The sequence below is a fragment of the Ursus maritimus genome, unplaced genomic scaffold (assembly GCF_017311325.1).
Source record: "Ursus maritimus isolate PB19 unplaced genomic scaffold, ASM1731132v1 scaffold_12, whole genome shotgun sequence".
Lineage (NCBI taxonomy): Eukaryota > Metazoa > Chordata > Mammalia > Carnivora > Ursidae > Ursus > Ursus maritimus.
The window spans coordinates 7,660,743-7,732,831 of NW_024423564.1; the positions used below are offsets into that span (position 1 = coordinate 7,660,743).

The 72,089-nt window shown below is 47.0% G+C and overlaps 2 protein-coding genes across 5 annotated transcripts in view; both read right to left on the bottom strand.

The window, feature by feature from the left end:
• The window catches only part of CD101 (CD101 molecule), a 40,217-nt gene extending 32,867 nt beyond the window's left edge, over nt 1-7,350 (bottom strand). For 2 of the 4 annotated variants that reach the window (XR_573175.2, XM_008710360.2), the window contains exon 1: nt 5,202-7,346. Coding sequence is in view for 3 of the 4 variants with exons in the window: in XM_008710360.2 (XP_008708582.1) it covers nt 5,202-5,244 (43 nt within the window). In the remaining variant the exon portion in view is untranslated. Of the gene's footprint in view, nt 1-5,201 lie in introns of all 4 variants that reach the window. The other 2 variants (XM_040626861.1, XM_008710361.2) reach the window with 2 other exon arrangements.
• Nucleotides 7,351-15,750: 8,400 nt separating this feature from the next.
• On the bottom strand, nt 15,751-59,941 carry PTGFRN (prostaglandin F2 receptor inhibitor). The gene is made up of 9 exons (XM_040626719.1): nt 59,850-59,941; nt 58,399-58,796; nt 54,497-54,910; nt 49,968-50,348; nt 38,082-38,507; nt 33,111-33,530; nt 25,264-25,371; nt 20,761-21,066; nt 15,751-19,295 (listed from the first exon to the last, which is right to left on the bottom strand). The coding sequence occupies exons 1-9, from the start codon at nt 59,939-59,941 to the stop codon at nt 19,129-19,131; spliced, it is 2,712 nt and encodes a 903-aa protein (XP_040482653.1). The 3' UTR covers nt 15,751-19,128.
• Nucleotides 59,942-72,089: the final 12,148 nt, after the last annotated feature.

Consider the following 72,089-nt stretch of genomic DNA (forward strand, 5'->3'; position numbering starts at 1 on the left):
AATAAAAATGATGGTAGGTTTTATGAGGTCGACTGAGAGAATGATGATTCTGTTAATAGAAATAAGGGTATCATGGAGCACCTGGGTGGCTCAATCAGTTAAGCGTCTGACTCTTGCTTTTAGCTCAGGTCATGATCTCAGGGTTGTGAGATCAAGCCCTGCATCGAGCTCCATGCTCAGCACAGAGTCTGCTTGGGATTCTCTCTCTCCCTCTTCCACTGCCCCCCACCCTGCTCTCTAAATAAATAAGTAAATAAATCCTTAAAAAATAGAAATAAGGGTATCTGGAAGAGACTGTTGTGTTGAAGGGTAAGGGAGGAGAAAATTCTGTTTGATTTTGAAAATGCTAAATTTAAATACCATAAATTAAACAGGAAGGATATCCAGCAAACATTGGGAAATAATATTTAAGTGTATATATATATATTTGTACTTTGAAGTCTATTCAACCCTTTGAAAATCTTTGTAATCTAATCCTTTTAAGAAGTCTGTGATATTCGCACATTTAGCAATGACAAGCTTGTACCTGGTTGAGCCTGACTCGAACCTAGATTTGCAAATATGAAATCCCTGGCTGTCTCTATTGCTTCTCACTGCGTCCTGTGAATGCCTGTTCATAACCACGGAAGGTTCTGGGCCATGGGAGCAGATTAGGTTGGTTACAGTACTGGGCAGTGTTAGGGAACACGAGGAGGAGGGCTAAAGAGAGGTAGCTAGAGGGTCCTTCTATTTAGGGGACAGGGCGAGGAACACGCCCACAGAAGGAAGAGCCAGGGAGGTAGGAGAGCAGCCAGGACAGAGTAGCTTGGAAACCAAAGGAGGAAAAATGCTCCGCAAAAGGGCTCGTCTGCGGCTCCTGGGTGGCTCAGTCGGTTAAGTGTCTGCCTTCGGCTCAGGTCATGATTCCAAGGTCCAGAGATCGAGCCCTGCACTGGGCTCCTTGCTCCTCGAGGAGCCTGCTTCTTCCTCTCCTTCCCCCTGCTTGTGCTCTCTCTCTCTCTCTGTCAAATAGATAAATAAATAATCTTAAAAAAAAAAAAAAAGGCCTTGTCCGCTTGCTGAATGCTGCTGTGAGGGTAAGGACCCTAATGTCAGGGGACAGTCCTTTTAGTTTGACGAGGGCGAGATCAGCAGAGATCTTTGTAAAGGAGATTTCAATAGAGCAGAGGCCGAGGATTTCAAGGATCAGAAGTGACTGCAGGGAGTGGAAACTACTTCAAGAAGTTTTGCGGAGCCGGGAAACAGGAGAATAGGGTGGCAGCTGACAAGAGTAGCTGAAAGGGGAGAGGCAGGGAGGGCCGGCTGGACATGCTTAAGAGCAGAGGAGCTGCAGAGGGGAGCGATGGATGACGCCAGAGAGGGTCATGAATGAAGGAAGGTCCTAGTAGAGGCGTGAGGTCACTAACATGAGTGGGAAGGTACTGCTTTCCCAGAAAAGTGAAGCAAAAGCGTGGAAATTTCATACGTATTTTTAATGTGGAAAGGAATGGCTGACAGAGGTCAACTCAAATGGCTATGCACTGGGACCATACGCTGAAGCATCTCTTATAAAGACAATCTCGGTGGGAGTTGTTGCACCTATTTCTCCTCCTCCTCGGGAGTAAAATACTTCAGAGGACTGTTCTGTTGTTTTCTCTTCTAACAGACAGAGGGTTAGAACCCTCTGCATAGCAGCTCAAATTCTCACTGACTGATGGACACACCGTACTGGGGCCACACTTTTGAAACCCAAACAATTCTCTGATGATACTGGCTTTTCTTCAGAAAGATCACTGGGATTGCCGAATTTACCACTACAGTATTATTTCAATGGAAGCTGTTAAGTTGGATTGTATAAAATGGCCCGTAACTAACCATTTTTTAAAAAGATTTATTTATTTTGACAGAGAGAGAGAGAGAGCACAAGCAGGGGCAGTGAAAGAGGGAGAAGCAGGCTTCCCACTGAGCAGGGAGCCCAACGTAGGGCTCGATCCCAGGACCCTGGGATCAGGACCTGAGCCGAAGGCAGATGTTTAACAACTGAGCCACCCAGGCGCCCCTAACTGACTATTTTTGATACACAAAAACAGCAACTTCAAATGATTCCACCTTATACAAGACCTACCTGGAGAATAGCAAACACAACAAGCAATATCTTTCTTTACACATACAAAACCCCCATGCCCTTGAAGGCAGAAAGAACTTCCAACCAAAATATTTGCTTCTATGAGTACAGTCTCAGTAAGGTTGAAGAAAAAATGGGTCCCTCCGTAGCACCCTCCCACATGAATGGTTTTTATATGTAGGGAAGCTAGTCAGGGTGAGGGGTGGCAGATCTAGACCAGGGAGGCAAAGCTGAGTGCTAAGTCCAAGAGCTCATTCACCAATAACATTAACTCTTCAAGTGCCGTGTTCTAACAGAATTAATCAATCTTTATGTTTATTAAAAAAATTAATTCGGAGAAAGTATACCTTTGCTTAACAATGCAACCGGTCAATTGACTGGCATTTAATTTCCTCCCTTATTTATAATTTTCCCTCCATAGTTGTCAGGACAAATAGGAGGCTTCCAAAGTTCTTTCGAGTTCCTTCCTGATTTATGTGCCTTTCACATAAAAACCATGGTTCTATACAAAATGAATGCTTTAGAGTGAGTCAAAACTTAGAAGCAATAAATACATGTCCCAGTTTGGATAATTGTTTACGTGGGTTAAGGAAAAGCTTCCAGGTTCTCTTTTTTGCACCTGGTTACTACTTGCCTTCACCCCAGACTTCCAGCCTACTCACCAGAATTTTTAAAAAAAAAGAGTGTGAAGGAGAGAACTTGCAATATCTGACTTGTTGCACAATGTTCACCCTGTTTTCCCATCTACGCAAGCCAAACACACAGTCCAAATACACAAAGCGTGTCTACTTAAGAATCACACTCTAAATAAATAAATAAATGAATAGAATTTTAAAATAAATAAACAAATAATCATACTCAACAACCAAACAGGACAAATAGGAACGTACCAGCCACCAAGCTTTCTATCTGTTAACACTTGCCAAGACAGTCTGGTGGGCATCCATCACCCAGCAACTAACCAATCCTCTTTTTTTTTTTTTTATAATGATTTTTTATTATATTATGTTAGTCACCATACAGTACATCCCCGGTTTTCGATGTAAGGCTCGATGATTCATTAGTTGTGTATAACACCCAGTGCACCATGCAATATGTGCCCTCCTTACTACCCATCACCGGTCTATCCCATTCCCCCACCACCCTCCCCTCTGAAGCCCTCAGTTTGTTTCTCATAGTCCATAGTCTCTCATGTTTCATTCCCCCTTCTGATTACCCCCCCTTTCTTTATCCCTTTCTTCCCCTACTGATCATTCTAGTTCTTATGTTCCATAGATGAGAGAAATCATATGATAGTTGTCTTTCTCTGCTTGACTTATTTCACTAAGCATTATCTCCTCCAGTGCCGCCCATGTTGCAGCAAATGTTGAGAACTCGTTCTTTCTGATAGCTGAGTAATATTCCATTGTATATATGGACCACAACTTCTTAATCCAGTCATCTGTTGCAGGGCATCTCGGCTCCTTCCACGATTTAGCTATTGTGGACATTGCTGCTATGAACATTGGGGTGCATATGGCCCTTCTCTTCACTACGTCTGTATCTTTGGGGTAAACACCCAGTAGCGCAATGGCTGGATCATAGGGTAGCTCAATTTTTAACTTTTTAAGGGACCTCCACACTGTTTTCCAGAGTGGCTGTACCAACTTGCATTCCCACCAACAATGTAGGAGGGATCCCCTTTCTCCACATCCTCTCCAACAACTGTTGTTTCTTGCCTTGTCTATTTTTGCCATTCTAACTGGCGTAAGGTGGTATCTCAGTGTCTAACCAATCCTCTTAACTAACCCTGCAGGCCACCTCTCACCCCATCAGGCCCCAGATCGGATCCCTACCTCACATGATCTAATGTCTGCGGAAACACGAGCCCGGTTCAGTTCAAGCCAAAGCTTCTGAAGCAAGCCGTTGTGCTGAAGGCTGTCACTTCTTCATGCTTTAGCCACAGCTCTGGCCACACTGCTGATTAAGTTCACTACGATCCCAGTCACTCAAGTCCCTGTACAAACTCAGTCTAGTCTCTACAGCAGTTCTTAACCTGGGTCCACACGCAGGATTAAAAGGTCCATAAACTCAAGTGAAAAAAAAACCTACATCTTTATTTTCACTAGTCTTAATGAAAATTTAGCATTTCCTTCAGTCATGAGGGTAGACAACAAACCACAGATATGTTCACATCACATTACAGTTGTTGCAGATATCTTAAAATATTATTCATACTCATTACTCCTTTGAAGTTTGGTGGTTAACAGACCACCTCTAGATCTTGTTATGGAATCTGTAAAGAAGCCAATAAATGACTGCATCACCACTTAGAATGATGTTGATAATTGCATTTCAGTATGATGGACTTCCCCTATAATCCTGCACATTTTATTTTAGGCATTTAAACAATTATCCTAAGGTGGGATCTATAGGTCTCACTGGATGCTACAGGAACCCACAGCACAAAAAAAGTACCTGCCCCTGGTCTGGAACGATTCCATTTCCAGTCCAGGTCATCTGTTTTCCTGTTTACTTCCAAATCTCCCCTTTCTCCACCCTATTATAATATGTGTAAGTGCTCCTGGACCAGCTAAGACCTTCCATGTGCCCTTCAGCAGAGCCCAGTAAATCTTTTGGCCCCTTCTCAGTCCCTCAGAACGATTCCCACTTCAGCTCCCAGGATGTCCAGAACCTTCTTTTAGCTTCGCCTAAAACTACTAAGTGCTCTCATAAGCCCTTTCATCCAGCCACATCCCCAAGACAAACACATCAGACAAGACGTAAGGTCACCTCTCAGTCTGGGGAGCTGAGTCCTCACTTGCTCCAGGGATGGTTTAGCCCAGGAAGATAAGGTCAAGTCTGGGCAGCACAGACAAATGTGAACATCGGTGGGCCCAGGTTCACAGACTCAGCCAAGCATTGCACCTCCCTAGAGCTCAAGGGCGCCGAGGTAGACCAGGAAACCATTATCGGTAAGTCAAAAATTAGAGCACACACCAGAGATGTGTGGCACAATTTTTGCCTGTAAATATCAAATTGTCCTTCTCCGCCACCCAGCAGCCTCCTGTTGACTAGCTCCTGGGACAACAGAGACATGCAGAATTATGACACTTACTCAGAAACAGAAAGAAAGATGCCACATGTGGGATGTGTGCCATTTGGCCCAGTACAGACCTTTCCTCGTGGTGTCACTGAAGTTGCTCAGACACTGAATGACAAATGCTGTGTCTCGCTACAAAGGTAAAGAGGAAGCAATGGTGTGGTTTGCAGCGCACTGGGAAACACAGATGGCTTGCAAAGAGCAAAACCGTTTGCATCATACGGCTCTTTGCTAATCACTTGAATCTGGGTGAGAAAAGTGAGTGATCTTCATGGGTAAGTGTATACAGATAAAAATAAGAAAAGGTGGGCCTCATCCTGGCTAAATGTGCATCATTAGTCCATCACAAGAGAATGTAGGTAAACCAAATAAATAAAAAAAAATCAAGCAGAAATGTTCTCTTCTTAGCCCTTCCCTCTCCTTCCCTCTTGGGAAGAAGGGCCCCCGGAAAACACGAATGTGGGGAGACACGAGGTGGTGGTAATGGCAACAGTCTCTGGAGCCAGGCTGCCTGGGTCTGCATGCAGATTCTATTCGCAATATCTGTGTGATCTTAGAAAACTTACTAACACTCATCTGTAAAATGGAGATGCTAATAGTATGTACCCCATCAGATTGCCGTGTGGGTTGAATGAACTCATTCATGTCAAGCACTTAGAACGATATCTGGTACATAGTAAGTGCTGGGTGAATATCCACAGCCATCATGTGACATTTAAGTGAGTCTTCATCTGCCCAAGATGGGCCTGGCACCAAGATGGAGAGTAAATACCTAAATCTAACAGGTGGCACTGAACCCAGGCTAACTTATTCCTACTTAATCCTGGAAGACAAGATCATATAAGGAGGGGCTCACTGAAGACATTAGTTGCCTAGGTCAAGGATATATCTAGATAGGTCAGTAATAAACTGGTGTGCTTCAGGCCACAGTTTCAGGCAGATTCCTGCTCCATTCATCCATCCAACCATTTTTTTAGTACTTCTACATTTTGGGTGCTTTGGTAAATACTGCATGTACGAAGATGTTAACACCTCAGTCTTTGTTCTCAGGAAACTTCCACTTCGTCAGAGAACCACAATGCAAAGTTGCAAGCACAACCTTCAGTGCAGCCCCTAAACGGAGTTAGAAAGGTTGGCCGGCAGGAGGGAAGGACAGGATGCACTGGGCTGGGCCAAATGAGACAACCAGGGAGGAAGGCGGGCAGTTCCGGGCAGTTACAGCTGGGGGAGAAGCAGCCTAGTGTGAGTAATGATGCACCAGCCACACCTTCCTGTTTGAGTAAAGCTTGAGGCTGGTATGAAGGGAACAGGGTCTATAGTGGTAGGCTGGGGCAGATCTTACTGGGCCGTGCATGCCAGGCCCAGGACCTTGGCCTTTATCCCACAGACAAGGGGAGCTTTTGAAGTCTTCTTCTCCTTCTCCTTCTCCTTTTTCTCTTTCTTTTTCTTCTTTAGGAGGAGAACGGCCTGATTGGGTTTTCCATGTTGTGTATTGCTAACTGGTTGAAAGACGAGGGAGGGAAGCAAGGCTAGAAGCAAGAAGGCCAGTTACAGGATTTTTGCAGTTTTCCATATAAGCAATGATGAGGTCCTGAATTAGGGCATTTAAAATATCGTAGAGGAACAGCTAGAGACACATTTGGAATTAGAGGGTAGCCTCTGATCTTAGGACCTCCTGTCTGGGATGGTGGAGCATGTGGAGGCAAGCGGGAGCACGACTGGCTCTCACACGAGGTAAGTTAGGTGAGGTCGCGTAGGACAAATACAAATAAAGAGGTATGGACATTGGAAGGAGGGAGAGAGCATAGCTGATTTGAGGAGAATGGGAAATCAGGCCAATCTTCAGGGGAAAGTTAACATTTTAAGACAGAACTTATTTTCCCAATGGCCATTATAGTAGAGTAGGGTAACATTCAACAAATTCAGGTCTGGAAGCCTCTAAATTCTACCGTTTTTAAGTTTTCACTTTCTCCCCCTCTGGACTTATTTATTAGTGATGATATCTAAAAATTAGCACTCCAAGATTAGTCAAACTACAAATATTAATCTCTTCAGTGAAAAGCTCTGTACTTCCCTTTCCAAGGTACTATGCAAGCCTTCGTGGAAGATGAACCATTCCCTCCAGGAGCTTGAAATTTAACTTAATAAACAACTTAGATAAGACACAGTAGCCAGGGGGGCCTGGGTGGCTCAGTCGTTAAGCGTCTGCCTTCGGCTCAGGTCATGATCCCAGGGTCCTGGGATCGAGCCCCGCATTGCACTGGGCTCCCTGTTCAGCAGGGAGTCTGCTTCTACTTCTCCCACTCCCCCTGCTTGTGTTCCCTCTCTCGCTGTGTCTCTCTCTGTCCAATAAATAAATAAAATCTTTAAAAAAACAAAAAACAAAAACAGTAGCCAGTTGGCATGAGCTTCTAACCACGTGGGTCTCTTCACAGCAACACTTGAGTGCCCTCACAACATGGCGGCTGGCTTCACCCAGACCAAGTGATCCAAAAGACACAGACCAAGGAGGAAGGTGCAGTGCCTTTTATGGACTAGTCTTAAAGTTACACGCCATCACTTCCGCCTTAGTCTATTTGTTAAAAGTGAATCATTAATTCCAGCCCACACTCAAGGGGAGGGAAATTAGGCTGTGCCTTTTGAAAGGAGGAGTGTCGAGAATTTGTGGATGTAAAACCACCATAAACCTACTAAAAATTTTTAACATTTTTCCATATGTGTTTTATCATATGTGTGTGAGACTATGTTGTATTTGTTAGAGAGAAAGAAAAAGAAAGAAAGGAAGAGGGAAAGAGAGAGAGGAGGAGAGAGAGGGAGGGGCGGGGGGGAAGGGAGAGGAAGGAAGAGTAACCAAATGAGGCAGCACGTGTTGAGTATCCAATTTACGGCTCAAACAAGAAATCTCCTAAGAGTTAATAGGCTGGAGGGGCTGCTGTAGGCAGGGAGCAGCCATAGGTCATTCAGAAAAGGCTGGTTTTAAGTAGGTCCTTGGGGATCCGGTATGATTCAAATAGGCAGAGGAGGGAGGGAAGGAAATTCCAATAGGGAGAAATGAAATGTACAAAGATACAGAGGCAGGGATGTGCAGGTTATATTCAGGGAACAATTAAAGGGTAGTTTACCTTGAATGGGCCTTTCAAACTTCCTCCCCAGGCTGTTGACTATAGTATCAGTGGGGCTCGACGTACAGTAATTTGTCCATCATTTCAGTGGGAGAAAATATGGGTCATCCCCCGGCACCGAAATTTTAGGCAAATACACTCTATCAGTTAGTTATTGCTGTGGAACAAACCACAACACTTTGGTGGCTGACAACAGTTAACATTTACTTTTGTTCACAAGCCCGTGGGTCACCTGTCCTGGACCAGCCTTGGCTTGTATCCCTCGCCCATCCCTCCAATAGGCTAGCCTGAGCAGGTTTTTATGGTGATGTCAGGGGTCCAAAAGAACTCGTGGAAACACAACAGCACTTTTTAAAGCTTCTCCTTTTATCACGGCTGCTAACACCTCATAGATTAAAGCAAGTCACATGGCCAAGTCCAAAGGCAAGAGATGGGTTAACAGGCTCCATCTTTTTAGTGAGGGGAACTGCAAAGTGACAGGGCAAAAGGAGAGGTAGAGACTTTGAACCACTGTTACAATCAATCGGCTACATGCACTGACAAGAGAATTCTTTTCAAAGTGAGCATTGACCCCAGAGACAATCATTGCCAATAATACACAGTATCGGTATTCCTGAAATACATTCAACCAAGTAAATGCTATACAACTTCTCATTTCTAGCTGTTGCCAAAAAAATTTTTTCTTTCCTCTTTCCATTTTAAGTGGCTCTGTTTCTGCCAGAATTAACATTGACAGAGGGATGTCGCTTCTTTTCTGGAGGAAAAAAAGCGGAAGAAGCAGTTTTCTGTTGTCAAGGGGGAAAAAAGAAGAAAGAAAAAATAGAGCCAGGGAGACAGAGTGTTATTCTATTACCTTGGGAATCACTGCATTGTAATTGTATCAGCTGAAAAGAATGTAAAAACGCACTTTCTGAGTCAGATGGAGGGAGAGAGCCAGGAATGGACAGAGCGACACAAGAATGTACTAAAGAAAAAATTCTGTTCCAGTTCCTGGAAGATTAATAAAAAAAGATGTATTTTTTTTCATATTTGACATGCACAAATATTCCACAGAAATCCCAGGTATCGTGGCCTCCTCTCTGAAGCATGTGGGCCCAAAACTATTTCAACAGGGACATTTTCACATAGGCAATTTTATAGAAGAGCTCACATCACCATGTGACAGGTATTACAAATCCCATTTTACAGATGAGGAAACTGAGGCTCAGAAAAATCAACTGGCCAAGATTGTATGGCTAGGAAATGGCTGCCTTCTTGCTCTTGGCTCAGTGCTTTTATTTTTTAATTCCAGTATAGTTAATATTCAGTGTTTTATCGGTTTCAGGTGTACAATATAGCAATCCAACAATTCCACACATCACCCAGTGCTTACCGTGACAAGTGTACTTTTTAATTCCCATCCCGTTTCACCCACCTCCCCTCTGGTAACCATCAGTGTGTTCTCTATAGTTCAGAGTCTGTTTCTTGGTCTGTCTTTTTTCCCTTTGTTTATTTTGTTTCTTAAATCCCACACGGGTGAAATCTGGTGGTGTTTGTCTTTCTCTGACTTACTTCACTTAGCGTTATACCCTCTAGAGCCATTCATGGTGTTGCAAATGGCAAGATTTCTTTCTTTTTTATGGCTGAGTGATATTCCATGGTATATACATACCAGATCTTCTTTATCCATTCATCCAGTGACGGACACTTGGGCTGCTTCCATAATTCGGCTATTGTCAATAATGCTGCAGTAAACATAGCCATGCACATATCTTTTGGAATTAGTATTTTCGTATTCTTTGGGTAAACACCCAGCATAGGAATTACTAGGTCGTAATGCAATTCTATTTTTTTTAATGTTTTTTTATTATGTTATGTTAGTTGCCATACAGTACATCCCCAGTTTCCGATGTAAAGTTCGATGATTCATTAGTTGCGTATAACACCCAGTGCACCATGCAATACGTGCCCTCCTTGCTACCCATCACCGGTCACTATGGACTATGAGAAACAAACTGAGGGCCTCAGAGGCAATTCTATTTTTAACTTTTGAGGAACCTCCACACTGTTTTCCACAATGGCCACATCAGTTTGCCTTCCCACCGACAGTGCGAGAGGGTTCCCCTTTCTCCACATCCCCACCAACACCTGTTTCTTGTGTTGTTGATTTTAGCCATTCTGACAGGTGTGAGGTGACAGTGCTCTTTCCATTGTACTTCTAGCTTGCCATTCTTGATTTCAGAAGGCAGGATGTGTGTGAGATAGAGTGTGACTGGAGGATGGTAAAGAAAAACCCCAAGGGGTCAGCAGGAAGCTGGGCATGATTCCCCCTGCTTGCGCTCTTACAATCCGGGTTAAACTGAGCGTCACTCCACAAGTGCTGAACTTGCCAGGATATAGGAAGCCCGGGGACTGAGCCTACATTCCTGGGACATCAAGCAATGACCCCACAGGAAGGGCTGGCGGTGACGTCAGTCAACGCCCTCGTGGAGCAGAGGAAGAAACAGGCCTTGAGGTGGCCCAGCTGCGAGCTGGCCCTGGGTGACGACCTTGCCCCTGAGCCATGACCTTGCCCCCATAATGGAGAATGATACCTAGGTCTCTTCCTACTTTCCCGGCTCCACCAAAAGCTGACAACTAGTCAACCTAGGCAGAAGAGCTGTTCAAGGTGCGTGGCAACCCCTCCTATCTGTGGGGAAAAGCCTGAACTGGACTTCCGTGGGCAGAGGCAAAAACCAGGGAAACCTGCTCGGAATTCTATCCATCCTCCTCCGATTGCACTCTCTCCAGGATCTTCCCTCAGCCCCGTGGGCCCCTTCTTACTGGATCCTCCTCCCAGCCCACCGCCAACGGCGTGGTCTTCTCCTGGGCTCTCAGCAGCCCTTTGCCCCTCACGCCGCTCTCATCCCCCATCTGTACGCAGACACCACAGATACACTTCCAACCGCACCTTCTCCCTTCGGGGCCAGACCAGCCACCTCGCTGGTAGAACATCTCCATCTGAAGCTCCCCCAGGAAACTCAGACTGGAGCCTGACGCTGAAATCCTCGTCTTCTCTCTCGTCGGCGATTCTGTTGTGGTCGGATGCACCAATACCCACCCAGAGCCACGCTTGGCCTCCACACTCCACAGCCACTTATAAAGTCCCATCACTTCTTCCTCAAATCTTCTATGAACTCATCTTACCTGTTGCTGTCACAACCGAGGGCCTCAATTTTTCCGCTGGACTCATGCAGTTCACTTCATCTTCCGGCCTTGCCTACACACCCTACCCCCGATACCAGCGTGATCTAACATGTCAACATCGCCATGCATTCTCCTGATTCAAGTGTCCCAGTGACTCCCCGGGTATTTCTAGAAGATCAAGTCCAAACTCCTTGACTTGACCTTTACAAGCTGGCCCTTGCAAACTCTCCCACCACCTCGCCCTTCAGACACAGAACCACTTGTACTTTTGCTGTGTCTTACCATCATGTCTCTCCCACCTGTGCAAAGGCTATCCCCTCTGCTTTGAACCTTGCCCCCTCCCTACCTGGTAAATGCCTGTTCATTCAAGAAACTTAAAATCTAGGTTGGTAGACTGTATAATTTTTATATGATAATAACATGAATTACTTACGTGCCTCCCTCTCCTACGAGACCAGAAATTGCATAATGACAGGGTCCAGTGCTTACTCATCTTTCTATCTGTTCAACAAATACTTGCTGAGGGCTTAAAATATCCGGGCACTGTGGCTGGGTACTGATTCAGAACATGGACAGTCGTCTCCCCGCCTCGTCCACAGCTTCGCTTTGGGCAGGCAACCTGGCCTTTTGCAAACAGACGATCCGCCTTCTGTCACGTGCTTCACCAGGTCAAGAGTAGCCTCACGCTGCGTCCCAGTGTCTATGTCATTCCCCTCACTTCACCTCACCACGTAGGCATGTACCATCTCACGTCAGCACAAGAAGGGTGAGTACAGGACAGTAAGATATTTTGAGAGAGACAAAAACCACATTTGCTAGTTGTATTATTGAATATTGTTATAACTGTTCTATTTTATTAGTGGCTCTTGTTGTTAACTTCTTACCGTGCCTAATTTATAAGTTAAACTGTATAAAGGTACTTACAGGAAAAAACAGAAAAACATGGTAAATACAGGGTTCGGCCCTATCAGGGGTTTCAGGCATCCACTGGGGGTCCTGGAATGTGTCCTCTGAAGGTAAGGGGGGGGGGGCACCAGTGTGCAGACTTTGGAGTCAGAAAGGTCTGGGTTCCAATCTTGCTTCATTTGAGCAAATTAATGTCTGTCTGAATCTCCTTATCTCTGAGAATGGGAACTGTAACAGTAGAACTCCATTATCTGAGATAACTAGAGCTGTTCATCAATTAACAGAACACGTCAGGTGAAGCTGAGAACTGTAGAAGGATTCCTGTGTGTCTTACACAGGGTATTCTCACCTCAACCAACACACTCATTCGCCAAGCTCTGGACAGAAGCCCAGGTCTTTCCTTTGGGTATGGGCCTGCTGTCCGGAGCCTCCTGTCCCACCCCCGCATAAACCAAACCTATCGTGCCTTATCTAAAGCTTTCAGCTTTGATTTCTTTCAAACGAAGTCAGAATTTAGGATTTCTTTCAAATGAAGTCAGAATTTAACAAACATCTGTGAAGCCAACAAAGTATAGAATCCTTCCATATTTTGGTGGTTTGTTCCCCATCAGTCGTTAACAGCTTTGCCTGGACCTACTGATAGTTTTTTTTTTTTTTTGGCAAGTAATTTGCCAGGGCGCCTGGGTGGCTCAGTTAAGTGTCTGCCTTCAGCTCAGGTCATGATCCCGGGGTCCTGGGATCGAGTCCCTCATCGGGCTCCCTGCTCAGCGGGGAACCTGCTTCTCCCTCTCCCTCTGCTGCTCCCCCTTCTTGTGCTCTCTGTCAAATAAATATATAAAATCTTAAAAAAAATAATAAAGCAATTTGCCTCTGCTGAGCCCTCCCAGAGAATTCATCTTACATTTACCAACACTTGGTTGGGAAGCTGCCGCTGGTGTATTGAATTAAGACTATGCGGGTTATGACCTGCTGAATGAAGGGCCACAAGCCACGCACACGGGGTCAGCAGGTAGCTTCCTCTTCACCCAAGCTCCCCAGGGTCGTTCTGACGGATGGTGTAGTGTCAGTGCACTCACACAAAGGAAGTCAAGTCACAAGATTTATTACTTACACATCCCAGGAGCAGGGGCGGGAGCAACGAGCTGGGGTCAGGGTAGCCCTCCACGCCAGGTCACGAGGGAGCAGGAGACAGAGAGCAGGGTAGCAAGCACCTGTTACTTTTAAGGAGCTCGGGGTAGAGGTCACTAACTTCTCTAGGGCTTGCCCCAACGTGGTTATTTGAAAAGGTACCCAGGGAAAAGCAAAGCAGGAACTACGGCAGGATTCCTAAACTCCAGTGCTTAGCTGAGTGTCCACATTCTGGGCGTGAGTAGTGCTGTTACCTGTCACATGCCTAGGCCTCTCCTCGCACCTCTGTGGCACTCACACTTCATCGGTGCCCATACTATGGAACGGATTTACGTAACCACAGTAAGCGGTGCTGGCGGTGGATACATGGAACAGGGAGGACTCAGGAGAACCTCAGCTCCGCGGGGGGAGCTCGGCCAGCCTCAGGTAGCAAGTGTATTAATCATGTCATTCTATACTGTTTTGTGTGGCTTTGATATCTGGGGCTCCTTGATCCCGGGGACTGCCCCTCCCGGAGCTAGCCAGTTCCCAGAGAGAGGAACTGATTCACCGTGAGCACGCCTTTCACGTCCAAAGCCACCGATCCAGAGCCCACCACCCTGCTACCCTCTCCATCGCTGCTCCCACTCAAGGCCACTGTTCCCTGCCCTGCTCACCCCACGACCAGGTACCAGAAAACTAGGGACAACCCCTGCACCCCAGAGCCCACTGAAATGATCCAAACGAATCACCCCTATGCCTGCGGACCCTGACTCGCCTGTTCTTCCTGTGAAAACCACAAGAAAGGCTGTTGCCCGTGCTTCTCCCTCCCTCCATCAACCGATGGCCCCTTGCCTTCCCCGTGTGGCCTTCCAGACTGTGGCGTGGTGCGCCCCCTCCCCTTGGGATCTGTGAGTAGAACACACTGTCTTGGTTCTGCCATGCCTGTACTACCTAATAACAACAAAACCTGTATCTTAAAAAAGGGGGCGCCACACGCATTGGGCTGTGGGTTGGAGGAAGGGAGTAGCTTCTCTCTGGATGATCCAGCTTCACGGAGAGCAGTTAAGAGAGCTTCTAGGGAGCCACCCTGGGACGCCTTCAGGCACTGAGCCTGGTCCATGGCACGGTGTAAGCATCCCAGTGTCGGCTATTGCCTTAATTAGGCCCTGGAGTCAGGGGGTGGGGGACACAGCAGGGAATGGTCCCTGCCCTCACACCACTTTCAGACTCCCAGAGCATTTGTCAGAGGACCCTCGCCTAGCCTAGAGGGGGCAGAAAAGGCTTCCTGGGCCCCGAAGGAGAAGTCCGAGCCACACGGGCAGGAAGAGGCTTCCAAGCAAGCAAACAGTATGTGCTGCGGCCTGCGGACCCCTAAGTAAGTGGCAAGTTCCCTGTGCTGATCAGCCCAATGCTGAGGCACACGGTACGTGTGTAAGTAAATTTTCGATTTGTTTTTAATTTAAACCGAGGCAAGAACAGTTTCAGTCATCAGTAGGGGACTGAGAAAACCCAGCTCTGACCATGTCCCATTCTGATGTGGGCAGCATCCCCCCCAGTTCAGCGAGCAGCACGCAGTGATGGGCCATTTCCCCCAGCGGAGCATTAATGGTGCATTGATAGAACGCATGTACCTTCTACGTGCCTGGAACTGCCAGTCTCTCAGCAAGGTTAGGAACGAGGACACAGCCCCAGCCCCTGAAGACCTCACAATTAGAGATGCTCCCTGCCCAGAGCCCTGTGTGTGTCCTGGGCTGGAGGCCAGCAGGGAGTCAGGTTCTCAGTGTCCTCTCCTGTCCGGACTCCGGAAGCCGGCGGCCTGGGAAGGAGCACTGTTTTTACATCACAGGGGCTGGCACCTTCTGGACCAGTTTGGCTCCAAACCGGGTCATGAGTCAGAAGAGCCGCTGTGTTCCAGTCACGATACGGTCACAGAACCTTGTGTTTGTTTCCTCATCCACAGACAGGAACAACATCTAACTTCCCCCTTTCATGACGAGAGACTCATAAGGTCATGAGAATTCACCAAAGAACCAGGAGACCTTGCTAGGCAACAGGACCCTGGCCCTCAGCTGTCCGCTTGGCGGGGGTCCAGTACCGATCCCGTTAAATCCACTTCTTTTATCTTGAGGGAAAACCTCCAGCACTATCACAGCACTCAGAGAGCCTGGAAGGTGCTGGAGATGCCCCTCGAATTCAGCCACAGTCCCTCACGCAGAGGAGATGAAAGGGCAAGGAGACCAAGATCAAGTTCCTCACACAACTTCACTTTAAATTAAACTTCCTTTAATGAAATAAAAAACAAATGGTGCATTGCATAATATTTGTGGTCACAGTATAAAACAATACAATTAGTTCAGATAACATCGGATATGGACAAAAATACACAAGACCCTTTCTTTGTCTACGTAAAATCCGGCAGATCCTTATGTGCCACGCTAAGAAAGACGGAAGGTCAACTTTTGTTCTCTTAGTGATCTGCATACAATATTTATCACTGAGAATCTGCTCAAACAGCAGAGGAGAACTTACCCAAATCCTAGTTCCCTTCTTCCTCTGTGGTCATCGGTGAAGCTAAAAAAAAAAAAAAGTTTTCTGAAAGTAGCAAGTTGTGTAGTATTGCTTATTATTCCTGCCAAAAAGGCTCAGTCTTTGGCTCACGGATGTCAGTGACAAAATCATGGCTGCAGGCAGTCTGCAAAACAAGAAGCAAGAGCCACCGGGGAGAACAGACAAGGGTCTGGGCAGGAGGGGCGTCCTTTGCCAGGATCTTAGGGGAAAGCCACATGGGTAGGGAGGGGAAAAAAACACACAAATAAATACATTTCTAAAGTAAGATTTAAATCCAGTTGGTGAGTCAGAGTTCCACCGTCCCATGAAAAAATCTGAAAAGTTTTAAAAAGTCAGAGTTTGCATTTTTTCTTTTTTTCTTTTTTTAAAAAGTGAAAAGTGTATGTAAACATTAAAAAGTAAACAATTTAAAGTAATTTCGAGGCTTCTATCTGAACGCACCTCAGGCTCTTTCTGGGGATATTTTTGTGATTAGAAAAAAAACCAAAAACCCAAACTTTCGATAAAATTTCTTTTTTGTTAAGAAGTGCAATGTCATCCGCGTGAATTGTGGCTAGGTTCTTCTTCCATTCATACAAGTGCCTCTGGCAGGAACCCCTTGCAGAAGAGCACTTTGTGGGGAGCCCTATTTGGTACAGCTAAAGAGTGCATCTCACACTTTTAAAAGGACACACATTCCAGGCCAGTTTCTGCCTCTGGAAGGAATGTGCTCCCTGGGACAAGACCCTGGGATTTCTTCCTCCTCCGGCCCGGCCCCTATAGGCGACTTGCCATTGGGCCCACGATCAGAGGGTGGGGTGGGGGTCAATGCCTGAACCACCCCGGCCTTGAGCTGCAACGGCAGTTTGAAAGGAGACGGTACAGTGCGTGAGCACAGGTTACTTCTCCTGCTGAGTGTCCGCTGGGACCCATCCATCGTCTTACGTCGACCCGGGGCCACCTGGTCACACTCACAGCTAAGTACCCTCTCCTCTACTAAGAAGGACCTGCACTACAACACCCCTGAATCTTCTTTTAGGAGTGATAATCATGTGGGCTCAAAGGGCACTAGTGTCACTAACATAGCACCTTGTGAATACGTGTTCTCTCTTGCATTCCTGAATATACAATCACCTGTGTCCCAGCTCCTCTGAAATCGCATCGTTGGGAAACGACGGGTAGAAAAGACCTGAATCTGGTGCTGTCAAGGCCTCCCCCTCTTCCTCTGGTCGCCCGTGCTCGGGTGGGGCAGACACTGAGCCTGGAATCATCTGGGCCGCTACCGTGAGCACAGCGTCGACCAGGAGGGGTCCCCTAGGTGGGCAGAACAAAAAGGGGAAGCTGGGTGGCGCTCTGCACACACCCCGCCCCCCCCCGGAGGGGGAGGGGAGACTCAGTGACAAGGGCAGAATGGACTGTGGGCAGCACAGTGAGGGAAGTGGCGGGGACTGGGACGATGGTGAGCCGAGTGGGAGGAGTGTGGCTCGTCCGGCCCATTGTGACAAAGAGCCACACATGAATGGCCATCATTTGTATGACTTTATTGCTCAAAACAAACGAATCTTTTTTCCCTTTGGAAGACAGAGCAGTGTTAGATCCGTCAGAGCCAGGATAAAAGCACAGAGGATTGCAATGCAGGGCATGAGTCACCAGGGAGCCTCAGAAAGCCCCACTGGGATGCTTCCGAAAGGCCAGGGCTATGCAGGGGCAGCCGCCTCCGGGAGCAGAGGATCTCTTTTGGTTCGTGTCCTACTCCGGGTACGAGCAATCGGGCAAAACGGATTGCTCTCAGATCTACTTTGTAGGCTGTTCACACGGCAGTAAATTGCTGGTTTCCTCCGTGTTCCTAACAGGAAAGCAAACATATCACAAAGCATACCCTTTCTCGCTAACCCCCTGCAGGGGATCTTACAAAGACTTGAAGGACTGAAAAGGTCATGGAAAATGCATGGTTTTCTTCCAGGCAATTTCTGATTCTGTGAAGTCAGGCAGTCTTGCAAGCAGCAATACACCTTCCTGTGAAGGAGCCCAAGCAGCCCGTGGGTGCCGCTGGTGGTCCCTCGGTGGCCGAGGCCTTGGCCGCCCGCAAAGGGCAGGAGAGGGGGACGGGAGTGGCTCCCTCCTCCGGACACAGCCCAGGCACCACCGCCCCCTCCCGGCACGAGCTGCGGACATCTAACACCCAGGACCCTCTTCCGCTCTCCCAGGGGGCCCCTGAGGCACAGTGGCCTTGGAACCACCGCAGCGAGTGCCTCCTCCTTCCCTTGTCCCCCACCTCCTCTTCCTGGAGCACCGTCTGACTGCCCTGGATAGAGGCGGCTGTGTATTTTTCTTCATATTCATATTCATTCTTAAGGCTAAGGTGGCAAGATAAGGTGCTTGGTGGAGAGCCAAATTCTAGATTCCAGGGCCATGTCAGCACGCTCACATAAAAGCAAATACGAAAGAAATGGAAAGGGGGCAAAGAAGCATTAAAAAAAGAAAAAATAAAGGAAAAAAAGAAAAGCATTTGGGCTCAGTAAGAAGTTACATACTGCAAGTTTAGATTTCAAATGTCGTCTAAACCCCTGAAAATCCGGGGTGGGTAGGGTGGTAAAAGCCACCAGTTAGCCTTCGGCACAGGTCTGTGCAGGGCAGAGGGTTGCACTGGCAGCTCTCGGAACACGGACCCCCCGTGGGGGAGCTGGCTCCCGGCGGGCAGCTCCAACCTCCCCCCTGAGACCAAGAACTCTGAGAGCATCGTCCTTCCTCCCCGCAACCCCTCGGAACCAAACATACAAACACACACAGGTCAGAGATCTATAAACCGGCAGGACAAAAAAAATTAGATGAAGGGGTAACCATTAAAAAGCCGCAGCTGGGAAAACACACACGCGATTGTTCTACCAGAAAGTGCCGTGGGAAGAAGAGCCGTGTGCTGGTAAACGTGTCCGCGCTCAGAACTGGACATGCAGAGAAGGAGCGCGCCAGGTCCCACCTGAGATTAGAGAGGACTGGTTTTTAGTGTCACACACTGCGCGTGAAAAGCTCGCTGTCCTCTTCCCGCCCAAATCGCTCCAACACCGGCCCGCCGGCCGCTCCCCGGCGGGGCCCTAGTCCATCTCCATGGACATGAGCCGGCGGCGCTCGCGCCTCGTCTCCTGGACCTCCTTCTTGCAGCACCAGTGCGAGCTGCAGTACCCGATGAGGCAGGACAGGAGCCCGATGACGGTGGACAGGCCCACGCCGATCAGCAGCGGGTACTTGAAGGCGTTCAGCACTGGAGGGCGGGAGCAAAGGGATGCCCGGTCAGTGGTGCAGGAGGTGGCCACGGGAAGCCCGCCGTAGCACAGCCTGCGAGCGCTCTCTCTCTCTCTCTCTCTCTCTCTCTCTCTCGACAGGAGCACTCTTATCTGTGCACGAAGTGAGCAGACCACACCCCACCCGGTTGTGTGGGGGAGACACAAAAAAACCAGGAAAAAGAATTCATTTGATGTCTTTGAATGTCAACTTGCTTTTTAGGGTTTTGGCAGGAGATGGATTTTTAAAAGTCAGGCTAAGGGCACCGTGCATTCAGCAGCAGATGCACCCTTAAAAAACCGGTTCATAACTCAACGTGATGCATCAGATAACTGAAGTGTACTCGGGGAGCTATTTTAAGTAACACTACAGTAAATTATCCAGCAAAGTGAATAATCGCTCCCTTGTTCGGGAAATCTGGGTTTTCACATGGAGCTACCTCAAGCAAGGAATTTCTAAGATGCAAACAGGGTATAAATGACGACGTTTCAGGAAGGCACAAACACTGCACAGATCGCCCGCATTCAAACCCCGAGTCTCTCCTCCCAGAAGCACCAGCACTCCTGGGGCGGATGCTGGCATGCTGGCTGCTGCCTCACATTTCACACGGCTCACCTTTCAGAAGAGCCCGACGAAGGACTGTTACCCCATTGTAGGAGAGAGGAAACAAAGGATCACAAGGGCTAAGTCATCTGCGGACAAGCTGGTGTTCCAATTCCAGTCTCCCCCAGACCCACATCCCATCAGGGAAACACACTCCAAGGCCCCGCCCAACTCTCGGAAGTGCTAGGGTTTTAATGCTCTCTGTGGAATTTCCCCATTAACATTCACTCTGAAGCTTTTTGCAAAGAAGACTAGTTTCTCACTAGCCAAGGGACAACTGCCCCCCTTCTGGATGCTCGGGGAACACAGGGGTGGGAAGGGGGCCCTTGACCACCAAGTTAGAATGACTCTGGAGGCAGTGTGGGCTAACAAAGCAGGGAGCACCCTTCCCATCTCAGGGTTCCAGAAAGAACCCCCTCTATGCTAATGATACCAGGTGGAGCCTTCTTTTTCCAAGAAGCAAAACCAAGAGGAGGGCAGAAGCGGCAGGAACCCACTCACTGCCTCCGCTGGGGACCAGAACCCACTCTCTCGATGATGTTCTCTGCCTCTGCCGGGCAGAATCCATGCCAACCCTATGACAAGGAAAGTGGGTTTGCACAGAATTTACAGAAAGCATCAGAAATCTCTCCAGGAAGTCTTAAAAATCGTTTCCCAGTGGTGCCTCCCACGCACAGTACCACACCTGGGGAAACAGCAAGAACTGTGTGCGCTCCTTCGGGGTACGGGCTCAGGCCAGGTCTGGAGAGAGCAGGCCGTGCTGCGGCACATTCTCAAACGGTGGCCACCTGACTCCGTCAGCCGCGGCGCAGCACCGACACTTCACCGCATGTCATTCTTACCATCCATCTTCACAGTTACAAAGATGGGCTTGGAGTAGATCTCGGCCTCCTTCTGCCAGGAACCCGTTGGGGACTTGACCCACGGAGTCACGGAGCAGTAGTAGTTGCCAAAGTCCTGGTCCTCGGAGCCGTGGACTTGCAGCAAGAATTCCAGCACGCTCACGCGCTCCAGGCTGAGCTCGCTCTTCCCGTCTCTCTCGGCCGTGGTCACAATTCCCTTCCGATCCAGGGAAGACAGGAGGACGGGAGCCTTGTCCAGACCGAAGGAGTGCACCGCAAACCAGGACACGTCAAAGGCCATGTCGTCTGTGGAGGACAGACCAAGCTGAAACCCTGGGTCAGTGCCATGGGCAGAAATCCCACGTGTGGCTACCACGCACGTCACGTCACTGGGGGGCCAGCTTAGGCCAGCCCCACGATGAAGGTACACCACACTCCCCCCTCTATGGTGGGGCCAAACACCTCATTCCAGGTCACAGAGCCAGGAGCAGCACAACACGCGGCTTCACCCGGAGTGTAGCTCCAGAGTCGGCCTCTTAACCACGTCGCCGCCACCAACCAACCTAAGGAACACCCAAAACCATCTCCCGGGAACACAGGACGTAAAGCGGCTAGGTGGCGACACTGCATGCTCCGTTTCCCAAAGCAGGATCCTCTGACATTTCAGGCAGAAGAGCCCAAGACCGGGAGGACACTAACGCAGTCAAGGACAAAAGGTACGTTACGTAAAGTGAACCGTACAAAATTTAGAGTTGTAAACAGTTTAGGGCTTTTTTGGGTTTTTGTTTGTTTGGTTTTTGTTTTTTTAGATCTTATTTATTTACTTGTCAGAGAGAGAGCAAGCACAAGCAGGGGGAGCGGCAGAGGGAGAGGCTCCCAGGGAGCCCGATGCGGGACTTGATCCCAGGACCCCGGGATCATGACCTGAGCCGAAGGCAGACGCTTCACTGACTGAGCCACCCAGGCGTCCCAACAGTTTAGGTTTTATTGTTCGCTGTGTTTTTTCCCCTGCAGATGTGCTTAAGTTCAAAGCAAGAGGAAAAACACGTCCAGCTGAGAAAGTGGAACACAGGTGCACAGTCCCAGGGAGGATGCTGCTGTGAAAGCACTCTGCAAAATTAAGGTCCTGACAGCCTCAAACACATTCACATGGGCACAGGAGGAAGATGACCCTGGCACGTGAAGACGGAGCACGCATCGTAAGCCGCTGACCTCCTCTTCTGGCCATTCCCTACTGACACCAGCTGTGGCGGGCCCGGGCGCATTCAGCACGGCAAGGAAGGGCGGCAAGGCCACGCACACTTTTTATCTTCAATTCGCCTGAGAAGGCTTTCTCTATGTTAAATGACACCACTTTTGTTACACAAAAAGTCACATTTACTGGCTTCGTGAAAATACACTAATAACCTCAAAAAGCACTATCTTAAGGCAAATCATATTCAGGTGCTTCTGTATTAGAAAGGAATAGAGAAGCAAAATGAAAAGCAAGACTTTCTACAAAATTATCCAGATGAAATGATTCCTTTCTAACTCACTCTGAACACGTGAAGGGCCAGGGCAAACCTCAACCCCTCCTACAGGATGACAGCTCTCCACTGCAACGCTCCAAGTACCTTCTTTTCCTCCCCATCGGCCCGCTGTGGCACTTGAGCAGAAATGTGATTGTTGCCAGTGCCAGGGTCATCTCTTACCAAGAGACCAACTCCCTGGGGGCAGAGGGAGTGCTGTCAACGCCCTTGTGCCCTCACACCCCCACGGTGCACTGCCGTCACCTGCAGGGGCTGGGTGGGTTCTGACGGCAAGAAGTCACAACTGTGTCCCCATTACGTGGGCGCGGATTCTAGCCCCAGGCCCGCCATGCCTCACGGGGCTGTGGCCACCTGCAGGGCCACCTACCGCGCTAGACTCCCAGCACCAGTACCTGCTAGCCACGTGGCCTGCAGGAGTGACTTAACTCTGCCACTCGGTTTCCTCTGCTGTAGAAGGAATATCACGACTTCGCCCACGGTTAAGTTAGTCATCTCTGCGAAATGCTTAGAACTGCACCTGCCTGGCACACAGTAAGTGCTCACTGCCTGCCCACCACGGACGTCCTCAGCTCCACACTACAGCATACACGGTCCACGGACAGACGCTGCGAACAGGGAGCCCTTACCGCTGTGGCAGAGGAGAAAGCTGGCCAGCTGCTGAGGCTGCTGGCTGCTAACATTCTCGCACCCGTGCCCTCTTCCAGAGGACCAGCTTCGACTGATGGGAGCCACCTCCTGGAGGTCAAGAAACACCCTTGCTCCCCAACCACTCAGCCTGTGGACAGTGAGGAGTGGCGGAGTCTAAAAGCCCAGCACCCTACCTCACGGAGGCCGTCCTCTGTGGCACCACCCACGCTCCAGAGCTCCCCAGGGGGGTCAGACTTGCTCTGAATGCACATCTTGGCCTGGCTTCTTTCCCTGCTCTGACTCCCTCGCTCCCTGGGAGCATGTCCTCAATTAATCACTTGCACGCCTGTCTCAGGCTTTGCTTCTAGAGAACCTGACCTAAGACACTGCCTCCAAAGGGCAGTGATGTGCCCTGTCCCTCCCCCTCTGGGCACAGGAGTGCCTTTGCGCTCGGCCCACTGACGCGGTATGTCCTTTCCAAAAGAGAATTCCTTCACAGCCCATCGGGTGCGTGAGGAAAAAGTAAATTACAGCGTGTGCTTAATTATTCAGAATCTTCCACCCACACAGTCCAAGAGTGCAAAGTTCTGGAAAACTGTGATCTGCATGAGAACAGCCACCTATAGCTTCTGTAATTACCCTGGAGGAAAAGACTTTTATATTAAGGGCACAACTGGTGACCCATTAATTTACTGAGAAAGAACATTTCAATGATTTATTTTTGTATATATCATCCATGAGCTTCAAGGGTAAACATGGTGCCAACTTCTGAACGGATTCCCTCCCCAGTTTCCTGGCAGCCTCGTCTACTTTCACTTTCGTTTTCCCTTGAGAATCCCACCCTGTGTCCTTGATCCTCTGCACCTCAGCTTATTCAAGACCAGGGCTCCCCACCCTGTGCCCTTGAGAACACAGCTCACCCACTGGTGGCTTGGATGGATGGATTCTTTTCCCTTTTCTTCTACCTTCTTTTTCCTACCTCTGCAGCTCAGCCATGTTCAGGTTCCCCAAGAGCACCAACCCGGTATCCATCAGCTCATGCAGGGCTCAGGAGCCTACAGCCCGCAGCCAAAGCCAGCCCACCGCCGGTGTTTGTCTGCAAAGCTTCACTGGAACACAGTCAAGCCCATTTGCTTACCTACTGTCTACAGCTGCTTCCACGCCAACCGCAACAGACCCGAGTAGTTGCTGCGGAGACCATCTGGCCCACGGGGCCAAAGAGACTTTCTACCGGAGTAATTGGCGACCTGGAACTAGTTACCACTTGCCCCTCTGATCGGCAGTCCCGTAAGAGCTAGACCTCGGCTGGCGGCCACCCAGTCCTGCTCATGCTGTCCACTCTGGTTTCACTGCGGGCCATCCTCTCTTTGCCCTTACCAAGGAATGAAAACCCGCTTCCAGTTTCCACCCCAGGGCCACACACCCAATGGTCTCTGCAGAGAACGCTGAGAGCCTTACACAATCTGGCCTCTTCAAGGCGCCGATTGGTGAGAAGCCTGGGCTCTGCCTGTGATGGGGTGGGCGGTACAAAGATGTCCAAAGACAACGCGTGCGGGAGAGAGCGCAGCCCCCACGCAGTGAATCGGGTTCTCCACAGCCTCTTCAGGAGAAGGCAGTGGTGGGTACCATCCTGCTCAGCAACAGACACCTTACATGCTTTCATGTTCTTTCAAATCCCAAGAGTCTATGAGTGAGACGGGGACACCAACTGGCCACTGAAGACAAGGTGTAAGATTGACGGCCCACAGCTCTCGGGCCCTCTGCTGGCAATGCTAATATTTTTTGCCAAGAAAAGGTCTACAAAGATTTCCCAAGAATTTAAACTACCAAAGCACCGCCTGGTCACTAAACGAGTAGTTTGCTCTGCTCTGTCCTCCACCATAGACTTAACACCATCTAATATATTATATGAGGACTGCTTTCTCGTCCGTCTCCTTAACCAGGCTGCAAGCTCCATGATGGGGAGCCCTTGGTCCCTCCTCTATTCCCAGGACCTGTTACTAGAAGACGCCCAATAAATATCTGAATGAATCAGTGCATGAAAGACAAGGTAAAGGGGCTGGACGTGGCCGGCAGGTTTCAAACCAGTGTGAACTTGAAGCTGCGCTGGAAGAGGCCCACCGACCACCCTGACGACGCCGACTCCAATGTCCGGATGGGCTCCAGATCATCTAACAGATGTGTCCATCGACAAGGATTTATTCAACACCTACTGAGTACCAAGTACAGAGCGAGGCAGTTTGGGGAGTCACACCGTCCAACCCGTCCCCTCCACGTCTGTTTCACACAGTGGGGATGACATGAGGGGCATTTCGAGAAAGCGACAGAGGCAAGGAGACAGAGATACCTGGGTCCAGTGCTGCTCCTTCGACAGTGATGATACAAAACAGTCTGATCAGATCTCCCCGGATGACCGATGGTGTGTCCGAATGCACGGAGGCATTAAATACAGGCCCTGGAAGAGAGTGACATCACCTCATTAGTCCCGCTCACGCTTTTGTCTCACTTCCATTGCTGGCGTTCTCACGGGGCATCCACAGGCAGCCCACCTTCCTCGGAACTGGGCTGGGTGGTGTTCTCAGGCTGCCTTTCCTCTCTTCAGAGACACCGTGCATCAGGCAGAGCCAAAATGAGCATGATCTGAATTACAACCACAACAGAACTCTGCCTCCAGAATGCCCTTTGCTTCTGGCTTTTCCTTTACCCCCTCTCTGATGACAGCCACGGTTCCCTTGGAAGGCCACCCCCACCTGCTACCCGGCTGCCGCTTCTGGTTCTGCGTGGTTCACTTCCTCGGCCTAGACGTGAACGGGACTGAATCGGTGACACTTCTGGCCCCAATGGGGCAGGAGGCCTTGCCGTGCTGGGGACAGGGGCTCTGCCATTAGCAGGCTGAAATGCAGTCAGCAGACAGACATGCCACCCATGACGACACTCGGTAGGGGACGGTGGGAGCACCAGAGGCACGGCTCCAATCTGTCAGGGGAAATCGAGGCAGCACGGTATCGCTTCAAAACACTACCCAGACTCGCACACCTTCCTGAGAACACCCCCTTGATATTCAGTTTGCTTTAAAAAAGACTCTTTCCTTCTTGCAGAGGCCAAAAGACGTGTCTACCCAAACTAAGCTAACTGTGCAGGGCCGAGACGCTCCTACTTCTTGAGTTGTGAGCATAAAAATGAGCAACAAGATATGAAGTATAAAGACTGAAGACATAGAATTTAGTGCTAGAATTTAGTAATATTTACCACAGAGTCAGTTAGATGCAGGTGACTGAAGGTACAATTATTATGATGCTATTTGATGACTAGGCATAAATAAGTGATTTATTAAATTTAAAAAAGTATGCCTTGCATGGAAGGAATCTGGCTCCTATCCCCTTCTTAGAGAGACGGGCTACGTACCATATATATANCCTTTACTCCTCAGTTTTAGGTGACAGCATTGCATAGCTTTAAGTCAATCTGATCCTAAGAGCCCGATATTTACCTTATCCTAATAAGAACAAGCAAACCTGAAAAAGGTTCCAGAATACCAGTGCCATGCGATTTCCCTTGGGTTTCCTGGGACGCAAAAAGAGATGGCCCTGGACACTGATTCTGAAACTCATTAGAAGCTAAGAATACAAGTGTTACTACCTTTTAAATGAGATCACCAAAAAGGAAAAAGTACTTTAACATACAAAAAAAAAAGACTGAGAAAGTGTGTAAAGGTCACACAAACCAATAAGCAAAGACCTAAAAAGGCTGTATCTTCACTTCACCGTGAATGCTAAGATGAACTCATCGGACTGCTTTTCTCAAACCAAGAACCGGAGCAGCTGGAGTTCTGCTGGGAGAAAGGCGAACGGCAGGTGGAGGAGATGGCAACCCAGGGAGGTGGGGCAGCCCTGAGCAGGTGGCGGAGAGTTCAGATTAACCAGAGAGCGGCAGGAGGGCATCAACTCTGGGCGCAGGGGAGAACATAACAGAATGGTGGTCACGGGGCACCGGGAAAGGGAGGAAAGCAGAGAGGACGAGGAAACCTGACCTACTTGTGGGTAGCCTGCCGTTCAATCAACCCCTCTCCCAGCCACAGTTCCCACAGGTCCCGACCACCCTGGATTTGCTCGGCTTATTGCAGTGAGGTGGGACAGGATTAAGCCAGTGACTCTGACTAGGCCCAGTGTTCATGACTGCGGAGCACTTCATACCACATATGGCCACCTGGGAGGACAGGTTAGCAGCAAAACAGGTGAACAACAAGGACCATGTTTTTTCTCTGACTAGAAATTTCATGGTAATAAACAGAACTACACCAAAGGGTTTTCTTCAAGTGTCCGAGACCCCTTCTAAGGGACCACAAAATGATAAAACATTAAGATCCTCGTAACGGATTTAGGTTTCTAAATTTGAAACAGCACAGAAAGACTTACCAATTTGGACAAATTTCACTTTCTTTTCTTTATATTTCCAAAGAAAACCCCAAATGCCTTCTAGGTCACAAGTTATGGCTCTCATTTCCCCTAGTGGCTGCGGCTGTGGGAACAACAGAGCATTTGTGCTGGGGCTCACCATGCGGACATGGGTCTGGGAAAAGGCCTTCATTGTAAAATAGTCACAGCAGTGGATTTCCTTCTAATGAAATCAACAACGCACTGTTAATGTGGGTCATTATCCCAGGCTTGGAAATATTTTTATTATGGTCAATTTCTGTGGTAATGCTGTTTTTGCGAGGGTATTTGGTTAACTTCACGGATGACAGACTACAGCACGGAAAATTTAAGTGGACCAGAGTCACTAGATGTCCCGCAATTCCTAGTCTGCAGAGAGTACATGGCCCACACTCAGCTTTTAAACACAAACATTGACAGAACCATGTTCTAACTCCAGCCCCTAAAAAGCGCTGTAAATAGGAGTATTCTTGTGAAAGCCAAAATGGCAGACCATCTGCACATCCATCAACAGGGTAAAATGACTAAATAAATTCTAGGAGGTGTAGTCATTAAAATTGTTATTTACCTAGAATTAGTTTTAACATGAAAACCGCTTATCTTAGAAGGTTAAAGGGAGGAAAGCAGACCACAAAATTGTACATACAGCCATGAAGAAAACATGCAAGGGAAAATTTCTACGATGATAAACAACACATATTAACAGGGTTGGGTAGGTTTTAACTAATTCTCTTTCTTCTTTCTACTTTACCATATTTTCAAGTTTTCTCTACTAAGGAGAAAAACTTTATTATTATCCTTTTTTAAAGGCCAACACCTTGAACACCATAACATTTAATCCGTATTTCCTCCCTGACACTTTGGGTCAGTGAAATTCATGACTCAGCAGCACCCTTTGGGAAACACGGTCCTCATACCAAGAGGCAAGTACCCCAAAACCAGGGGATAGAAAGGTAGACACCAGGAAGGACCCCTTTGCTATCTGTGTCTTACGGTGTTGCTGCTGATTTTTAGGAAGTGAAGACCCTTTAGGAGCAAGTCAGTATTTTCTGGGAGCCATTCAGGGAGAGGGCACGGTGCTGGGTGAATCGGAAGGCAACTTCTCCTAATTAAACCATAAACTGGCCATGACAACTCCGTGGACTAAATAAAATAAAAATCTCAGCCAGTCTATTCAACCTGGAAGCTACAGTCATTTTGTCTGTTATGCAGAGATGTAAAGAATTGAGAAATAGATTCAATACCCATCCCTCACCCAGAAATACAGAAGATTTTATGTCTCCCCTGTTTCCCATAACAATTCTAGAGAAACATCAAATAACAAATGTAAAACAAGATGGAATAAACTCTTACAGACTATATAACACAGACACACAAATAAAAGACAAAAACCACATAATCATCTGACTCTCAATAGACACAGAAAGAGCATCTGACAACATCCAACATCTCTTCATGGTAAAAACACTCAACAAACCACTGATGAAGGGAAACTTCCCCAACTCAATAAAAGACATCTATGAGGAAACAAACAAACAAACAAACCAACCCACAGTTACAATGATTTTTAATGCAAAAAGACTGAGAACTTTCCCTGTAAGATCAGGAACAAGACAAGGATGTCCACTTGTGCCACTACTATTCTACATTATCCTAGAGGCACTAGCCAGGGCAATTACACAAGAAAAAGAATTAGAAGGTATTCAGTTTGGAAGGGAAAAAGTAAAATTGTCTTTATTCACAGATGCTGTTTTATTGTATTTAAAACACCCTAAGGAATCAACCAAAAAACAATTAAAACTAATAGTAAGTCCAGCAAGCTTGCAGAATCCAACATCATATATATAAGTCAGCTGTGTTTCTATATATTTGCAACGAATAAACAGAAAAGGAAATTGAGAACAATTCCATTTACGATAGCATCAAAAAATAAAATACTTCGGAGAAATTTAATGAAATAAGTTCAAGATTTATACACTGACAACTACAGAACACCACTGACAGAAATTAAAGACCCAAATAAAGAGAAAGATGTTCCATGTTGATGGACTGGAAGGCAATACTGTTAAATGGCAATACTCTCCAAACTGGTCTACAGATTCAACACAATTCCTAGCAAAGTCCCAGCTGTCATCTTTGCAGAAATTAATGGGTGAGCCTAAAATTCATACAGAAATACAAGGGACCTAGAATAACCCAAAACAAACTTGAAAAAGAACAAAGTTGGAAGGCTCATACTTCTTGATTTCAAAATTTACTACAAAGCTACAGTAATCAAACAATGTGGTCCCGGTATAGGAAAAGGCATACAGAGCAATGCAACGGAACTGGCAGTCAATAAAAATCCTTACATTCATGGTTAAATGATTCTTGACAAGTGTGCCAAGACAAGTCAAGGGGGAAGGAAGAGGCTATTCAACAAATGGTGTGAGAACAGCTGGGTGTTCACATGCAAAAGAATAAAGCTGAATCCTATCCTCTGCTACACACAAAAATCAGGGCACGTGGGTGGCTCAGTCAGTTAAGCATCTGCCTTCGGCTCAGGTCATGATTTCAGGGTCCTGGGATCAAGCCCTGCGTTGGGCTCCCTGCTCAGCAGAGAGTCTGCTTCTCCTTCTCCCTTTGTCCCTCCCTGCCAGCCACCCCTCCACCCTGGCTCATGTGTGCTCTATCTCTCTCTCTCTCTCTCAAATAAATAAATAAAATATCTTATAAAAATTAACTAGAACAGGTCACAGCACTAAATGTAAGAGCTGAAACTGTCAAATTCCTTAGAAGAAAACAGAGGCATAAATCTTCACAACCTTGGATCAGGCAATGGTTTCTTAGATAAGGCACAAAACACATAAGCAACAAAAAGAAAAATAAATTGGACTTCGTCAAAATGACAAGCTTGGGTGCTTCAAGGGACACCATGAGCAAAATGAAAAAACTACCCACAGAGTGGGGGAAGATATTTTTAAACCATGTATCTGTTAAGGGGCTTGTATCCAGCCTCTGTGAAAAACCGGACTAATCAACAATGAAAAAATAAATAAGTCAATTTAAAAATGGGCAAACAATCCGAACAGACATTTCTCCACAGAAGATATACACACGACCAATAACTACATGAAAAGATGCTTAACATCAACCGTCGTTAGAAAAATGCAAATTAAAACCACAATAAACTACAGCTTCATGCCCTCAGGCTCACCAGGTTGCCCAGGATGACAATGACAGAGGATAACAGGGTTAGTGAGGATGTGGTGCGCGCAGAGCCCTCACGCATCACGGTGGGGATATAACACGGTACAGCTGCTTTGGAACACAGTTTGGAGGTTCCTCAGAGTTAAACAGAGCCTGTAGGACCCAGCACCGCTCCTAGGTGAGAAATGAACTCTGACGTCCTCCCCAAAACTTGTACACTAATATGTATGTCAGCATTATTCACAGTAGCCGCAAGGGTGGAAACAACCTAATGTCTGTCAATGGATGGACCAACAACACGTGGTCCATCCACACGAGGGAGTATCGTTCAGCCACAGAAAAGAACGAAGTACGGACGCATGCTGTAACGAGGATGGACCTGGAAAACGTTATGTCAAATGAAAGAAGCCAGTTCCAAAAGTCCGCATACATGATTCAATTTATGTGAAACGTCGAGAAGAGACAAATCTCCAGCGATAGAAAGATTAGTGGCTGTCAGGGGCTGGGGGTGGGGAGTGAGTACTCACGGGTATACAGTTTCTTTCTGGAGTGGTTAAAAACTCTGGAATAAGATCGTGGCGATGGCCACACGACTCTGTGAATATACTAAAAACCACTCAATTGTACACTCTACATGGGTGAATTTTATTTTAACTATAATTCAATGAAGCTATTATTAGAAAACAAACAAGCAGATACACAATAAAAGAAACCTGCACTTTCTTTGCTCTTTCCAAATCTAAGCGTTTAAGTCAATATTTTCTCTTTATTAATCTAAATGTTAACAGCTTGGAGGATGCTAGAAGATAATTTCATTATACATATATAGAAATAGTCTATATTAATACAAAATAATATCAATAAAAAACTTTAATAGAAAAAAATTAACTTTAAGGTCTAGTTTACCTTTACTCTAAAAGGTAATCATGTAATTCAACAAATATCTAGTATTCATTATGCTGATGCAATTAATACCTGAATTTTTACAGGTGAGTATAAATTTACACATTCAGAATTTTCTAACTAGAATCTACGGCAGATATAGTGAAAACATTCAGTACTAAACTCATAAATGATGATTTTTTATCTTTATATCCTAAATAAAATTGGGGAATCAAAAACTTTTAAATATCTACCTGCTAAAACACACACACACACACAGATATTTCAGAGGAGTTTAATGAATTACACAGATAAGAAATATTTCTACTTGAGAATATGTGTCCATACCATTTAAAAAAGTTGACCTTTCTTTCCATCCTATAACATAAAAACATTTTAGTTAACCAAGAACAAAATCAATTCCAAATAGACACAAAAATGCCCTTGTTTTAATTAACCCTGCCACACATGAACACCACCAGTAACTATCCTTAACGAGCTGGCTGACAGATACATTCATCCATACCACCACAGCTCTGGCAACTCGACTAATTGATGGGACATTTTTTCCAGTCCCAAAGCCAGGTGAGGAACAAGGCTGGGATACTTATCCCCTGTGTCGAAAGACTGCTCTGTAAGTCAGGCCAAAAATAGTGCCCATCATCTTCAGTCCTAGGGATCCCTGATGAACTTGGCTCTGGACCTTCCTTGCATGTGTGACAAATCACGGAAGCCCTCTGGAGGTCCAGTGCCCTCTTCTCTTTATTTACACTCCACTGTGTTCTCTAAAGGAGCTAAAATAGCTGAGTTTGGGTTCATCTATTAAAAAAAGGAAATAAGGGTGGTAGGTGCACACAAAAATTTGTACACAAATGTTCACAGGATCATTCCTAATAGTCCAAGAACTGGAAACACCCGAATGGCCATTAGCTGATAAACGGACAAACAACATGTGTGTCTCCAGACTGTGGAGTATTATTCAGTCATAAAAAGGAGTGACGTAGTGATACATGCTATAACAGAGATGATTCTCGAAAACACTGTATAACAACTAAGAATAGGGACAAGAAAGAAAAAGAAAAAAAGAAAGAAAGAAAGAAAGAAAGAAAGAAAGAAAGAAAGAAAGAAAGAAAGAAAAAGAAAAGAAGGAAGGAAGGAAGGAAGGAAGGAAGGAAGGAAGGAAGGAAGGAAGGGAAGGAAAGGAAGAAAAGGAAAGGAAAGAAAAGAAAAAAGAAAAGAAAGAGAAAGAGAAAGAAAGAAAAAAAGGAAAGGAGAGGAAAGGAGAGGAAAGAAAGAGAAAAACACTATGTTACAGTGAAAGAAAACAGACATGAGGACCATGTATTATATTCCATCAATGTAATGTAAAACGTCCAGAACAGGCAAGCTGATAGAGACAGAAAGCACATGAGTGGTTGCTGGAGGGCTGGGAATTGAAGGGTGTCAGCTAAGGGAGACAGCATTTCTTCAGGGTATAATGAAAATGCTCTACAAATCAAATGTGGTGATGGTTGCACAACTCTGTGAATATACTGGAAGCCACTGAATGATACCCTTTAAATGGGTAAACTGTATGGCATGTGAATTACATCTCAATAAAGAAAGCTGTTTAAGAGAAATTGGCCACTGGCTCAAAATCCTAGGGTTGCGTTCTAGTTCAGTCCATGGTTCAACAGGGTTCCCGGCTCACCTGCAGTTTGGAAGTCAATCTCAATGGGATTGGAGAGACTGGTGGCTGCTTCTCGCCACAGGCTGCCCCTGACAGGAGACCAGGCTGTCACCATGCAGCGGTACAGCCCCGCATCCGAGACCTGAGTCTGGTACATTCGATAGCGAAATTCATCTTCCTGCACTTTCTCTAACACAACGCCATCCACCCGTGATGCGTCTGTCCAATTCTCCAGCTTTACCACAGAATCCTGGTCCAGGGAGATGATGTACTTGGTTTCGTTGGGACTGGAGAGGTCCCCCACAGGCTTCTCAGCGGTGATGAGAACAGAGTAGCGTGGTGACTTAATATTCTTAGAAGACACTTTGCAAGTCATCTCAAATGTATTTCCTGCAGCAAAGAAAGGCTTTGGCTGCCTTGCCTTCACCACGAGCACAGAATCTGGAATGAAGTACCAGAAAGAGGTGATTTCCAACAGGGCCAGTGAAAATGGATAGGCATCTGAAAGCACGACAAGGAAATTGGAATTTATTCGCAAACTGCCGCACAATAGCACTTCAGAAAACCTGGAAACTCAGAAAGAAAATCACGTGTATCTGGAAGCAGGCTACAAAGCACCACGCTGGAGGAAGCAGAACGGTGTGCAACGATTTAATGGGTGTGAGGGAATCTGGGAGGCTGCCGGTACCCTCCAGGATGTGAGGCAGGGCTCACTCTTCATGAATAGGACGAACTGTGCCTGAACACCCAGGGCAGGCCCTAGACCCATGCCAGGGGCCTCCTCAGCCTGAGGTTCTGCTGGGTGCAGGGAATGTCTGCTTGGAAAAGCACAGCAATGGGTTCCTTCTGTTTAATCATATGATGGTCACGGTACAGAACAGATGATTAGTCAGGTGACTGGAACACACACCTGCCGATCTAGTGATTTCTACAGAGATGCCATTTTAACATTTTGAGCAAGTGTCCATGGCTACACTAACTTTAGGTTTAAGTACGTTACTCCCTGCTTCTCTGTGAAAAAGGAAATCCCTGAGCATATATACATTAGAAGCCATCTCTATTACAACTGCTCAATGTCGGGCACTTGGAGGGTACTTAAATATTTGTTGAATGAATGAATAAATGAATTAAACACATACTTTTTATCCTTTAATAAGATTATTAATTCTATAATCTGTCTAGTTAGAAAATGAATTTTTTATGTTGGGCTTTGTGGGAAAAGTTGTTCCACCAAACCTATTAAGCAGAACACGTGTGTTATAGTGTTTCTCCAGATCACAGATTCCTAAGGTTCCACTGAGCCAGCCACATTCTTTCCCGATTCTCCTGTGAGTTTGGCAATCCACCCACTCATTAAACAAGTACTGAGTGAGAGCCTCCCGTATTCCAGGCACTGGGAATGCCACCGTAAACAAAGCATACAGAAGTCCCTCCATTTATATTCTAGTGGAAGAAGGTGAACAAAATAAATAAGTAAAATATATAGTATGGTTAGATGGTGGTAAATGTTTGAGAGAATAAAGCATGGAAAGAGGAGAAAGGGGGGGGGGCAGGGAGAGACAACGCAATTTTAGAGAGAGTAGCCAGGGATCGAGCGACAAGTCATCAAGGAGTTGAGAAGGTGAGGGAACAAGCCCTGTATCCATGTCGGGGAACAGCATTCTAGGCGGAGGGAAGAGCAAGCAGAAAGCCAAAAGGCAGAGGTATGCCTGTTGTGTTGGAGGAACCATGGGCAAGGCAGAGGAGATGAAGAGGAGGGAGAGCTGGGGAGAGTTATAGGTGAGGTCAGAAGGTAATGGCAGCTAGTTGCCACAGGGCGTGCAAGGCTACCAACAGGACTCTGGGTTTTGCTTTGAGTGAGATGGGTAGCCTTTGAAGGTTAGGGCAGAGGAGTCTCATGATCTGACTGACATTTTAACAAGACTGCTCCAGCTGCCGCGTGCAAGGGCGGAAGCAAGAACAGTCAGGAGAGCCGTGATACAATCCAGGCAGGAGATGGTGGTGGCTTGCTAACAGGGGAGCGTGGCAGTGGCAAGACTCTGAGAGCCTTGCCCCAGAAGAATGAGGAATGGAGGATGAAGGTTTTAGACTGAACGACTACAACGAAGGTGCCAGAGAAGGCCAAAAGAAGACCAGAAGCGCCATTTTGAACAAGAGTTTGAGATGCCCCTTAGGCAAACGGAGGTGTCAACAAGGCAACAGAGTGCTGAATCTGGCATTCTGGAAAGAAGTCTGGGGCAGAAATATACATTTGGGAGTTACTGGTGTGTAAGTGACATTTCAATTCACGAGGTTAGAAGACATCACCAAGGGAGGGAAGTCAACGAAAAGAAGTCCAAGGACTATGTCCTCAGGCAGTCTCATGTCTCAGGGTCAGGAAATGAAGAGGATCCAGCAAAGGAGGCGGAGAAGGAGTTGCTGTGAGGTGGGAGGAAAGCCCAGAGCGGGTGGCATCCCACAGCCAAGGAAAAACCAAGGTATTTCTGGGAGGAGGGAATGACCACCTGTGTTAAATCCTGCTAAGCCAAGTGAGATAACAAACAATTGGATTTTGCAGGATGTCAGTCACTACTGATCTTAACACGAGGACCAGGGGCAAAAGTCTGCCAGAGAGAACAGGAAGAGAGAAAGTGGAGACACGGAATACAGACAAATCAAATGCTTTGGCTATAAAAGGAAAGAAAGAGCAATGGGTGGGGGCAAAGGGGTTTGGGGAAGGGAAGACAGAGGGAGAAGTGAGATCAAAATTACTTTATAAAGTACAAAAACAGGAACAGGAGGTCTAACAATGTTTATAGGCCCACAGGAAAGGTCCAGAAAAGAGAGGAATGTTGATGACATAAGAGAGAGGGGCCACGCACCCGACCAGTGAGAGGGGTTGGCTTTTGCTAGGACACGGGCCGGGGGCAAGTGTGTAGAAATTCTCCTGATTGTTTCTGTTTCTTTAAGGAAAGGGAACCCAGGACCAACAGCTGGAGAATAAGCTGGGAGAGGAGGTTTTCAGACAGAGAAGGTGGTATGCAATAATCGTTTTGGAGAGGAGGGAAGTAAACAGATTATGGAAATGCAGAACAATTTCCAGGCAGCGCTGAGAGCCCCGTTGACATAAATGATCACAGATTTAAAGTGAAGCTAGTCAACACGTTTAAATGTTTTTATCCAACGACAAATGTAGGCAGGGAGGTAGCAGAAGGTTGGCTTTGAACTGGCTTGTGGTTTGGCCAGAATATAATGCAAACAAGAGTGGGACAAGGAAGCTCGGGGTGCAACGGGTGTTATAGCTGGCCGGGAATTTAAGTGGGTGACTGCCCATCTTATCCTCCCTTCCACCCCTGAACATATCTAAGAATGGAGAGGGTGCTATTAGAGATGACACAGGGCAACAGGTGTAGACTGGGCTGCCCTGGACAACTAGTCCGGCTACATGAGAGAGAAATGGGGGCCAACATAAGATGGTAGGGTTCATGGACAGCCAGTCTGATGGGGTTGAAGTGGTGATGCTAGAGTAGTGGAGGGAGTGATGTAGAAAAACAGAAGGTATGTTTAGAGAACAGGATGCCTGGAATTGAGAGCACGGAGGGCTTTCAGTTGTCACAACTGAGATGGTCTCCTGTACGGCGTGAGCACAGGAGGAAATGACCAAACCAGACAGAAGACATGATGACTCAAGAGGAGGACAGGGGACTGAGAAGGAAAGGCTGATCTTCACCAGGGTTCCCAACCCTCGCTGCTCAGGAGAACTGGCTTAAAAATTCCAATGCCCAGGGGTGCCTGGGTGGCATCCAACTCTTGGTTTCTGCTCAGGTCATGATCTCAGGGTTGTGGGATAGAGCCCCGCATAGGGATCCATGCTTGGCTAGAGTCTGCTGGGGATTCTCTCTCCCCCTCTGTCCCTCTCCCCATTTGTGTGCACGCATGCTCTCTCCCAAAAATAAATAAATAAATAAATAAATAAATAAAATCTTAAAAAGAAAAAATTCCAATGCTCAGACTGCACACAGCCTCAGGCCAACTAAGATAGGACCTTGGGTGGGACTCAAACATCACTGTTTTTTTTTAAAGGTCCTTAGGTAATCATGAGGCACAGTCCAAGTGTGGGCCAGCGTTGTGCATGGAAGAAGCTACGAGTCAGTGAGAGTACTTGAGAGCGTGGCTGCAAAACAAAAGTTAACCACTTCCCTGAGGGAACAAGGAGGACCCAGGAGTCCAAGGTGGGGGGGACAAGCTGATGAAGAGGCCCCACTGTATGAGGAACATGGGGAGAAAACACCTCCGCTCAGGAGACCCCAGGACAAACGGCGGTCTCAGTGGAGAGCGAGGTTGGTCCTGTTTAATGTGGGAAAGAGAAAGGAACTTTCCAAGCTGAGTGGCAGGCAACAGGAGAGTCTGCCGAGTCCGAGAGGGCCCTGTTTGGGGTCGGGGACAGGCAGGGGGTGCCAATCAGTCAACTGAGGTGTGTCGAGGGGTATGTGGTACTTCACACCCAGGGCACAAGGGGGACCTAGGAGGCCTGGGCTTCCTGTAGTGTCAGACTGGACAAGTCTGATGTCCCAGGGCACACAGTGCTCTGAGCATCGGGTGGAGATGTCGCAAAGACACTGTTTCCCTCAAGTTCTTGTCAGCCCTGCCCGGAAACCATCTCTCTGAAGAGATGACTGGCACCTCAGGGGCAGGTGTGATGGTCTGTCCCCCCCCCGCAAATTTGCAGGAGCTTGCAGACATGAACACACCCCCAAGGCCCAAGACCACCCAGCAGAGCAACAGTGTCAAGGGGCACCGTTGAGATGATCGTCTACCACCCACCAGGCACCAGCTCTCTCACTGGACTGAGCCTTCGCCAGCATCAGCATCTTAAAGGGGTTCATCCTATTCTGGATTCCTAGCATGTTCTTGGATTCCTAGCAGGGAGACCCAGCATCTAAAACCACACAGTGGGATACCTGGGCCAAAACGAAAACCCCAAACCTCCGTGAACAAGAATAAAGCGCCTACCTTCGGACGCCCAAAATATGGTGACGGGTTTGGAGAAGACATCCTTGCTCTTCACCCAGCTGTCGTTACGCTGCCTGGTCCACGCAGACACAACACAGTAATAATTGCCCCTGTCTTCCTCTGTAGTCCTTTGGATTCGGAAACTGAACGTGTCCGTGTGCTCCTTAGAAAAAATGAAGTCTCCGTCCTGGGCGCGCTGCTTGCTCCTGTCTCCGTACTTGAGCGTCCAGTCCCCGTTCATGACCGCAAGCAGCTCGCTGGCCACCACGTCGTCGCTGCGCCGGTTCACCCTGTAGTACCAGGACACGGTGAAGCGGACGCTGGCCTCCGAGCTCTTCATGTCCACTATGCGGCACTCCAGCTCTGTGAGGTCGTCTGAAAACTCGGGGACTTTCGAAGCATTCAAGTACACCTGGTAGTCTGGTTCTGAACAAGAGAGGGGCCGGGATTAAAAAATAAAAAAGAAAAATCAGACAGCAACGCACTAAGAATTAGCAAAAGGAACAAGACGAGTGCCACTCTTGCCCTGACAAGCAAATGCCCCTCCTACTAACTACAGTGATGGAAATGAAAGTCTTCACCCTGGAGAGGAAGGATCCAGAAAGAGGTTGTTATGGCAAACCTTGTACGATGCTGCCACCACTACAGTCCCCAGGACACCTTCCAAGGCCAGAAGCCAAACGTCCGCAATCCGAGAGTCTGGACCTTTCCATAGGGTTTCCCTAGGAAGTTAGTCCTCCAAGAAGGATCTAAGACGCTCGGTGCTCACGCTCCACCAAGGTTTTGTGCGGAATGCCAAGCGGTGCCCACAGACCTCCAAAGGCTCCACTGGGGCAGCACAGGAAAACCCCAACCCAGAGTACGTTCCATCACTCGAGGCCAATCCCCACCCTGGCCTGGGTTCCTGCCATCCCTGGCCAGGCTCCAAACGCAAGGCCCTCAGGTCATCATTTCCCCTGCCAATTCTCATTCTCACTTTCCTGGTTCTCTGACTTTTTCCGCTCAGTCTGTGCTCAGCGGTCAATAAACACCCATCCTCACACTCCAGACGACACTGTTCACACGGCCGCACGAGACCCTCCCACACGATTCTGCCAACCCCGGAGCTGGCTCCTGCGGATCCTGGCTCTAGTAAAGCCTGCTCCCTTAGGACCACCCCACTCCCCGGCCTGGTACAAACTCTGACGGGGGTGGGAGGAAAGCCAGCCCTCTCCTGGTGTCCCCTGCCGTCGTCGCAGCCCTCTTCGTCTTCCTTTGCGTGGAAATCCCTTCTTCCTCTGACATTCACCGTGCCCGTTTCATCCATTTTTGTAACTCCACATGTCTGTCTTCACTGACCGCTAGGCCTTCCTCCACGCTTGCTAAGAACTGGTATTGGAACCTCTTTGTCTCCTTCCTCCCTCTGTCCCCACCCCCTCCCCAGGTCATTTCCGATGACCGGAGGATCTCCAGCCCCCACACCGTGTCACACCACTGTGGTCGCCTACCAGCAGTGGCCTTCTCCCCTTGATCACCCTGCAAACTTCCACTCATTCTTCAGTGTAACCTCCTCTGGGGTCCCCTCCCGGATCCCCAGAACGTGGCCCCCTTTCTCCATGCTCCCACAAGCCGTGGAAGGACACTGATCAGCAACAGCCCCTCCCTGTTATGACACCTTGTTGAAGTTCTTGTCCCCAAGCTCCAAATACACAGCCTTGTAGACAGTAGGCACTCAGTCAGTGTGTGCTGCCTGGCTTTTAGAGAAGGCCACGTTTTTTCTCTTGTGGCCCATGGCCTGCTAGGAGAACACGAATTCTCCCTACACAGGACTTTCCATCTGCCACCACTATCTTTATTCCCATCACCTCTATCAAACTGTTTAGTTTTATTTAACGTTGCTTTTATTTATGACTCATTCAGATTATAAACCGCTGAGGTCAAAGAACTGTTCTTTTGTGATTTACGCTTCTAATAAAATGTGTAACATCGTGACTTCTCCAAGAATGATTCAGTGGCCAGGAAATGGAAAGAACTCAAAATCCTAACTCCTTCAAATGTCATCTTCACGAGCATTTAACCGCAATGAGGGTGGTCCCTGTGGCATACACAGTCAAACCAACGGGACCCGGCCGCCAGCAGGAGCACGCCTCGTCGTGAGGGGGGCACTGTGCAGACACCGCGGGCTGCTAGAACGTCACCCTGGCCCCTCCTCCTGACAGGCGAGTGTGCCGCAGTTGGACAGCTCGGGCGTGTCCCCCCCCCCACCCCGGCGCTGCCTCTGCAGGAACACCTACTGTGGAGTAAATACCACCGAAATGCCTTTGCGCCATCACGTGCAAAAGACAAGGTGTTCCGAATGACCCCACATCCCACACCTCAGACCCTTCTCTCCTGGTGGACTCCGGCAGGGCAACCAGGTACCTTCCATGGAAGGAACTGGCTGTGCGCTGGGCAAGATGGCGCCCCTCTGTCAGGACTGGCCCGGAAGGCCGCACCATCAACAATGCTTGGGACACGGCAGCGGCCGCCGCTGCCACTCACGAAGCCCACCTCCCATGTGCAGCATGACACAGGGGCCCTTCCCGTGTTCCCAGGCTACCCTCCACGACAAACTGAGGCTGTATAGAGCAGGGGTGAAGAGCCAGGGGTGTGCAGCCAGCCTGTGGGGATCCTGGCTCTGCCATCTGCTTGCTGTGTGCTTGGGCACATTCCTTCACCTCTCTGGTGCCTCACTTGTAAAAACGAGACAGGAACAGTGACTAGCTCACAAGCTGGCTGGGAGGATTAAGAGCTAAAATATGCGGGGGTGCCCGGCTGGCTCAGCACAGCACGCGCCTCTTAATCTCGGGGTTGTAAATTCGAGTCCTATGCTGGGTGTAGAGATTACTTAAAAATAAAGTATTTTTTATTTTTATTTATTTTTTTAAATCCTTTGAGACTTTATTGAACTGCTACAGTAATTCATTAGTTTTTGATGTAGTGTTCCGTGATTCATTGCTTGCATATAACACCCAGTGCTCCATGCAATACGTTCCATCACCGGGCTAATCCATCCCCCCACCCTAAAAATAAAGCATTTTTTAAAAAAGACTTAAAACTAGACACAAAAGTGCTTCAACTAGTGCCTGGTACATGTGCGTATGTGTATGACCCACATAGTCATACATGTATATACACACATACGTACGTATTTGTGAACTACTGTTCACCACCCAGAGCTTTGAAGAGGTCAGTCACGTGACCGTACAGCTCAAAAGTGGCAAATCTGAACCCAGGGTCATGCCCCTTCTATCACCTTTCAAGGACAACTGCACCTCACAGGTGAGCCAAGCTCCCTGTCTTCTAAAGTGCCTATTTTCTCACGACCACTGACTGGCTCGTGACCTGAAGCAACACGGAATGCTGTCACTGGCAATGATACGGCTGTGGTCCTGCCACCAGGGATCTGATCCAGGAAGACCGCTCCCCACAGGCAGGCCCCTCAGCCTGGATGACCAGCACAACCCAACCGGCCAGGAGGCAACCTGTCGGATTTCCTGTCTGTCTCCTTATCAGTCACCAGCTCTTAAAAAGAAACCCTTCGGTCCTTCAGGGTTTACTTCCTTCCCCGAGCGTAGTCCTCCAAAGTGGCACTCTGAAAATAAAGGCTGTCCAAGCTAGCACGAAAGACGGTAGAGAAGCAGTGACGTCAGTGTCAGACTATGGGACACGTGGAAGAGGTGGGCAAAACTAGCCCCCGCACCAACCACTTGAGCAGCCCTTGCCCTCTCCTCCTACACCCTGGCCAGGCCACATCCAGGGCGCACTCCTTGTTCCAGAACCCAGCTGTTCCCCTGGGTTCTTCCTTAGGCTCAGACCCTAACACGGGCACAGAGCAGCCTTCTAGGCATCTCGGTTTCGTGCTTCCATGGCGTCACCAGCATAGCACATTTGTACCCTGACCCCCTCACTGCCCCCCCGCCTCTGCCAATGCACACACATGCACACAGGCACACACACACACACGTGCCAGTGTACATACACAAGTATATATTCATACACACATACACTCACACGTGCATGCACACACACATTCATACACAGGCACACTCATTCATGCAGGCACACACACGTACACATACACACTCATATATCCATGCACACGTACACAAGCACATGTTCATATGCATACACACACTCACACACACACACGCGCGTGCACACGGATGACTCCCACTCCAAACAGACATGGCCAACTCCTCCTCCTAACTAGCCAATTACTGTTCCTGCTGCCACACCCACCATTCACTCTCCCGGTCACCTCTGCTTAAAATGTGTGTCATCTTGGACTCTCCACTGAGGGTCCCTAACTCTCACACCGCTCCCATTCCGGGGCTTCCACACAGTAGATGCTCTATAAATATCTGTGAACAAAAGTGGAAACCTCATGAGCACCATCCTCATACGGGCTCTCTTTGCCTCCAGCCAAGACAATTACGATAACCTCCCAATGCACGTCTAGGCAGACACAGTAATCAGGCCAGCTGCGCAATCCTGTGGCTTTTCTTCTCACCTCCTGAGTAGAACACACTCCCCAGCCTGGCATGCGAAGTGCCCATCAGTGTGAGTCTAACCCATTTGTCCGGGCTCACGGCCTCCTGCCTTCTGATATATTTTCTACGCTCCACTGAGACCACACCTCTCGCCATTCCCTAACCACCTCCTCCTATGCTTCCCGGTTGTCTGCCTCCCTTCCTGCTGTTCCCTCTGCCTCAGCACCTGGGACACCTACTCTGTTGGTTGCTGAATGGATGACTGAACAGACCCCCCTGTTCTACTCCATCCTCCACCTCCAAGTGAGTCAGCTTAAACCCCATGGATCCAAATAGAGAGAAGGGGGAGCACAGCGGGGTTGTGGCGTGTGCACGTCTAGTTATAGGACTTGCAGCCGGGCAGGAGACAAGAATCTCTTCGTTGACTGGTTGGTCTCATCCTCTGTTAAGACTAAATCTCAGGCCCCCAAAAGGGAGGACCCTAATGCAAAGACAAACAAAAATCAGTGGGTTCTTGGCTTGGGAACTCATATGGCCCAGGTTCGAGGCATTTAAAGGACGTTCAAAGGTCATCTGAACTACCCGCCAGGCTTTCAGGTCGACTTTGGACTTGCACTCCTGAAGAAGCAATGGCTCCACTAAGTCACAGTGGTGGGAGTGCAGGTGGGTTCTTCTTTGGTTTTTGTTTTAGTGCACGTGTAGACATTTTCCTTTATTGCTGTTGGACAATTTTAACCATTCTGTGCAGAAACTGTGCCTGTTCCTTGAAATCCATCGCGCACGTACCTCTCCTATATAGCCTTTCCTACGTCCCGGAGAATGCCTACCTTGAACTCACCTGTCATACCTCTACTTCGTGTTCAACAAACCTTCACAGAGACCCTACCACCCACCAGGCTTACTGCTCTCTAAGGATTTTATCTCAATGCTGCTTGAACTTTGATTATTATTGTATATATGTCGTATGGACCTTCTATAGGACTCTGCCTGGGGTCAGGGACCCCCTACCTAATTCATCTGTATGTGCTATGCCTGTAGCGCCTTGTACATAAAAGACATTAACACGCTTGCTGAATTGGAGTATATTCAATATTTTGCATAAAAATGCTCATTTTTGGCATAAGCATTTCATCACTACTGATTACTGCTATATCCTGCTCGATCTCATCAAGAAATCAGCTAAGAATGCAATGGTGGTGATGTTTAAAAAATGCTTATCAGTTAAGGATGCATACTAAAGTACTTAATGTCAAAATGACATGTGTCTGGGATATGCTTTAAATTCTTCCAGAAGAAGAAAAAGAGAGAGAGAGAAAGAGAGTGTGTGTCTCTCTCTCTATGCAGGAGGGAGGAGAGATGAAATAGATTAGCAAAATACTGGTAATTATTGAAGCTGGTGCTTCTTTCTACTTCTGTGTTAGTTTTTTTTTTTAATTTATATTCCAAAATATAAAGTAAAAAACAAAACAAAACAAAAAAAACTAACAACCAACCCACCCACATTGTAAGCCCTTTCACAGAATACTGAGGCCAGTCTAACCATGACATCATCACTTCTATTCTTAGAAATAAGGATCTGCTCCCTAAATCTGGCTCCAGGATGCTGTCTGCTCATACACACACCACCCCCTGAAGCTAGGGCCTCCAACACTGTAACCCTCTCCCTGCCCCCTGCCCAAGGAAAGACTTCGGGTCTAAACTCCCTTGTTACAACTTTCAAAAACAGTGAAAAACTGTCAGAATCCTTGGCTAATTTATTAAAGCAGATACTTTGTGCCTACTGTGTGCAGGGACCCGCACTGGAGGTTTTCACATAGACTGCCTTTTTCTCTCACAATAATTCCGTAAGGGCGGTATTATCATCATCCCTGTTTGACAACGACGATCACAGCAGCTGGCGTTGACTGAGGGCTTCCTATATGCCAGGGGCCGTGCCGTACGCTTTCCTTGCCTTCTCTCACTTAAGCTTAACAACCTTATGACACAGGTACAATTTTCATGTACGTTTCCTAAATGGAAAAAAAAAACAAAGCAAAACAAAAAACCCAAAGCCCAGAGGAGTCAGGTTGGAAGCCTCAGGTTTTGCACGGTGCGTGTGAGCAGAATTATGGCCTGGCTCCCATCAGAACCAAACCACACAACCTCCTTACACACCCGGTTATTAATGCTTTCTCGAAGCCACTCTGTCCCCGAAGGCGAGAGTGGTAATCATAGCCGAGGCACTAATCCCGAACCGTGTACAACAGGGCCCTGTTCTAATATCCGCTTTGAAGCTTCGTTAACTTGGGAGAGCTCATCAGAGAAGCAGGCTGCGTGCACGAGTTAAAGGAAACCAGGAGAAGGCGTGCCCTCGTCTCTGCTGATGCTGGTTCTATTCTCTTGAACTGGGCAGGTGCTCTGGGGGCAGCCGAGCAACTTGACTAATTGTCAGAGTTGCTGCTCCCGTCATTTGTATAACAATGTTCTCTCACCTTTAAACGGACAAGGCTATTAAAGCCTGCTGTTTGGGGGAGACATTTCACCCCACCTGCGTAGAACCTTTATTATGAGGCTACTTTCAGCATTAGCCATTTCGGAGGAAATAGTATCATTGGGATGACCGTTGGTGCAGTTCTTCTCTCTTCATCCTCACTCGCTGCACCCAGAGGAGGAAGAATGAATTCCCAGGTTGGGGAGCAGGGGCATGAAGGGGGCTGGGTGTGGTCGGCCTAACCCCTTCTCCTTGGGAGCAGCTGCTTCCAGAACACGCATCCCTCGTCCCTCCATGCCCTAAGACAGACGTGTATGTCTTAGCTAGGTTAAGAACTCGGTGTGGAAGAGTATGTTACATACTGACCCTGCCTTCCCCAAACACCAGTATCATTATCACCACCCTGAGAACGTACAGAGACCTTGAGTGCCAGGCACTGTGCTAAGCACTTCATATGCATTATCTCAAGAAACCAAGGAAACCAAAGCAACCCACCCAAGATAACACGCCTAGAAAGTGATGGAGCAGGACTCCAGCACTTGCCCATTGCTACTCTGCCTTCAGAGAGAACCGCAGACAGAGAGCTGAGAATACTTGCCCACAACGTCTGCAGATCTGAATCTTATCTCCTGTGGATGGACCAGGACTCTGAAGTCTCTACCAAGTACTGAGCAGATTAGCAGCTCCTTTTAAAGAAAAATAATTACCTTCCTTGCTGGCACACTGCTGGAAGAGGGGACAGTCCTCTAGTGGGGAGGAATGCAAATCAGGTTCTTAAGACTAAAAAGCCCAGCTCAGCTCTGCCTCCTCCTGCTCTTGTAGCTGAAACCCGTGGAACGCCCTCCAATTAACACCACAGAAGCCTGGTACTTTGGGCAGAGAGCTCAACCATAAACTGATTAGTATCCAACTCGTGCCAAAGACTCATTTGAGACAGCTGATTGCAGAGAGAGATGGCCTACTATGCACATTAGCTAGCCATGCCTCCTTAGAGTCTCAGTTTTAGCCATATACTAAATTGGATCGACACAAAGCAACGTTTGTCCTCCATAGTAACTCAGCTTCTTACAGAAACTCCTTCCCACACTGAAGATTTATGCCCTCGGCTTTTATAAGGAGTGGATATGAGAAACATCCATTTAAACAATCACTCAGAGCCTTTCATAAAAGAACAGTTGAAAGCACTGTCCATTATGTTATCCAATGCCCTTACGTAAAAAAGCGCATGATAAATTCAGTGCCAACAAAAAGTTTGGCTCTCCCGGGTTTCCTTCATCAGAGGTGAACTGTGCAGTCACATTTCTCTTTGCTCCAACTCTTCAAAACTTCAGAGGCAAATTCAGTGCTCAAGTGCGGCTAACGAATGCATCCCAACCACCATGCGATATCTATTCTTTGGTTTGTTTTTACCCCTTTTGATCTTGATTTTATTTTTACGCCTCTTACTTTAAATCGGGCTTCATTTTGCAAGCCAACTTGAATCTTTTTTTTCCCCTCCTGCAAAAGTAGGACATAAATCCTAGTAAAAGAGGCTTTTTCTTACCCTCTACAAAATCATCAGACCTCCCGCTGCTGCAAGTGCTCTTGGACTCACTGGACCCACGCGCATCCCTGCCCTGATCTCTGTCTGGTTAACACGATGGAACATATGAGAAGACCCCAATTAGCTTCAACTCCCTCTTCTGCTCTGTGCACCAACCCCAAGCAAACACGGGCAAGAATGGCCCAGCTTTGAGGACTCTGGGCTCTAGCGTTTCAGGAATAAAGCTGACTCCCAAAGCCATAATGTTTCCACATGACAATACTTGAGACAGACGACTTTGGGACATAATTCTGTAAGTCATTTTAAACATTTCTTTTGAAATAAAAGAAACCAGCATTCAACATTTGGTAGATTCTATTTTTCAGAGATGTCTGCAGTAATTTTTCCCATCCCCCATGCCCTTTTGCCATGTGACCTTGCTACTCTCTCATTAAGAGATGGGGTCTCCTTCCTTACCCCCTTGAACTTGGGCAGACGCTGTGATGGCTCCGACCCGTAGAAAACAGCTAAAGTGACACTGTGCCAGTTCCTGGGACAGCTTTCCGCTGGCTGGGCACTTCCACTTCCTGCCTCTTGGAAGCCAGTCACCACGTAAGAAGTGTGACTGTCCCAAGCACAGTATGCTGCGAGAAGCCCAAGCCACGTGGAAAGGGCCTGAATGAGATGCCACGTGGACACGGAGAGGGCTGGGGGCACAGCGTCATGCACATGAGAAAGCCACCCAGAAGGGGATCCCCAGCCCTACTCGTCCCAGCTGTCCCTGTGTCCATGAGAGATGAACTCTGTTGAGTCCTTCCCTAAATCCTGACCATCAAAATCATAAGCAAAATAAAAATCAGTGGTTTTCAGATGGGTATAGGGGCAGTACCTCACTCACAAGGTTACTGTGGGGTTCAGATATTTAACGCATGTAAAGCCCTTAGCCCCAGGCCCAGTGTACAGTGAGTGTTTGAAATACAGTAATTTTTATTTTTAATCTATCAAGCAGCAAAACTGGAAGTTCTGGATAACACCTGCACAGAGAATCAACTTTCTCAAGCACTCTTTTGTGCCAACATCCCATAATCACATCACGTAAGATGACCTACATAAATAGAGTCCTTGGAAGGTCACCTGTCTTCCTGTCTCTTTAGGACACTTCTCAAGGCCCCAGGATCATGCGGTAAGGCGTCCACATACATGGTGTGTATCTAGAGACAATCGTAGAGCAGCAGGCCAGGCCCATCCATCTCCGGGCAGAATCCAGACTGGAGGTGCTGGAGAAAGGTCAGGTGCTGTGCCCAGAAGGTTTACCCACGTGCAAACATCTCTGCATATTCTGTAAGTTGAACGTTATTGCTGTCTTTGCAACTCTTGTTTTCCTAGACACACACTTTCACACTAGCCAGGTTTCTCTATACATTCAGCCAACGTTTACCCAGTGCCCATCACGTGCAAAGCACTGCGCAAGGTGCGGGTTCTGCGTCCCTTCCGTGGGTCAAGCTAAAGCACGCTGCTGACTCTCATGACAGGGGTGCTGGCACTCTGCAGGAAAACAAACGACTGGATCCTCAGGATCATAATGGAGCCTTTCCCCACAATTTAGCCTCTTTATGTCTTCTCACTGTCTGGAGGACATAGCCACCAACAAATCCCTTCCAGTGAAAAGAGCCCCATTCCCTCTTGGAGCAACCCTCCTGCTTTCTGACAGTCCCTGCGTCTCCCCCGGGCGATGCCGGGATCAGTGCACCAGCACTTCAAAGAGGCCCTCACACTGGAGTGCAGGCAGCGCTTTCTAAAAAAAAAAAAAAAATCCACCGGAGCTGTGATTCTAAGTGGAGGGGGGGCGGGGGGTAGCGGGAATCAGCGCTGGGATTTGACGGCACCACACAATGCACCAAGCATCAGAGCCGTGAGACAAATTCAGCTCCAGAGATGAAAAATCTTCTTTCGGCGCTGACAACATCTGTTTTATTTTGAAGGTTGCTAAGGAGAGTTCTAGCTGGGCCAACATTGTTCCAGTTCAGTACTTCATAGCGAGACTCTCGCACAGGGTTCAGACGGCAGGAATAAAAGCTCGCCAGATACACCCTGCTCCTTTTACTGTGCAGATATCAAAGAATCACTTTGCTACCAGGGATGATTAACACCCTGCCTGGGCTCACTCTGAATTGGCCATACCTTCTGCTCACTCGCTTATTCCTCCTCTTCTCCCTGCCCCCCACCCCCATCCCCACTTGCCAACTCCCCCTCTCTGCCAAATAAAGGCTTATTAGGAAGAAACAGACAGTGAATGTGCCACGAACCCGGGAGTATCTGACGCGGAGACAAGGAAGAGCGAAGTGTGAGACGGGGGTCACGGTGGGAGGATGCTTAGCATGAGACGATGGAGGAAATGATTTCCTGGCTTTGAAAGTGCTGGTTTACCTACTGACATCAGAGCGTTGCCAAATGCCCGCATCAGGGCTCAGAACAGCCGTGGGACAGCAGAAACAGCAAGCTCAGAACAGAAGCGTCTGACTGGTAGGCCCATCTCCACCTCTGTGATGGCAGAGCTGGGAGGCGAAGCACCCCATCCCCTACTCGCCCCTATCCTGCTTAAGCTTACCTGTATTCCATTATAAGATAGTAACAAAAATTAGAAAAGATAGGCCTGAAGGGCAAGCATTTAGGAAAATAAGGGCCAGGGAAGATGAGAATGAAAGAAAGGTATGACAATTTCACATATATGCCAAGTTGTTATAAAGTAAGGGTCACGGTAGGCCAACAGCTGAGAGCCACTCTGCTCCTCCACTGGGTGAAAGAGCCCACCAGGACGGCCTGGGGAGGCAGGAAGGCCCTTCCATTTAACTGGTATCTGCAAAGAAAATCATTTTGGGATTTCAAGGCATTCAGGTTTAAGAAAAAACAAAAAACAAAAAAACCACCACCACCACCAAAAACACCACAATCCATTAACTGAAGGAATTCTCTTTCTGTTCTGGCTTTAGGAAAGCACCCGCTCCCGCCAGAGAGCACCTCAGAATCTAGGAAAAGGAAAGGAAGAATAGCAGTGCTCTCACTCCAACAAAGATCCATTTCAAAGAGCCATTCAGCAGGGCTGACCCTGCAAATCTTGACAACAAAAGGAAACTATATCCTCTCAAATGAGGGCATTGAGACAACTGAGGCCACATTATCTAAACATTTCCCTTGCCTGCCAGATTCTATTTCAGCCTGCTTTGCTTTCCCCCCAGCTTGGGCTCTCTCCAGGCTAAAGTATGCTTGTCCCGATGTAAAGAACGCCAAGATAATGCAAAAGGTGCAGCGTTCTGACCAGTCCTGATATCCCAGAGGAGGGAGGAAAGCCCCAGAGGCTAAGAGCCCTCTTCCCGGACACTCACCTAGCCAGGTCACGTCCACACTGGCCGGCGCAGACCTGGCCTCCGCCACCTTGTGCCAGCTCCTGTTGTGTCCAGGTGCCCAGAGCGCCACGTGGCAGAAATAGTAGCCGGAGTTTTCTTTGCTAACATCTCGAACCAGTAAATGGTAGGAGCGTGCATCCACATGGCTCAAAGCAACGTGAGGAGAGCTGTGCACCAGGGAATCCCGGTCCAGCCGCGCCAACACGGGCAAGCCAGGCATAGTGCTGTCGGGTGACCTGCTGAAGTACCACGTGACCTCGGGTCGGACATCGTCTGTTCGGTCCGTTGTGATGTTGCAGGTCAGATCCAGCTCCTTTCCCTCAGCCACAGACACACTCCTGGCCACGGCCGCTCGCAGAACTTGGAAAACAAAATACATCTAGATCATCTGGGTTAGGTTTGCCCCTCCCTCCCTTTAGATCATCTCCTTCTAGGTTCTTATTTATGGCATTAAAGTTAGAAAGCTTTGTGCAATTCTAAGTGCTTGAGAAATAGTTACTGAATAAATTAAGGAAATTATAACACATTTCTTTTCATTCCATGAAAATACTAACAGCAGCAAACGCTTACGTACACTTACTAAATGCCAGGCACTGCTCTGAGTGCCTTGGAAATGTTTACCTTCCAAACAACACTGGGAGCTAAGTACTATTATTATCTTCATTTTGCTGATAAGGGAACCGAAGCACAGAGAAGTTAAATAACTTGCCCAAGGTCACACAGGTAATACACGGCAAATCAGGGATTCAAAAGCAGGCTGTCTGCCTCCAGGGACTCTGCTCTTAACTGTTAACACTTGTTTGAAGAGAAGTTGGAACATCACCAAACTAAAATGATAGTTTCTCCATGTGCATGGTTAAGACTTGGGTGATTTTACAGAGAAAGGACAGCTCGTGCTGACTGGCGTGTATTATTAGTTGGGGACCAGGGGCTGGGGGTTGGAGGCTGGACTGCAGGAGCTAAGGGTGAAACCATCTTCTGGGTAAAAGAGGAGAAAATCTTAAACAGAAGGACCAGGAAAGTGAAACCAGACAATATGCCTTGTGAGTCAAGCCCTCGAAATGCAATGTAATGGGATAAATGCAGAGCCTCATTTATTCCATTAGACACCCCCACCTTGAAGCCAAACATAAAGCAGATTTTCTAAAACCAAAACACAATGACTTTTGGATCATCCACGACACTGCCTTCTCACATGAGTGTGGATAATTAAAAGTAGCCTATATTTAGATGAAGCACTGAAGTATTTGGTGTCAGTCTCAAGGCAGATCTGGTTTCAGCATTCCCCTGTCAAAGCTTTTTACATACAAACATTTTACTTTATTCAAGTGCTTTTTTTTAAAAAAAGGAAGTTGAACATCTGTAATCAGAGTAGAAAAACATTCAATTCGTGGTAATGCTCTGGGAACCACGGCTTAGATGAGAAATAGCTAACACCTCCCAGGGGATTCGAGTGAAGGCACAGCCCTGGTCTTCCAAGACTGGCTCAGCATCAGTAGCTATCCTGAGTAAACCCAGCAACAAAGGCTGCTGCCTGGCCCAGAAAAGGCCCAACCCCAAAGCCCATGCCCTTTCGAGCAGATTGCTTTCATATGAGTTTTTCCAAAGCCTGACAACATTTCCAACAAGGATTACAGGCCGAGTTCAAGACCCACCATGACGAAGACAGAAAATGAGGTGGGTATAGTATTATAAAAGGGAATTGAAAAAGTCTGATTTCCCACCTCCACCCACCCTCCAAATTCTTCCATCTCCTTCACCCCTTTAAAGGGGCCAAAAGTAATTGGAGGGCATCTTTTGAGAGGAGTCAGTATGGAAACCAAGCTCTGAGCCTGCACGGTGTGGGGTTTGAACACCTCCAAGAAAAATGCCTATGGTCAAAGATCCTGGAACACTGTTGGAGGCCCTCTGTGCCGGCTGGAAGTCAAAGAAGGCTCAGGAGGGGACCATGTGGAGCGAAGAAGGGGTAAATACACACTGTGGACTGCACATACAGAGAAAGAGGATTCTTAGCATTAGGAATATTGGCAGAAATGTCTCTTCAACCAAATAGTTCACTTTGTAATCTTCTCCCTGCAAGTTGCTAAATAGCTAGCCACATCCCTAACCATTGTTCCTGGAAGGTTCTGGATTGGGGGGCAATTCACAGCTGGGAGACAGGATGGAGCAGGTGGGAGGAAAAAAAAGAATAATTTCTAAGGGTTTGTAATGCAAGGGGATACCCCGGACAAAGCCTGTGGTGGTGAAGCTTTCTCTGGTTGGATATAACTGAAGCCATAAATTAGATACCAAGATCCACATGAAGCGGACCACTCCTAACATGGGGGGAGGGGTACTGCTGCATACATAACACAGCCCCACTGTGTAAGGAGCTTTGGGCTGTTTACATAACGCAATAAGAATATTTAAGAAGCTAGTTATGGATAATGTAGGTGTTGACAAAAAGAGAGAGGCCAGCACTCTAGTGTGGTGGTTCTTAACCTGGGGTCCAAGAAGATAATTTAGGAAGTCTGTGACCTGGGTGGGAAAAAAATCTTGTCTTTGTTTTTACTAATCTCTACCTGAAATACAGCATCTCCTCTCATTACGAAACCAAGCAACAAACCACTATAGTATTATCTGCCCCTGGGACTTAGGCCCAATAGCAGTCAGGGAAATTTTCAAATTACATTGCAATTGTTGCAGATATCTTAAAATATCATTTGCACTCGTTGCTACTTGGAAATTACGGCGGTAATTTAAGCCTGCCACTATATATCATTTAATGCGCTAATAAAGCACAATATTACTATGTAACAAATTTGTCTTAAAATATTTTGATAACTATTTCAGTAGAATCATTTTCCTTTGTCATCTTATATACATTTTTAATGAATTAAAACACATTAATTCTGAGAAGGGTTCTGTGGGCTTCAAGTCTGTCAAAGAAGCCCATGGCAACAAAATGGTTATGAACCCCAGGCTTAGGGCAGAGCCAGGTGCTACTACGTGCCTAAGAGGTTCAGAGTTTTCAAGTCTTACACTTGATATTATGGGTTTTGTGGCCTGTCTGAAATAAAGAATACCTTTACAATTGAAATTCCACATAAGAAGACAACTCGTTGCAAATCTGAAACTCTTAATTGTTCTGTTCCCCTGGGAACAGCTGTGTGATGCAAACTGAAGACCCCAGTTTCTTAGGACATATTTCAGGCAGATCACATCCTCAAAGGAAGCTGACCTGAGTCCACTCAGAAGGTGATTTCTATGGCCACTGGAAGACTGAGCATGATGGGTAGCCCCTTTCCTTGGCAAGAGCACCTCCCACCTCACTGATGGCCGCAGTCACTCAAGAACCTCAGCCTTGCTTTTTACCGAATTCAACTCCTGTGCAGTGGTACAAATGCAGAGTGGAGTGCTCAGGACCGTGCAGCCTGCAGGGGAAAAATACTCCCCGTGAGGACTGTCTCCTGCTTTCCTTTCCATCTGAGCAACAGAGCGGCCACACATTCACATTTATACTCAGGAAATGAGTCTGCCCAAGGTCTTCCCAGTTTACAAAGCAGGAGGCGGCAGCAACAGATCTGAAGATGTTAGCTTCCCAGAAAACCAAGGACAGCCATCCATCCATCCACAGCAATGACATCATCCTGAGATGGTCTCTTTACACTGTGTCTGCCGAGGCTGGAGCTCTATGGGGCCCAGGGAACATTCCTCAAGCACCTCTAACCCCAGGGCCCAGACAGAGCTGATCATCCAGGAGCTTCTTTATTAATGCTTGTTGGACACAGTCAATGATAGCTTGTTTCTCCTCTCTTACTTTTCTTTTTATGGGTTTTCTAAAATGTATCTTGTATTTTCTTGCTTTCTAGTAGGAATAGGAAAGTACACATGTGTTTTTCCAAAAACAAAGGCTGGTTCACAGGTGACAGGGCTGAGAACCTCTTGCAGTGAGACCCCAGGGCTGGATGCACATTCCTGGGGTATGTGTCATACACAGAACAAGAAAAGACCCAGCCGGAGAGAAGTCTCACCTAGCTGGGATGGCCCATCTAGAGGATCCACGGTAGACCAGACGTCTGGGGGTAAGCCAGACACACTCCAACAGCTGTGCAAAATGGCAGATCCAGAAATTCAGGAAACACCCAAATAAGATAAGGCCAAAACAAAATAAAGGGAGCAGAGTGGGGGCAGCTCTGCCCCAAAGCCCCCCTGAACACCAGTCCAGACCTCATTCTGGGACTTGAAGGGACTTAATCTTTCAGTCAACAAATTGTCTTAGTATTTTAGGCAACCTGCAGAGTCCCGGAGTACAAATCCCGACGAGAAGCCGCTGTAAAGCAAAACCGTAGGCACCCGGCATAAAACAAATACACCTTTCCCAAACTCTCCCCACCACCGCAACGCAAGGCCTCACGTGTCCAGCACCGACCTCGTCAGCAAAGGACCCGACTCCCGCCTGGTTCTTTACCCCGTCCCTGGCCAAAACAGAGGCCAGAGTGTAAGCCAGACAAGTTCCAGAAGCTCACCTGTTGGCTGGATCAGCACGGTGGCCACCTCCACGGCTTTCTCTTGAATCTCTTGCCAGTTGCCCTGCTCGCCGATCCACTCGCTGACCACGCACCTGTAGGAGCCCTGGTCCGAGGCCAGGGCGCGGGCCACCGACAGGCGGTAGCCGTCACCGCCCACGGTGTCCAGGCGCACGTCGCCGGCGCGGTAGCGCTGCTCGTAGCCGGGCCCCGGGCGGAAGCGGCCCTCGTGGCTCAGGGCCAGCACGCTCCGCCGGGCCGCGCCGCGCTGCACCTCCCACAGCAGCGCCAGGTGTGTGTGCAGCGGCGACGCCGTGGAGGCCGCACAGCGCAGCTCGAACGGCTCGCCCAGGCGCAGGCTGAGGCTGGGGGCGGGCGGCGGGCCGGCGTCCACGCGCAGGGCATCGGCCAGCACTGCGGGAGGAAGCACAGCCGTGAGCCGCGCCGCGCCCCGGCCCCTGTGGGGCTTGCTGTACCCCGGGGCGCGGCGCCCCCACCCTGCTCTAATGCCCGCGGGGGAACGCTCTCCCATTCATTCGTGTGTAACCCCAACCGACTTTCTGACCTGAAAAGGAAAAGAAAAGAAAAAAGAAAGAAAAAACAGGAGAAGGAGAAGAGGAAGAAGAGAAAGAAGAGGAGGAGGAGGTGAGGAGGAGGGGGAGGAGGGGGAGAAGGAGGAGAAGAAGGAGGAGGAGGAGGAGGAGGAGGAGGAAAGGGAAAAAAGAAAAAGGGGGAAGAAAAGGAGGAAAAAATGAAAAAAAAGAAGAGGAAGAGGAAGAAGAAGAGGAGGAGGGGGAGGAAGAAGAGGAGGAGGAAGAGGAGGAGGAAGAAGAGGAGGAGGAAAGGGAAAAAAGAAAAAGAAGGGGAAGAAAAGGAAGAAAAAAGAAAAAAAAAAGAAAAGAAAAAGAAGAAGAGGCACTAAAAGACCCCCGTTGCTAGAACTGGGTGGAGAACACTCCCTTTTCGGAGTTGTGCCTTGCGGATGGGTTTTTGCCACCCTTGAGCAAGGTACTTCACTCCTCTGTGCCTAAGTTTCCTCATCTCTAAAAAGGGCTGACAAGTGGACCTATCTCAGGGAAATGACAGAGTTGAAGGCATGGTGAGCAGAGGTGCCTGGCGCTCAGCAACAGCTGTTAGGGTCAAACACTCCTCTGTTATGACTGGATTAAGGAGTTGTGCTCCATATATACAATGGAATATTACTCAGCTATCAGAAAGAACGAGTTCTCAACATTTGCTGCAACATGGACGTCACTGGAGGAGATAAAGCTAAGTGAAATAAGTCAAGCAGAGAAAGACAACTATCATATGATTTCTCTCATCTATGGAACATAAGAACTAGGATGATTGGTAGGGGAAGAAAGGGATAAAGAAAGGGGGGGTAATCAGAAGGGGGAATGAAACATGAGAGACTATGGACTATGAGAAACAAACTGAGGGCCTCAGAGGGGAGGGGGTGGGGGAATGGGATAGGCTGGTGATGGGTAGTAAGGAGGGCACGTATTGCATGGTGCACTGGGTGTTATACACAACTAATGAATCATCGAGCCTTACATCGGAAACCGGGGATGTAATGTATGGTGACTAACATAATATAATAAAAAATCAAAAAAAAAAAAAAAAAACCACTCCTCTGTTAGAGCAGTAGGCTCCAGTAGGGAGCCTGAAGAATCTTCTACCAGTTAAAGCAGCATGATCCAAAGAGGGCTAAAGCGTGGCAGGAGTTGCCTGTGCACCGAGGCCTGGGAAATGCCTAAGAACAAGTAGGGTGAGCACAAAGTGCGAGCAGGAAAGGAACCCATCAAGGAAAACTGAACCTCAGCTATGTAGCCTATTAGGGCCATTTGGGGAAAGGCTGGCTCTTTAAAGAGTCTAGAATGAAGAGGCCAGAAATCCAGAAAGTCCTGGTGAGTGCTATTTAGGACGGGAAGTGATAATGGAGATAACCAGAAGAAAGGCCTCTCCCCAGGGGTGTGGACAATCTCTGAGGCTTGTCTACAAGCTGGATAAAAGAACCCTCCAACGCTACTGTTCATTATGCCTTTGGTTTTTCTCGAAATTCCACACTTAGAAACTAATTCAGTGTCCTTGAGAAAAAACTGCTCCATCTTTAGAAAGACCTATCCCAAAGACCCATCTCTACTGCAAAATGAGTATAATGACCTTCTAGTATATCCACCAGTCTGCAAGCCAGTTAACAGGACTCAGTTCTCGTGGCCAGGTATCTGTCAGCAACCGGCTGAACAGTGGCAAGACCCACAAAGCTGAAGGCCAGGCAGACCCTGGACCCGGCATGGCAACCACCAGAGGCCCTACCTGGGCAGCCAGCCAGTCTCATTCATGGCCATCTATCTGCTTTCCTCACTCATGGAAAGCCTCTCCTTGCTCCTTCCTTCCAAAGACTGGAGAAGAAACAGGAAGACACTGGGGGACAGGGGCAGGGGGAATTCTGCTGCCCCCTACTCCTCAAGATGAGAATTACAGGGAAGACAAGCATGCATCTGACCTAATGGCAGGGACAGCACGCGTGTGAGGACTAAAAGCAACATGTTACTTAACTGAAATGCAAGAATGTCTCACAGGACTTTTTTCTAAAAAATCATCTTCAGGATTTTCTATAAAGAAGAGGTAGATTTGATGTTTTAATACCTATATAATGGATATGGCTATTTTATTCCCTCCCACGTCAAATGGGGAGAATAGCCCCCCGAGACATGGCAGGGTTCCGTACACCATTACCGAGGGGATGAACACCGGGATCAGCCCCTTCCTTTTAGAGCATCTCGTACATCTACTTTCCCGATCGTTCCCTACATTCCCTACTCTGATATATATGCTTTTTGGAATAAGGCAGGATACAAATAAATGCATAGTTAGGTAATAACAATAATCGTGTTTCTGTTTTGTTGGCCCCAAATTAAAATAGCTAGTTCTTGTTCATTTACCAAGTAGCTGTTTGATTTTGGGGCAAGTAATTAACCTATGCTCTTCCGTTTCCTCACATGTAAGTCAGGGAACTATCCTACTGGATCTTCATTGGGTTAGAGAACTGAATGTGGGACTAAATCTAATAGGACATGGAAAATGGAAAAAAAAAACCCACAAAACCCCAAACCTTCCAGATATATGAGGTGTGACTCTGCAGAGTCAGGCCAATAAGCTAGCAGGGTTCCATCATAAGCTAGCAGCGACTACCGTCGTTCTTTCTTTACATCTAACCCACACAAATTCCAGAACAAACTGGCACTTAAATCATGAAGGGCCCAAAGAAAGTCATGAGTTTCGAAGTTATCTGCTATTCCCATAAAAGTGAACATCACCATGACCGTCACCTTCCCAGTGCAAACCTCATGAATGCTTACTATGGAACTGCTCTGAGGCCGGACACATGCTAACTCACCTCACCTTCCCAGTGCAAACCTCATGAATGCTTACTATGGAACTGCTCTGAGGCCGGACACATGCTAACTCACCTCACCTTCCCAGTGCAAACCTCATGAATGCTTACTATGGAACTGCTCTGAGGCCGGACACATGCTAACTCACCTTGTCCTCATAATCTTGAAGGGAAGCACTGTTTCAGGGGAGGAGGCTGAGGCACGGAACATGCCCACGGCCACTTGGTGACAACTGACAGAGCCAGCAGTTGGACTGAGTGCAGGCAACCTGGCTCAGAGCTGGGCTCTGCCACCATGCCAGCCACACGGATGGTTCAGAATCCAAGTGCAGGGAAAGGGCCCTCACAGATGCCCTGGCCTACCCTCTGCTTTTAATCAGGTGAGACACTGCTGTCCTTTAGACAGAGGAGGGAGCAGAGTCGCAGGGGAGTTCAGTATCTTGACAAAGCCGGGTGGCAGAGAAAAGTCTGGCCCCTGACGTGATGAGCCCCATGAGGATGTTACCTTTAACCTGCACTGTATCCTCATAGTTGCCCTGGACAGTGGCGTCTGTGCTGGGGGTGGAACATTTATAGTGGCCCTCGTCCGAGGGCTGGACGTTCTTGATGTGGAGTTCCACGGCATCGTTGGCAGTCCTCCGCAACGCGATCTCGCCCCTCTGCAGGCGCTCACGGTACAGCTGGGCCGCGAAGCCCGCCTCCCAGGTGCTGGCAAGCTCCACGAAGCTGCTCCCCGAAGACGAGAAGCTCCAGTCGAAGTTCTGCTCGCTGGGGCCGTCGTAGTCACTGACGTTGCAGGGGATGACCAGCTCAGTGCCCACCACCCGCACCAGGCTCCCTGTGGGGACTCTCACCACGCGCCCGCGACAAAGAGCTGCAATGACAAGAGATGAGAGGCGGGACCTGAGTCACGGAAGGTCATCCCAGTATAAATGTGTCAAACCTGTGGGTGCTCCTGCTCACGGGCTCGTGGCCCCCCCCCCAAAAAAAAAGAAGTGACATCCAGCCAGCTGGGACAAATGGTGTGCTGCCTGGGCCAGAGCAGAGAGAGGTTAAGCCCACCCCTAGAACCGCAAGCCAGGAACACGATCCTGAAGCGAGTGCCTCTCACACAACAGTCTCCTAGGATTGACAGGGAAGAAGACAAGTACTAAAAGTAGGCTAACCATAAACCTGAATAGCTTCTTCCCTCCCGTTACTATTTAACATACCATTGTCACTCAACGGGACGTAGAAGTATTTCAGGGTTGGTGTGAAAGAAAAGGACACAGCTAATCAAGTATTTACATTTCTGTCCACCCTAGATCAACCCTCATCCCTAGAGACCATTCCCCAGGGCTCCTGAGACCTGATTTACAATGATGGATGCCAATTTTTAAACCCTAGAGCAGCCTGCTGATAAAAAGATTTAACTCTGGTTATCTGACATTGCCTATAAATTAATATTAAAATATGACGACTCCACCAAGTATTAATTTTCTATTTTCTGGCTCATTTCCTTCTCTCCACTCTTCACCCTGATCTAAATTCAGAATGAGGATAGGGAAGCACAAAGGGAGACGGTGCCTTGTCTGGCGGGTTGCTGGGCGGCGTTGGGAATGCAGCAGCTTGCTGGGGATGAGTTCAGTGGACAAAGCCAAGAGTTTACTGGCACTCCCTGCCCCAAGAGCACATACCTCCCAGGCCTCTGATAGGGACCCTCACCTGAGTGTCCTTTAAGGGGTCACCCTTGCCACGAACCTCAGTGCGATTTTGTAGTGCGTTTATTACCTGTGCATAGCATTTCAATTTGGACCAAATGTGCTTGTCTGGCTTCTGCCTAATGCTCCACAAACAGGTACAGCACTAACGCAAACAGGGCAAAGCATGGGCTCTGAAATTCAGGAGACCTAAGTTTGTTTCTTAATTCAAAAATTTCTTTTGTATTTGAGTGACATAACACAAAATAAAACACACGCATTCCACACATATTCCTTGTACGAGGATAGGGCACGTTCACGAAGTTTCTCTGAATTAACTTCTTCTTCTTCAATGTTAACATCAGGCATAGCTATGTCAAAAGAAACATCACTTGGGGCGCCTGGGTGGCTCAGTCGGTTGAGTGTCCAACTCTTGATTTCGGCTCAGGTTATGGTCTCAGGGTTGTGGGATCCAGCCAACATTGGGCTCTGCGCTCAGTGCGGAGTCAGCTTGAGATTCTCTCTCTCCTTCTCCCTCTGCCCCTCTCCCAGCTCAAGTTCTCTCTCTCTAAAATAAATAAAATCTTTCAAAAAATCACTCAAAAATTATAAGAATTTAAAAAAATACTCATTGTTTAAAAAACTGAACAAAATCAACACTACGCTAACAATTATAACGGAAAGAAAAGGAAGCATGAAGTCGTTAGAATGACTGGAAAGAACTCATTCTTGATACAAAGAGATTACATTTTTATAAGGGAATGTTATGTTTTATGCAGAAATCACACACAAAATCGAGTAATTTCCCCAAAAAGTTTAGCTGCAAGAGCAACTACCACACCAGATTTACCCTCACGGATACACTCTGAAGGAGACCTAAGTTTATATCTGAGAGACTGACCTCTCTCAGCTTTGGCTTCCTCAACTATCATATGGGGCAAGAAAGATTGACTGAGTTCATGAAATAAAATGCCTGGCTGACAGTCTGCCATGTAATAAGAGCTCAATAAGATGGGAACTTCTATTATATCTTTTCAATTTTGTATTTTTATCATTTGTGATGGTTTGAGTTCTGTTTCCCCCAACAAAACGGATATGATGAAGTCCCAGCCTCAGGACCTCAACACGTGACCTGACTTGGGAACGGGGTCACTGCAGACGTTATCAGTGGTTATTAGACACCACTGGGTGAGAAGAGGGTGGGACCCTAATCCAATGACTGGTATCTTTAAAAAGGGGGAAGCCTGCACACAGACACGCATACGGGGAGAACACCAGGTGAGGATGAAGGCAGGGATGGGGGTGAAGTGTCTACAAGCCGAGGAACAGCAAAGATGGCCCACAAACCACCAGGAGCTGGTGGGGAGGCCTGGGGCGGACTCCCCCTCCCCCCGCCAAGGGAGCAACAAGTGGACTGCTCGTCTCCAGAGCTGCAAGAGGGCACGTTTCTGCTGGTTAGGCCACCCAGTCAGTGGCTCTTTGTGACAGCGGCCCGAGCAAACGAATATACCATTGTTGCTTGTTTTTCAATGATTTAATTCATGTTTTTCAAGGTCTGAGTTCCCATTTAGCGGTTGTGAAATGAATTTATGGTGCTTGTGGCCAGCGTGTGTGTGTGTGTGTGTGTGAATACAGTGAAACAGAAGAGGAAATACTAGAGTCCACTGCATTTAGTAAGGAGTAAATACGGTTGTTCAATTTTAAATACACAGAGGTGTGTGTGTACCAGATCACGATGAAAACATTTATCTTAATTTGTGTTGGAGTAAAAAAGGAAAAAGAAGTTGAATACTTTTTAAAAGCCATGTCTTGTTTTCTCCGCCCATTACCATTACCCTGGAAAAGGGAAAGCCTCCACAGGAGAGAAATGGTGATAACGTTAGTGTGTGCTCTGAGCAGGGGGCTGTGAGCCAGCCCGGCGGGGGGGCAAGTCCAGACTGCTGCTCAATTCGAAGAAAAGACGCTGCACCCTAAACCACTCTTCTTAAAAACAGAGTCACAACCCGGGCCTCTGGGTCACATCTCTTCCTGCAGACGATAGAACCAACCCCAAATAGTCTTGCGGAGCAGTGCCGAAACATGCTGCTACTTTCTTCCTAAGGCAGCTCGGTGCCTATAGGATGATGCCCATGACCTCACACTTACTACTTCTGGCAAACCCGCAGCATATCTGTGCCCGCCGCCCAGCGTTCCTCAACCGCTCCTCTGATGGGACTGACCCTGAATGCCCCAGCCCCGGGGATGGACACCGGCTCAAACTAGGTCAGTCGGGATCCTCCCGGCTCATTTTTGCTGCAGCTATTCAGAAACTTTCAATTCCTCCAGAGTCAGGGTACTATAAAGATGATATGCGAAAAAAGAGTTCAAGACGGTCGTACAGTAAGATCCTGAACTCACCTCCTGCCAAGGCCCACGAAATCAACAGCTACCTACGGACAATTTCCCTCTAGAAAAGATTTGAAAACTAGATGAACTGCTCTCCACAACAAAAGAGAAAAGGACTTCATTGAGATGGGTGGGGGAGGCAGGGACATGGTCTCTCCAAAACAGCCACCCCCACTGCAGTGACCCACCAGAGGGAAGGATCTCACTAGTTGGGCACTTCTCCTGGAGGAGTGGGGGGTCACAGTGGCCCACATGTAGGCACCCAACCCTTGGGATCTGTATCAGAGAGTCGAGCTCCCAAAAACATCTGGCTTAGAAAACCAAGAGCTGACATCCAAGGCACCCAAAGTGCCACAGGAAACTGAGATCCGCCTTTTAAAGGGATCACCTGCAGTCTCACTTGCCCCAGAATCCAGCAAAAAAGCACCCATTTCAAAAGCACCTGGACTGTATGTAAAGGAGATTCATTTGCTGGCCTGGGGGCATCTGCTGGGGGGGCAGGGGACAGTCGGTGCTCTCTCCAGAGATGGAGGCGCTGGTGGACACCGTTTGTAGCTCTCCACCTGCCCTGCTAGCGCAGACTGGGGGCTTGGGCACACACCCCGCCACTGCCTCACTGGGGTGGGCAGGGGTGAATGGTTATGACACTGTCCTGGGCCTTGCTGAGGCCGGAGATCTTGGGGGGCTGCAGCACTGCCCGGCTTCCTGGCAGGGGCAAGCGAGCATGAACAATCACAGCATTCTCTCCCTCCTGTGCTAAAGTCGGTCAGTGCAGGTGGCAGTTGTGACACTCCCCCACCCCCTGCCTGGGGCTGGTGAGCACCAGCGGTCATGGCATTCCCCATCCCCAACTTGGGCCCAAGCACGCATGCAGACAGGGCCTGCTCCTGCTGCGCTGCTGAACCCGGTAGGCATGCACGGCAAGGGCACTTTCCCGCTGCCTTTCTGAAGCTGGTGGGTGTGCCCCACCCCTACAACCTCCGATTGCCCTGCTAAAGTCAGCAGACACGCAGAAACCACACAGGAGACACCCCTTCTTTGCCTGGCCCTGCTGGCCAAGGGGGCTAGCATTCCTGAGCTCCAAGGGACTATAACAATCAGCAAGATAGTTCTTAGCAGGTCAACACCCATGGGGCACTGCACAGACAGCAGACTGAAACACACATACCGTCTTCCTGTGAAAAAGGCCTATTTACTTATCCTGAAGCTTCAGCCTGAGGGACAACCCTCAGGTTTCCAACACATCTAGAGGCTATGAAGGCACTCCCAGGGAAGTGCCTGGGTATCTCTCAAAGAGATACCATCCCTGTCCACCCCACTGGCCTCACTGCAGCTTCATGAGACTTTCCAGTGAGATTATACACTCCCTTGGAGCCCCAATTTTTGCAACTGTTGCCCAGGGAACACCTGCAAATCTCCTGGTCTGGAGGCCAGCAGGGTTTACAAGTGCAGCCCCGCGGGACTGTATATATTTGCATACTTTAAAAACTGCTGCCTAAGGGTCTGGCTTCGAATCAACCTGAAACTAGGTGATAAATGAGATTTGTCCCCTTGGAACACTGACAAGTCTTGGCATACCCTCAACAACAGGGACATATCCAGAATAAATCAGGCTACTTAGACAATCTCAAAGGTTTGAGAGACAACCAAGGGCTAGGGCAAGGTTGAACAAGAAGGATCATTATCTATACAAGGCCACTCCTTCAAGACAGAGAGAGGTAGCTGTTTCACCAAATACACAGAAACAGAGTGTCAAGCAAAACAAAGAAACAGAGAAATATGTTCCAAGCAAGAGAATACACACACACACACACACACACACAAACCTTGGAAAGAGACCTAAATGATATGGAGATAGTAAACAACCTGATAAAGAATTCAAAGTAGTGGTCATAAAGATGCTTGCCAAACTTGGGAGAAGAATGCATGAACCCAGTGAGAACTTCAACAAAGATAAGATATGAGAAAGTACCAAGCAGGGTGCCTGGATTAGTTGGTTAAGCATCCAACTCTTGATCTCAGCTCAGGTCTTGATCTCAGGGTCATGAGTTCAAACCCGTGTTGGCCCAGCATGGAACTTACTTGAAAGAAAAAAAGGAAAGAAAAGAAAGGAAAGGAAAGGAAAGGAAAGGAAAGGAAAGGAAAGGGAAAGAAAGAAAGAAAAAGAAAGGTACCAAGCAAAAGTCACAGAGCTAAAGAATACAATAACTGAACTGAAATACACACTATATGGGTTCAAGAACAGATTGGCTGAAGCAGAAGAATGAATCAGTGAACTAGAAGACAAAGCACTGGAAATCACCCAGAGCAGCAAAAAGAAAAAACAGAAACAAAAACAAAAAAAAAGAATTAAAAAAAAAAAATGAAGATGAGAGATCTATAGGACACTATCAAGTGGAATAACATTCACATCATAAGGGTCCCAGAAGGAGGAGAGGCAAAGAAAGGGGCAGAAAACTTACTTCCAGAAATAATGGCTGAAAACTTCTCTAACGTGTAGACAGAAACAGACATTCAGGTCCAGCAAGTCCAGAGAATTCCAAATAAAATAAACCCAAAGAGAGCCACACCAAGACGTATTATAATTAAAATGTCAAAAGTTAAAGATAAAGAGAGAACCTTAAAAGCAGGAAGAGAAAAGCAACTTGTTACATACAAGGGAACCCTCATAAAGCTATCAGCAGATTTTTCAGCAGAAATTTTGCAGGCCAGAAGAGGGTGGAGTGACATATTCAAAATGCTGAAAAAACTTCCGACCAAGAATACTCTACACCTGGCATGGGTATTATTCTGAATTGAAGGAGAAATAGAGTCTCCCAGATAAGCAAAAGCTAAAGGAGGTTATCACATAAACCAGCCTTACAAGAAATGTTAAAGGGACTTCTTTAAGCTGAAAAGAAATGTCACTAATCAACAACAAGAAAACATACAAAAGTAAAAATCTCACTAGAAAAGGTAAATGTGGGATAAACTAGTAGATTAACCACTTATAAAGCTAGTATGAAAGTTGAAAGACAAAAGTAGTAAAATTAAAATTACAATAATTAGTTAATAAATGCATAAAATAAAAAGAGGTAAAATGTGACATCGAAACCAAAACATGGGCCAGCAGGGAGTTAAACTGTAGAGTTTTGGATAGTGTTCACATTTAAGTTGCTGTCAATCCAAACAGACTGTTATATACTTAGGACAGTAAATACATACCTCACAGTAACCACAAAGCAGAAACTTACAGTAAATACAAACGAAAATGAGAAAGGAATGTAACACTAAAGAAAGAAATCTATACCACAAGGGAAGAGAAAAATAGAAGAGAGGAACTACAAAAACAGCCAGAAAACAATGAACAAAATGGCAAGAAGTACATACCTCTCTATGAATGTAAATGGACTAAATTTCCCAAACAAAGACAGAGAGTGGCTGAATGGATTTTTAAAAACAAGTCTCATCTATACACCACCTACAAGAGACTCACTTTAGGGCACAAAAAGAATAAAGGTGAAGGGACGGGAAAAGATATTCCATGCAAATGGAAAACAACACAAAGCTGGTATAGCTATACTCACATCACACAAAATAGACTTTAAAGCAAAGACTGTAATAAAAGACAAAGAGGGCCACTACAAAAGATAAAGGGTTCAAGCAAGCAAGAAGATATAACATTTATATATTTTCATGCACCCAACATAGGAGCACCAAAGTATTTAAAGCAAATATTAACAGACTGAAAGAGGGAAACCGAAAGCAATACAATCAGAGTAGAGGACTTTAACCCCCCACTTACATCAGTAGATAGATCATCTAGACTGATAATCAGTAAGGAACATCAGCTTTAAACAACACATTACTGGGCCAGTTGGACTTAATAGATATATACAGAACATTCCATCCAAAAGCAGCAAAATACACATTCTTTTCATGTGCACATGGTATATTCTCCAGGACAGCTCACATGTTAGGCCATGAAACAAGTCTCAGTAAATTCAGGAAGACTGAAATCATATCAAGCACCTTTTCCAACCACAATGGTATGAAACTAGAAATTAATTACAAAAAGAAAATGAAAAAACCCACAATTACATGGAGATTAAACAACATGCTACTGAATACCATTGGGTCAACAAAGAAATCAAAAGAGAAATTTTTTTTAAAAACCTAGAGAAAAATTAACAGAAATATGACATACCAAAATCCACGGGATACAGCAAAATGATTCTAAGAGGTAAATTCATAGCAATGCAGGCTATTTCAAGAAACAAGAAAAATATCAAATAAGAACTCCAACTTTATGCCTAAAGGAACTAGAAAAAGAAGAATAAAAGAAGCCCAAACTTAGTAGAAGGAAGGAAATAATAAAGATCATGAGTGGAAATAAATGAAATAAAGACTAAAAAGATAATAGGGGAAAAAAATCAATGAAGCTAAGAACTTTGAGAAGATAAACAAAATTCTTTAATAAATGAAACCAACAAGTCTTTAGCTGGACTCACCAAGAAAAAAAGAGGAATCAAATAAATAGAAATTAGATAAATAAATAAAGAGAAGTTACAACTGATACCACAGAACACAAAGGATAATGAGACTATTGTGAACAAATATATGCCAACAAATTGGACAACCTAGAAGAAATGGATCAACTCCTAGAAACATTCAATCTTCTAAGATTCAATCAGGAAGAAACAGAAAATCTGAAAAGACTGATTACTAGTAAGGAGATTGAATCAGTAATCAAAAATCTCCTAACAAAAGTCCATGACCAGATGGCTTCTCTGGTGAATTCTACCACACATTCTAAGAAGCTTTAATACCTATCCTTCACAAACTCTTCCAAAAAACTGAAGAGGATGGAGTGCTTCCAAATTCATTTTATGAGGCCAACATTTCCCTGATACCAAAACCAGACACTGCCACAATAAAAAATAAAAAATAAAAAAAAAAGAAAATTACAGGCCAATATCCCTGATGAACACAGATGCAAAAATCCTCAATAAAATATCTGCAAACTGAATGCACCACACAACACTCACACCCACACCATCATATACCATCAACAATACATTCAATGGATCACCACCATCAAGTGGGATTTATTCCAGGGAGCAAGGCTGGTTCAACACCCACAAATCAATCAATATGATATACCATATTAATAAAATGAAAGATAAAAATCATATGATCTCAATATATCCAGAAAAAGTATTTGATAAAATTCAATATCCATTTATGATAAAAACTCTCAACAAAGTGGGTACTGAAGAAACACACCCCAACAAAGGCCATACATGACAAGTCCACAGCTAAGTCCAAGCTTTTCCTCTAATATCAGGAATAAGACAATAAGCGCACTCTCCCCACTTTTATTCAACATAGTATTGGGAGTTCTAGCCACAACAATTGGGCAAGAAAAAGAAATAAAAGACACCCAAATTAAAAAAGGTAAAACTTTCACTATTTGCAGATGACAGGGTGCTAGAGATAGAAAAACGTAAGGACTGCACAAAAAAACTGCTAGAAGAAATGAATTCAGGAAAGTTGCAGGATACAAAATTTATATACAAAAATCTGCTGCACTTCTATACAGTAATAATAAAACATTAGAAAGAGAAATCAAGAAAACAATCCCATTTATGATTGCATCAAAAAGAATAAAATACCTAAGAATAAATTTAATCAAGGAGATGAAAGACATTGAAGACTGTAAAACATTGAAAAAAGAAACTGAAGAAGACACAAATAAATGGAAAGATATTCCATGCTCATGGATTGGAAGAATTAACATTGCTAAAATGTCCATACTACCCAAAGCAATCTACAGATTCGGTATAATCCCTATCAAAATTCCAATGGCATTTTTCATAAAACTAGAACAAATACTCTAAAATTTTTAGGAAATCACAAAAGACCCCAAGACCCAATATCACCAAAGCAATCTTGAGAAACAAGAACAAAGTCAGAAAGTACCACACTCCCAGATTTCAACCTATACTACAAAGCTATAGTAATCAAAATGGTATGTTACTGGCATAAAAACAGACACACAGATCAATGGAACAGAATAGAGCCCAGCAATAAACCCATGCATACCTGGTCGATTAATTTACCACCAAAAAGGCAAGAATATACAGTGGTGCCGGGCAAAACTGAACAGCTACAAGCAAACAAATGTAACTGGACCTCTATCTTACACCATATACAAAAATCAACTCAAAATGGATATAGGGCTTGAATGTAAGCATTAAACCACCTAGCTCCTGGAAGAAAACATAGGTGGTAAGCTTCTTGACTTTGGTCTTAGTGATGTTTTTTGGGGGGATCTGACTTCAAAGGCATGGGCAACAAAAGCAAAAATAAACAAACGGGACTACATCAAACTAAAAAGCTCCTGCCCAACAAAGATAACCATCAGCAACATGGAAAGGCTACATACTGGACAGAAGATATTTGCAAATCATATATCCAATAAGGAGTTAATATCCAAAACATATAAAGAACTCATACAATAGCAAAGAAGCCCAAACAATCTGATTTAAAAATGGGTAAAAAAATCTGCACAGGCATTTTTCTAAAGAAAATATACAGATGGCCAACAGGCCTATGAAGAGATGGTCAAGATCACTGATCATCAGGGAAATGCAAATCCAAACCTCAATGAGATATCACCTTAAAACTGTCAGAATGGGTATTACCAAAAAGAGAAGAAATAAGTGTTGACCAGGATGAGCAGAAAAGGAACCCTCGAGCACTGTTGGTGGGGATGTAAATTGTTGCAGCCACTGTGGAAACCAGTACTGAGGTCACTCAAAAAAATGAAAATAGAACCACTGTATTTTCCAGCAATTTCACTTCTGGGTATCTACCCGACCTTGAGGGTGTCCTGCTAAATGAAACAAATCAGACAGAAAAAGACAAATACCATATGATCTCACTTACACGCGGAATCTAAAAAACAAAGCAATCAAACAAAAGCCAGACTCCTAGACACAGAGAACAGACTGGTGGTTGCCCAGGCGGGTGGCTGCCCAGAGGGGAGTTGGGGGAGGTGAAATGGGTGAAGGGAATCAAGACGTACAAACTTTCAGTTATAAAATAAGTATGTCATGGGGAAACAATGTGCAACATGGGGAATACAGTCAATAGTATTATATTAACTCTGTATTTGACAGATGGTAACTAGACTTATTGAGGCGATCATTTTACAATATACACAAAGGCTGAATCACCGTTCTGTACACCTGATACAAATCTGATACTTTATGTCAATTATACTTCATTTTAAAAAAGAGAAAGATGATTTGCTGTGAAGCCTCACTTGGGCACCCCTCCTGACTAGGTGAGGAGGCCATCCAGAGTGAAGAGAGCCAGGCCAGCACCTGGACCAGAGAGGTGGAATGAATGTGACCTAGTGACCCAACAGCATCACTGGACCCAGCCACACCATTTAATCATTACACACACACACACACACACACACACACACACACACACGCACACATTTCCTCCCCCGCACCTTTCAGTTTCTTGTAATTTCTCTCCTCTCCGCTTACATTCCTTTGGTGAATTTCTGTCACTCGCAACCCAGGGCCTTGAAATAATACAGAATTATCCAGCCCTGAAGCCGTCCGTCACCAGAGTTCACAAAGGAAATAGGCGATCTCTTTTTTATGTTTAATTTTAGCCATGACCAGACAATTCTGAATCTCCCTAAGAGACCTTTCAGAAGGAACTGTCGTGGGGGGAGACCCTTCAGAGTCAGTGCGACCTGGTGCTTAACCTCCTTGGGGCCGATGCGCTTCATCTGTGAAGCGGAGACAGCAGTAACCCCCCCCATCCCCACCCCCAGACTGTGCACCCTCCCCACAGAGCCCTGCATTGGGAAGGAGCCGTAGCTATCAGCTTTGCAGACTGTGCGAGAATAACCTGATCACGAGCCTTCGACTCGCTCTCTTGGCAAGCTTACAAAGGAATTCCCTAACGTGTAATCTTGTCAATTCCTGTCCCCTTGTCAAGAAGTTGACCAGGGTTAACAAGCTGCCCACAACACCCTCAGGCAGGAGTCTAGAGCCCTTATAAGGCCCCTCTCTTTCTTCTTCGTGATTGGAGCTTTGGAACCTGACCCAGCCCCTAGTCTCAGCTCTGTAATCCTTCCTCCACATGGTTGCCAAAATCATCTTTTTAACACACAAATCATGCGTCAGTTCACTGGGCAAGGTCTGTATTAGCTCCTCATCACCTCCAGGATACAATCGATCTTCCCAGCAGCCCCCACGCTATCACCCCGGTTCAAGCCACCATCCCTGTCACCTGAATGATTACAGCCTCCCAACTGGCCTCTGGCTTCCACTTGTGCCCTCCACTCCCATCACGGCAGCCAATGTGCTATTTTAAACACTGACGCTCGATTATGTCATCACCCGGCTGCACACTCGCCCGTTGCTCCCCATCCCAGGTGAAAGCCCAAGCCCACGGAGGCCTCACAGGACCCAGCCCTCTGTTTCCAGAACCCCCTGCTCCTCTCCCATGGCTCCCTCCCTCGACTGCAGCCAGCCAGGTTTCCCCCTAATTCTGGAACAAACCAGGTCTACTTCCCCACATTCCCCGAGTCACAGCACACCCCTACAGGCTCCTTCACCAGCTTCGGACCTTTATTCCTGGGTCAGCCTCCTGCATGCATGGGCACACGCACGCACACACACACACACATATGCACACTCTTGCACTGCCAAATTTTCTTATCACTTACCACTAATATACTTAATGTGTGTTTGTATATTTTTACTATTGTATATTGCCTGTCTCTCCTTACTAGAATCACTATAAGAGCAGTGATTTTTATTTGCTTTGTTCCCTGCTGAACACCAGTGCCTAGAACGGGGCCTGGTACATAGCAGTGGTTCGATAAATATTTGCTCAATGAGTGAATAATAAAAGACATACAAGATCATTCAGGGTCTGGCCCACAGCAACCCTCTCATCTCCTGCCATTCTCCCACCCTCTCAAGTTCATCCTCCAACAAAACAAACGGCCCTTCATTTTCTGGAAATGCCCTGCTTTCTTGTGCCCCACGGACCCTGCTTCTGTGTCTCTTTCACTTGAAATGCTCCTCATCCCCCAGCAAGGAACTGCTCCAGCACCACCTCCTCTGTGAAGCCCTCCCCATCTCTCCTGGGATCACTTGGGCCCTCCTGCCTCCATGTTCCAACTCAACCTGCAAGAATCCCTCCAATGCTGGCTATGTTATCGCGTCACTGGGAAAAGTAAAGCAGGTATGAAGAGATGCTTGAAAGATCAAATTCTAATCTAAAAAGATATAAACCCAAGCAGTGTCTTGCATGCAGAACAGAGATGTCCCCTCATCCGTACAAATCAAGATTTTAAATTTCGGTAACAGAATTTCAACTTGCTATGAGCAGTCTGGTATTCAGCACAGATTTCCTTTAATATTGTTAAATAACAGCTAATAATATTTTTAAATAAATAGAACTTGTAAAAAAATTAAAGCATATGGCTCTTTTCAAATCAAAAAGAGTATCTGCATAGCCACCCATTGCCAATTTTTGTCAAAACCTCTTGCAACAGTTGATAACTGAGGGGAACAAGAACAAAATTTTCCTCTGGTTTTCCAAATTCTACCAGTATTTCAAATTAAGAGCCCCACACCCTTAAAGGTAACTGAACTATATTAATTTAGCTCTCCATAAATATGTCTTTTCAAAGTAACAATTTTAAACTGCGGTTTCATTTGTTTTTAGGGGTCAATATAAGAAACCTTCCTATGAAAAGCACGTCTTTATCAGCCTTAAAAGTACTATTGGGGAAACTACTGTGTTGTTCAATGACACAAGAATCCATATGATAAAATTCCTTCAAAATTCAGCACCAGAAAAAAAATACCTATTGATGGAACACTGTACATTCTTTCCCCCAGAAAACAAGAAGTATGTAGGTGTCTCTTGCATTGAAGCCAGCCCCAGAGTACCTCTGAAACTTAAGACAAAATAAGGGCACTTGAACATCACATCCGTGCAGTGGTACGAAGGCTTCTAGGCCAAAGCATTAGCACTCCTAATTCCTAAGTGGCCCAGCACCACATCCCAATGCCTGGATTCAGCTAGACCCTTATAGGTAAGTCTC

Coding starts and splice junctions, on each gene's coding strand:
- PTGFRN (XM_040626719.1), bottom strand. CDS start 59,941: ATGCCTGATGTTAACATTGAAGAAGAAGAAGTTAATTCAGAGAAACTT. Junction 50,349..54,496: donor CGTGCTGATCCAGCCAACAG/GTGAGCTTCTGG, acceptor TTGTTTTCCAAG/TTCTGCGAGCGGCCGTGGCC. Junction 21,067..25,263: donor AGGAGCAGCACTGGACCCAG/GTATCTCTGTCT, acceptor TGTCCTCCACAG/ACGACATGGCCTTTGACGTG.